Source organism: Sminthopsis crassicaudata, chromosome 2 (assembly GCF_048593235.1).
Source record: "Sminthopsis crassicaudata isolate SCR6 chromosome 2, ASM4859323v1, whole genome shotgun sequence".
Taxonomy (NCBI): domain Eukaryota; kingdom Metazoa; phylum Chordata; class Mammalia; order Dasyuromorphia; family Dasyuridae; genus Sminthopsis; species Sminthopsis crassicaudata.
Window position 1 is genome coordinate 124,949,207 of NC_133618.1, and position 72,089 is coordinate 125,021,295.

Genomic DNA, 72,089 nt, shown 5'->3' on the forward strand with positions numbered 1-72,089 from the left:
CATAATGTTGGATGTTTCTTTATATTCTACATTCAGAGACCAGGTGTGTTGCTGTCACTTCATCTTTACATATTTTTTCCCTATTTCCAAACTTTGTTAATATTAATGTCTGTGCAGAACATATTATTTTTCCAAGATTCTTAAAGATCTTTTGAAGTTTGTCTATTTATACTTTATAGATATTGATTTCCTGTTCCTTCATTTTTGCATATAATCTATTTTCTTTTTACATTTTCAACTTTCTTCTTTTTACTTTGTCATCTTCATTATGTCCTCCAAAACCCATTCCTCTGACTTCCTTATGGTCATTCTGATTCTTCCTTATGCTAAGTCTTATTGATTCTGGGCAGCTCTAGTCAGCATTGTAAAATTGCAATTTTCAGAATACAGGCCAGCCTACAATGGTAGAGGGAGCTTTCCGATTTGGGAGTTCAGTAGACCAATTAATTCACAGATCTCCCTCCCTTACACTGTATATTTTTTTAAATTTATTTTATATGGAGGTAGCTCCTCTGAATAAAAGGCTAGGTTAGAGAAATAAATTCCTCCTTAAACCTCTCTTAAGCAGCCAGGTGGTACAGTAGATAAGAGTGCTGGGTCTGGAATAAGGAAGATTTATCTTCCTGAATTCAAAAATCTGGCTTTCAGACACTTACTAGCTGCTACTTAACACTGTTTGTCTCACTTTTTAAACTTGTTTTGTGAACAATCTATTATGAAGTCTTCTGATATCAGAAGACTTCATAATAGATTGTTCACAAAAACAAGTTTAAAGAATATATATAACTTGTATTGGATAGACCACTAGTCTTTTTTTCTTTAATTTGTTAAATAGGGTTAATTTCTTTTTTTTTTCTGGTTATACATGTATATTAAGATTTTTAAAATACATATTTCTTTATGAATCATGTTGGGAGAAAAAAATCAGAACAAAAGGGAAAAACCATGAGAGAAAGAAAAAAAAAGAAATAAAAGGAAAAAAAGCTGAATATAGTATTGTTAATTTACATTCATTCTCCATAGTTCTCTCTCTGGAAGCAGATGGTATTTTCTATCCAAAGTTTATTGGGTTTGCCTTGGATCACGGAACTGCTGACAAGAACCAAGTCTTTCATAGTTGATCATTGTACATTCTTGCTATATTTGTGTGTATTCCTGGTTCTATTTGTTTCCCTCAGCATTAGTTCATGCAAATCTTTCCAGGGCTTCCTAAAATAATCTTGTTCATAGGGGCAGCTAGGTGGTGCAGTGGATAGAGCATCAGCCTTGAATTCAGGAGGACCTGAGTTCAAATCTGGTCTCAGACACTTAACACTTACTGGCTGTGTGACCCTGGGCAAGTCACTTAACCCCAGCCTCAGGGGGGGAAAAATAAGCTTGTTCATCAACTTTTATAGACCGATAATATTCCATCATTCCATATACCATAACTTATTCATCCATTCCCCAATGGATGGACAACTACTCACTTCCAATTCTTTGCCACTACAAAAAGAGCTGCCACAAACATTTTTGCACATGTGGATCCTTTCCCCTCCTTTATGATTTCCTTGGGATAAAAACCCAGTAACAGCACTGTTATATCAAAGGATTTGCACAGTTTGATAGCCCTTTTGGCATAATTCCAAATTGTTCTCCAGAATGGCTGGATCATTTCACATTCACAATCCTGAATGGACGGGCTCTTTCCAACAATGAGGTGATTCAGGCCAGTCCCAATGGTCTTGTGATAAAAAGAGCCATCTACACCCAGAGAGAGACTGTGGGGAACAAATGTGGATCACAACATAGTATTTTCACTTTTTTTGTTGTTGTTTTCTTGCATTTTGTTTTCTTTCTCACTTTTTTCCTTTTTGATCTTATTTATTTTTTTATTTTTTATTTTTTTTTTTGTGCAACATGATAATTATGGAAATACATATAGAAGATTTGAATATATTTAACATATTGGATTACTTGCTATCTTAGGGAGGGAGTAGTGCCGGGGAAGAGTGGAAGGGAAAAATTTGGAACACAAGGTTTTGCAAGGATGAATATTGAAAATTATCTATATTTTGAAAATAATAACTTTTAATAAAAAATGAGCTAAAAATTTCTTCCATTTCAATTAGATTGGCAGATTTGCTAGCATACACTTAGGTAAAATAATATCTAATTATTGCTTAAATTTCCTTTTCATTGATAGTAAGCTCACCCTTTTCATTTTTGATGTTGGTAATTTTATTTTTTTCTTTCCTTTTTCTAATCAAATAAACTAAAGGTTTATCGATTTTGTTGGTTTTTCCATAAAACCAACTCTTAGTTTTATTAATTAAATGATTTTCTTAGTTTCAATTTTATTAATCTCTCTTTTGAGTTTCAGAATTTCCAATTTGGTATTTATTTCGGGGTTTTTGATTTGTTCTTTTTCTAACTTTTTTAGTTGCATGCCAATTCATTAATCTTCTCGTTCTCTGGTTTATTCATATAATTATGTAGAGATATAAACTTTTCTCTAAGGACTGCTTTGGCTGCATCTCTTAGATTTGGGTATGTTGCCTCATTATTGTCATTTTCTTGGATGAAATTATAGATTGTTTCTATGTTTTGCTTTGTTTGACCCACTCATTCTTTAGAATTAGATTATTTAATTTTCAATTGATTTTTAGTCTATCTGTCCCTGGTCCTTTATTGAATATAATTTGTATTGCACCATGATCTGAAAAAGAGGCATTTAGGATTTCTGCCTTTCAGCTTTTGATTGTGAGGTTTTTATGCCCTAATATATGGTCAATTTTTGTGTAAGTGCCATGTACTGCGGAGAAAAAATTGTATGCCTTTCTGTCCCTATTCTGTTTTCAAAAGAGGTTTATCATATCTAAGTTTTCTAGGATTCTATTAACCTCCTTAATTTTTTCTTGCTTATTTTGTGGATAGATTCATCTAATTCTTAGAGGGGGAGGTTAAGGTCCCCTAGCAATATAGTTTTTCTGTCTATTTCTTTTTGTAACTGGTTTAACTTCTCTAAAAATCTGGATGCTCTATCATTTGGTGCATATACATTTAGTATCGATACTAAACAAGATAACAAGATGTTGTTTCCTTCTTTGTCTCTTTTAATTAGATCTATTTTTACTTTTGCTTTATTTGATATCAGAATTGCTGCCCGTGCTTTTTTTGTGTGGGATGTAGAAGACCCAAAATGACTACTCAGAGATCACTCAGTAGAAAGCAGGAAGGTTGTTGATTAAACCGTCTGGAGGATGAGCCATCCCATCATGAGATAAGAAAGAGAAAGCTTGTGGTAGAAGGGGCTAAAGAAGTAGTAAAGATATACATCTTTTGATAGATTCTCATAAGTTAGGGAGCATTGAGAAATAGGTGCCCTCTCCCCTAATTGAATGTTAAACATTGGTGCCAAAGGAAGATTAGAACGGAATGCTTTGTTTCCCTGGTTCCGAGAGGGATCATCAATCTTCAAACTTCAGATTACTGAGCTGACATCATTTAAACTAATAGTCTAAATATTGATAACACTGAACAAGGATAAATGTCATCATCTCTGGTTAAGAAAATATATCTATAAAGTTTTAAGTAAATATTGGCTTACACACATCATACCGATGTAGATCACAGAGACATAGAAATAATAAAAAATAAAATACAGAAAAAGAATTTAAATATTCCTGTAAGTTCTTCACCTTATCTCTCTATTCTGTACAACTCCCCTCTTTAGTATGTAAATGATTTTTATCATATTTCTATGAAGAACTTAAACACTATTCAAAATCAGTTAACATCTATACATTATTTATCTAGTTCACCATCAAGATCATCTCTCTCTAATACATTCCAATCTTTTCTCTGAAGAATCATCATTTTAATAGCATCTTCTGGATGCAATATTTTGATAGGGACCATTGAACTATTCTGGTTACTAATGTAATTATACAGGGTAGACATAGTGGCAACAGGATAATACCACTGATTGCAATAAGTTCATCCTACAAAAATTACTTCCACCAACTATTTTAGAAACAGTTATCACAGAACAGATTGGCATTTGGCAGACATAAAATTAACAATCTAGGGAAACTGAGGCACAACATTACACACTCTCCTTCTGAATATTTGAATTATTGAATTACCTCCCCCTGGATACCTGGGAGGTCTCAGCACCATAATTTTGGCCAACCAATGTAAGAACTTATGGCAACCCCACAGTCTCTTCCTGACAACCCCAGAGTTATCAGCAGTACAAAGGCCCTCCTCTCAGCCAGAGAATCCAGTTTGAGATGGACAGTTCACTGTGTTAGGTGGTCTTCAGTCACTTGTGCACTTTGGTTATCTAGGGAGTATCAGGGCTTGAGACAGATACTGCCCATGCCAGGAGAGGCAGCCCAAGTCTGTCAGGGACTCCAAAGGAGGGAAAGAGTGGGGCTGGAGTAGCTGGACCTGTCCCCTCTGATAGAACAGGAGCTGCTACTAGGATCCAGAAAGGGTTTCTGAGCAGAATATGCACAGTTAGACCAGGAAGGCAGGCAAACCCCGAATGTTAGAGGCCTGATCTCACAGCTTCCATGTAATTGAAAAAGCTGAAATAGTAATTAAGGAACTGGGCTTACAGGACTGGAGAGTGCCAGTCCCAAGACAGATAGCTATATTTTGGAGATTTCCTAAAAACAGGCAGAGAACAGTCTGCCAGAGCAATTCCACAGAATAAGGGGTTTCTAAGCTAAAGCATCAATAACCATCTCACTTATAAAGTTCCCATACATCCACAACAGCACTAATTGCACAATTTAACAATTTCCATCTCAAATCTTAAACACACAGTAATAATGTTAAAATTTTGACAATAATTCATCAACCACTTTCCTACTTCCTCCATATCAGTCCAAATTACATCAGGAGCAGAGGCGATGGTCTCCTCTAAGCTGTTTCAGGCTGAGAAATGGGCGAAGGCTCTCAATCCATGCAGGGGATGTGGGTGTGGTCCCACAAGAGGTTCAATAATCTCTAATTTGACCAAAATCTAGGACAAAAAACCCAACCTAACAAGGGTAGAACAGTCTGAGACAGAAAGACTTGGTTCACCAGACTGCTGCCAAATGTGAAGAGCCGGCAGCTGAGTTTGTTTCACAAGGCAGGCAAACAAACGGCTGTCAGCTATATTCCCAATAAATAAAACAGCAGTTAGATTTCACAGACCGTTTTTAATTGTCCTCTCATTGGTTGGAAACCTTTTAAAAACAAAACACAAATCTCCAGTAACAGACAGATGACCAGGCTAAACACTTATTTGCCTAAATATTTAGGATATAATGATTACATATAACCAGATTGGAAACAACAAGGTATGACATAATTGAATTGCATTAACAGTTTCTATTGGCCATTGCTCTGATCATAGAAATCAATCACAGGAAGAAAAAAATGCAGGGACATAACTATAACAAAACAGAAGCAGCACATAAGAGAGTGGAGTTTTAACTCCCAAATAACATTGCTTATAAGTCCAAAGAATTTTACTTCCAAAGTTTCACATACATCCCAGTTATTTACCATGACCTTACATCGGTAACAGTAAGAAATTTATCCCAGAAAATTCACACAATTCTTACATACCCAAGTAGATGTTGCATCTTGAATAAGTTGAATCTTATACCAATCATTTTGCTTTTAAAATACACAGAAAAATCCCAAACTACATATTGTTCACAACAAAAACATTTTCAAAAGGAAGAAGGCAAAAATTATTATCCTTGGAGTCCCTTTCAGATAATTGGCATCAATACAGTTATTTAAAACTTCCTGTTTTCACATAAAAGAATCTGAAAAGTTCTTAAAAACATCAATTAAACCTTTTGAAATAACCCTTTCAAGCTATAGATCACATTTCTGATCATATTCTTAAACAAGAAAACCATCATGTATCTAAAGAAATAAATGTTCAATTAACATCCTGTAAGGGCAGCCTGTCCCTTTAAATCACAGTTTGCTTTCTTCAGCCAAAAGCGGCTGCACCTTTCCAGTGCTGTTGTGCTGCTCCCCTCTCCTCCGAGCAAAAACACATCCTGTCTCACTGCCTCTCTCTGTGACGACCCTTTCCTTGTTTTCCCCATTTGCTCCTCCTAATCAATCCTTCTCAAATCACCTTCACTCTCCTGTCCCATCTCTCTGTCTCTCTCTCCTCCCAATGCCTACTTGCTCAAACCTCCAACATACTTTAAACACTCCCAAACCAATAATAACCCTTCTGACTAGATGCTCCATTTAAACTATTAATTGCTTTTGTAAATCAATATTTCTTGTCACTTGTCTTTAAATCACCTTTTTAAAACTTTAAACTTTAAGATTCACAATTTTGAACCAAATTTCATAAAACTTATAATATAGTTTACAAATTACCCAATACTTTTAAAAAGCAACATACCATTCAAGTAGGGAGATACAAACCTAAGTAAGGTAAGCTACTGGCATTTTGTTTAATAACCTATATTTTTAATTCAGTCCAACCAAATAATAAAAAAAGAAAAGTTTTTCTCTTCAGTTGTAAAGGCTACAATATTCAAACAATTCTTAAGACTTTATCCTTTTAATAAATCTAACATGTGCAAGGCAACAGTAAAATTATTTCCCCCAATTTCAAAATTATAGTACCTCCCAAAATTCTTAACCAAATGTTGCAGACAAACAATTATCCAGTTTAGCCTTCTTAAACTTTCTGTTCTCTAATTCCATGAAAGCAAACTTGCTAATAATGATTTTTCTTTCTTCTCCTGGGACAATTTTTTTTTCTTTTTAGAAGTATGACTGATTTTCCCACAGGTCCAACAGGTCAGAGAGCCCCCATGGTCAGCTATTTATTTACTTCTCTTACTCTATTTTTATTCCTCCCTTCAAATATCTGCAACTTCTTATTTCCAATCTTAAGTTTCTAATCTTAACACACATACCAATTTAATTGACCAGTACTTTAGTTTGTGAAATTTCCTAAAATTTACCTAGATATTCCATTCAAACTTCTTTAGTAAGTCAGGAAAGAGTTAAGCACCAATCCTTGCTTTACCTTGAGATTTTTTCTCCTCTGGCGGGATTCCACAAGCCTGAGTTCTGATAACAGGCTTCTTGATTACAGGAGTTTTTAAAATGATAGATAGCACACACTTCTATTTTCTCAAAACTTTCCAAAGTTTCAATCTAGGTTTTTATTTGTCCCCTTCTCTCCCCCTCTTCCTGCAAAGCCACTGTTAGAGGCAGAGGGAGAGAAAGAGAAAAAAGATTTTCTTTTCTTGAGAAGCCCAAAATTAGTTCCCAAATTACCTTATCATGATCTAAGACCAATACATCCTGAGCCGCCGAATTCTCATCTCTTAAGGGCTTGCTAACTTTTTACATAGAACAAAAAATGCAAAGCGGACAAACATACACACACAGACACATGCTATTTTCACCTTTTACATGCAGATTTAAGTCTGACATGCCCAAATAGTCCTGGGACATACATCCTCCCAGTTTTCTTCCCTTTTATATCTGGGAAGTTCACCCAGTCTTGAATTCCCTAGCTAACGTCCTGATACAAATTCCTGGACTGCTTCTATCCATCCCATTTTACCACCTTGGATCCAATCCAGGTTTCAGGGGAGGCCCTTCGTTACCCTCACGCCCCCGCAGCCACCTGAGAGCCTTCCTCAGGAAAGTCCTTTATCATTGGGTTAGACAGCAGTCGACACCAAAAACAATGTAGGAGGGCTAATCCCTTGGGCTCTCCCTCGCCCCAGACAATGGACCCCCAGGCTCCAAGAGTGTAACCTTGAGTTTCCACATGTACATATCTTTCAGGCTGCAATGCTGGCCATCAGGACTCTACTTCCTTCAATCTTCAATTCTGCTTTCCACTGAGTATCTCTGCCTTGGGTTTTTGTCTAAGAGGAGCCAGAGACCATGGAGAAAACTATTCTGTGGGCGCCTGTCCCTGTTTGGGGTGCACACAGCCGTCTCCCCCAAAGCCCCCATCCGTGTGGGATGTAGAAGACCCTTACCCCAAATGACTACTCAGAGATCACTCTGTAGAAAGCAGAAAGGGTGTTTATTATACCTCCAGAGGATGAGATAAGAAAGAGAAAGCTCAGGTAGGAGGGCTAAAGAAGTAGTAAAGATACACAGCTTTTATAGGTTCTGTTACAAAGGATTTCATCACAAATTGGGGAGCATTGAGAAATAGGTGCCCTCTCCCCTAATTGAATGTTAAACATTGGTGCCAAAGGCAGATTAGAACAGAATGCTTTGTTTCCCTAGTTCTGACAGGAATCATCAATCAGACCTTCAAACTTCAGATTACTGAGCTGACATCATTTAAACTAATAGTCTAAATATTGATAACATTGAACAAGTTTAAATGTCATCATCTCTGGTTAAGAAAATATATCTAAAGTTTTAAGTAAATATTGGTCACAGAAACAAAGAAATAATAAAAATAAAATACAAAAAGAGTTTAAACATTCCTGTAAGTTCTCCACCTTATCTCTCCATTCCACACACATTGAATGAAGCATAATAATTTCTCTTCCAGCCTTTTACCCTTACTCTGTAAGTATCTATCTCTGTTTCAAAAGTGTTTCTTGTAAACAACATATTGAAGGATTCTGTTTTTTAATCCATTCTGCTAAGCGCTTCCGTTTTATGGGAGAGTTCATCTCATTCACATTCCCAGTTATGATTAGCAGCTCTGTATTTCCCTCCATTCTATATTCTCCCCTATATATTCTTTTGTTCTCTTTCCTCTCTGTAATGTTTTGTTTCTAAATCACCCCTTCTACCTGCTCTACCTTCTCTCTTCTCTTATCCTTTCCTTCTAGTGTTTCTTCCCTCCCTTCTATCCAGCCCTTCCCTTTTCTTTCCTCTTTCTCCTCCTAATTATTTATGGGGTAAAATAAATTTCTATAATTGAGTGATTATGTATTCCCTCCTTAAGCCCAAATTGATGAGATTAAGCTTCAAACAATGCTCATCCCCCTTCCTTCTTTCCCTCTATTGTAATAGCTCTTTTGTGTCTCTTCTTGTAATCTAATTTGTGCCATAATACCTCTTCTTTCCTTTTCTCCCAGTGTAGTAGTTTTTTCATCCCTTTTATGTCTTTTTCTTTAATATCATCACATCAGAATCCATTTACAACCACACCCTCCGCTTATGTACACCCCTTCTAAGTGGCCTAATAACAGATAAAATTCTCAAGAGTTACAGATATCATTTTCCTATCTAGGGAAATAAACAGTTTAGCCTTTAAATTATATATATATTTCCCCCCCCCCCCACCCTGTTTACCTTTTTTTGCTTCTCCTGAGTTTTGTGTTTGAAGATCAAATTTTCTGTTCTGGTTTGATTATTATTATTATTTTTTAATAGAAATGATTGAAAGTCTCTTACTTCATTGAAGATCCATCGCCTCCTCTGAAAGATGACGCTAAGTCTTGCTGGGAAATTAATTCTTGATTATAACCAAGTCTTTTACCTTCCAGAATATGATGTTCCAGGTCCTCTGATTCTCTTCCGCCCCCCTCCCCAAATCTTTTTTTTTTTTTTTAAACATATGCAAGGATAATTTTTCGACATTGACCCTTATAAAACCTTGTGTTCCAATATCCCCCCCCCCACTTCCCTTCACCCTCTCTCCTAGATGGCAAGTAATCCAATATATGCTAAACATGGTAAAATATATGTAAATCCAATATAGGCATATATATTTATACAGTTATGTTGCTGTACAAGAAAAATCAGGTCAAAAAGAAAAAAATTTGAAAAAAAAAATAAAATGCAAGCAAACATATCCATCAGAATTGATCATCATATAATCTTTTTGCCATGTATCTTCTGGTTCTACTATTTCACTCAGCATCAGTTCACATAAGTCTCTCCAGGCCTTTCTGAAATCATCCTGCTGGTCATTTCTTACAGAACAATAATATACCATAACATTCACATTCATGTATCATAACTTATTCAGCCATTCTCTAATTGATGGGCATCCACTCACTTTCCAGTTTCTTGTCATTACAAACAGGCAGGCTCTCTGATTCTTTGTTGTAGATGCCGCTAGATTTTGTCTAATCCTGACTTGTTTCTCGATACTTGAATTATTTTTGTCTGGCAGCTTGCAGTTATTTTTTTCCTTGAGATTATATTTCTGGAATCTTGCAACCATGTTCTGTGGAGTTTTCGTTGTGAGATCTCTTTCTGAAGGTGATCGATAGATTCTTTCATTGACTATTTTCCCTTCTGTTTCTACAATATCAGGGCAGTTTTTCTTGACGATCCCTTGGAGAATGCTATTCAGGCATTTTTTTGGTCATGGCCTTCAAGTCCACCAATAATTTTTAAATTGTCTCTCTTGATGTATTTTCCAAAAGAGCTGTTTTTCCAGTAAGGTATTTTAAATTTTCTCCTCTTTCTTCACTCTTTGTTTGTTTGACTGATTCTTGATGTTTCATAGAATCATTAGCTTCCATTAGCCCTGTTCTAGTTTTTAATGTGTGATTATCTTCAGTTAGCTTTTGTATTCATTTTCCATTTAACTAATCCTACTTTTCAAGGTATTATTTTCATCAATGGATTTTTTGCATTTGGCTCACTTTTTTTTTTTTAAATGGTGAAAATTTTTTTTTTAATTATGGCTTTTTATTTACAAGATATATGCATGAGTAATTTTTCAGCATTGACAATTGCAAAACCTTTTGTTCCAATTTTTCCCCTTCTTCCTCCCACCCCCTCCCCCAGATGGCAGGTTGACCAATACATGTTACATATGTTAAAGTATAAATTAAATACAATATATGTATGCATGTCCAAACAGTTATTTTGCTGACAAGAAGAATCGGACTTTGAAATAGTGTACAATTAACCTGTGAAGGAAATCAAAAATGCAAGTGGACAAAAACAGAGGGATTGAAAATGCTTTGTAGTGGTTCACACTCATTTCCCAGAGTTCTTTTGCTGGGTGTAGCTGGTTCTATTCATTATTGAACAAATGGAAGTGATTTTGATCCTCTCATTGTTGAAGAGAGCCACATCCATCAGAATACATCCTCATACAGTATTGTTGTTGAAGTATATAATGACCTCCTGGTCCTGCTCATTTCACTCAGCATCAGTTCATGTAAGTCTCTCCAGGCCTTTCTGAAATCATCCTGTTGGTCATTTCTTACAGAACAATAATATTCCATAACATTCATATACCACAATTTACCCAACCATTCTCCAATTGATGGGCATCCACTCAGTTTCCAGTTTCTGGTCACTACAAAGAGGGCTGCCACAAACAGTCTTGCACATACAGGTTCCCTTCCCTTCTTTAGTATTTCTTTGGGATATAAACCCAATAGTAATACTGCTGGATCAAAGGGTATGCACAGTTTGATAACTTTTTGAGCATAGTTTGGCCCATTGCTTTTTTTTTTTTTTTTTTCCCCTGAGGCTGGGGTTAAGTGACTTGCCCAGGGTCACACAGCTAGGAAGTGTTAAATGTCTGAGATCAGATTTGAACTCGGGTCCTCCTGAATTCAAGGCTGGTGCTCTATCCACTGGGCCACCTATCTGTCCTTTGGCCTATTGCTTTTTAATGAATTGATTCTTGGAATGAATTTTTTTGCCTTTGACCAATTGTATTTTTTAAGGAATTGTTTTCTCTAGTCAACTTTTGTTCTTCCTTTTCCAAGCTGTTGACTCTTTTGCATACCTCTCATTTCTTTTCTCATTTTTTTCTTCAACCTCTCTTATTTGCCTTTTAAAGTCTTTTATGAGCACTTCCAAGAAGTCTCTTTGGACTTGAGACCAATTCATATCACTTTTTGAAATTTCCTCTGTGAACATTTTATCTGAGTTGGTGTTTTGATCTTCCCTGTCACCATAGTAGCTTTCTATGATTAAGGTTTTTTTCTGTTTCTTGTTCATTTTTTTACTTCTATTTTTTTCTTTCTTTTCTTGTGCCTTTTATGCTTGAGCTGGATCCCTATCTTAAAGGGGAAAGTGATCCAGTTTCATGTGTAGTTCTGAGCCTGGGTTTGAGCACAGGGGTCCCTTGTGTATGCTGTCTTGCTCACAGCAGGGGGTAATCTGACCTTATTTTCCCAGAATTTGCCTTCTCAGCTGGGACTGGAGGCTGCCTCACTGGTGTGCTGAGCCAGGCCTGTGAGTCTTAGGTGCTCATTTGCTTGATTAAGACCCTCTCACTGGCTCTCCCAGACCCGTCTGAGCTGGGCTGAACACCCCTTTCACCCCTGAGAGAATGACCTTTTTTGAAGTCCTTCCATTCTAACTTGGGCCAGAGAAGCGTTTTATTCCATCACACTCTGTTTAGAGGATTAGTTTCATGTGGTTTTCAAGGGAAATTGGGAGAACTTGAGCAGCTTCATGTTTTCACTTCATCATCTTGGCTCCCCCATCCCAATATCTTTGCCAAGAAAACTCCAAAATCGGATCATAAAGAGTTGTAAATGACCCAAAAACAAGCTCCCCTTAAGAGGACTCAGACTCATCCAGCCAATACCATTTGCTATCAACTGCTCTGCTTGGTTTGGATCCCAACAGTCGAGGCTCTCCTCCATAGCTCCTCTCCCCTTCAGCTTCTTGCCAGTCTTTCCCAATGAGAATATAAATTCCTTGAGGACAAGGACTACTTTTCTTTTTTGACTGTAATGCTCAGAACTTAGCCACTTATTAATGTTGATAGTTCTCTCTGTATATCTGTTCCATTGATTGAACACTAAAGAGCAAGAGAAAATATGGGTTAAACACAAATTCCCAGTGGATTATTTATTTGAATTCCTTGATCTCACTATCTCTCTATATTTTATCTATGGAAAAATGGGACCTGGGAACTACAGGACGCCATATGCTCCTTTGAAGTTGGTTGATTATAGTTTCTCAGGGCTGATTGTTCAAGAGGCCTTGATCTCTTTGCTTTCAGTAAAGCAAAGTAATTGTTGACTTTTAAAAATGGCATTTATTGCAATAAAGGAAGCCTATACTGAAAAAAAAAATACCTTCATTGACCATATATATGGATAGATGAAAACAAGGAAAAATGATGGAAAATATGAATGAAAATTTTGAGGTAGTAGCATCATTTTTTCAATATTCCACATTCCTGAAAACTATCATCACACAATTTCTATAAGACAGCTAAATTCCCCTTCCCATTGTCACAGTCCTCTTCTTTCAAGGACAAACCATCCCTTTTGATGTCACTCCCCTTTCTGGTATCCATTCCTTCCTTGCTATCAGAAAGATGAAAACTTCTGCAAGGACTGTGAATTCTTTGCTCTGGCTTTGATTTCCACATGCATATCCATTCCTCTTGTAATGAACCTATTTTTCAGTTAAGTTTTGTGAGGGTGTGATTCCCTTTGACATTACTAGAGGTAAAACCTTTGGTGCAGTATATCTAGGGAATTCTTGTGCAATTCTACCCAGAGGGGGACCGAAGACCCCCAGACTTTTCTAAGGTCACAAAGATAGCAAATAGTAGAACTAGAAGTTGAAATCAGGGACTTTGATTGTACTTAGACTTTTCCCCACGGGACCATGCTAAATTAAAGAACTGAAAAGAACAAAAAAAAAGTGGAGGCAGGAAGGAGAAAAATGACAGAAAATTTGGAAAAGTAGGATTGAAGGAAGAGATAAAGAAAAACTGCCTCAAAACTCATTTCCTCCAGGATTATCACTTTTCTCTGTTTCTTCAACATTGAAGGGCTCCATTTGTGCTTTTTTTGCACTTGGTGTAGCACATAATCTGTCTCATTGACTTCCTGATGGCCACATCATTTCTCTCCATGCTGACCTCTGCACTCAGCAGGAACTGGATTTTGATTGACATTCAATCATGCCTCAAAGTGGAGAACCTGACAAGGCAGAAAACTTGAAAGAAAGTTTTTTTTTACATCCAAAGGCTTTGATAAAGGCCTCATTTCTAAAATATATAGCAAATTGACTTAAATTTATAAGAATACAAGGCATTCTCCAACTGATAAATGGCCAAAGGATATGAACAATTTTCAGACAAAGAAATTAAAGCTATTTCTAGTCATATGAAAAAATGCTTTAAATCACTATTGATGAAAGAAAAACAAATTAAGGCAGCTCTGAGGTACCACTTCATACCTCTCAGATTGGCTAACAGGACAGGAAAAGATAGTGATAAATGTTGGAGGGATGTGGGAAAACTGGGACACTGATACATTGTTGGTGGAGTTGTGAAATGATCCAAACATTCAGGAGAGTGATTTGGAACTGTGCTCACAGCACAATGAAACTGTGCATACTTTTTGATCTACCAGTGTCTCTACTGGGTGTACTAAACAAATCATAAAATAAGGGAAAAGGACCCATATGTGCAAAAATATTTGTAGCAGCCCTTTTTGGACTGACAAGGAACTAAAAATTGAGCTCATCATTTGGGGAATGACTAAATAAGTAAATTATGGGATGTGAATGTAATAGAATATTATTGTTCTATAAGAAACAGTCAGCAGGCTGACTTTCAGAAAAACCTGGACTTACATGAACTGATGCTAAGGGAAGTCAGTAGAACCAAGAGAACATTGTACACAGTAACAAGATTATGTAATGATCAACTGTGATGCACTTGGCTCTTTTCAATAGCAAGATGATTTAGGGCAATTCTAATAAATGTGTTAGGCCAATTTTAATAAATCTGCATGCAGAGAGAGAACTATGGTGACTGAAGGTGGATCAAAGTATTCGAGCTTGCTTTTTTTTTTTTCCCTTCATTTTCCCCCCTTTTAATCTGATTTTTTTTGTGCAGCATGATCAACTTGGACGTGTGTTTGGAGGCATTGCACATGTTTAGCCTATATTTGCTGTCTTGGGGAAGAACAGGAGGAGAAGGACGGAGAGGGATTTGGGCACAGAGTTTTCCAGGGCCGGATGTTGAGAACTATTTTTGAACGTATTTTGAAAATAAATACAATATTATTAAAATAAAATTTGTAAATTATATAATTGCAAATCACATAAATTTAAATATATTAACAATGTAATTATATAATAAAATTAACAATAAATTAATAAAATAAAATATTATTAAAACTTTTTTTTTTAGTGGTCACTGAACTTTAGAAATTATCTCCTCTTCTGGTTCCTTTAAAGGTCAAAGAGACTGAACTCTAGACTGAACTTTTCCCCTGCTGAGCCGCTGACCTCGCTGCAGTCACCTCTAGGAACGTTGTGTTTACAACCTCCCCCACGCACTTCCGCACTATTAGAAACAATTTACATTATTTCCCAACCTTTCACCCGAACGCGAACTTCGGGAGGTCATGGACTGCTTCTTCCAGACCAGCGGGAATGCGAGGCACTGGAAAGAGCTTTGCAGTCCTGGCTTCTAGATCTTTTCCCGACACTGACTTGTGTAGTGATGTACCACAGCCCTTTCCCTTGTCCGGGTCTCAGTTTCCCCTTGTGTAAACTTTTATTTATTTATTTACTATAAATTATTGTTGAATGAACCAAACAAGGAAATTGACCTTGTCTGATTTCAGCCTGGGATCTAATCTGGAGTTTCGTATTTGTCAACATCTGCCCCGGGTTGAATCTCTAGGCGGGGCCAGGCCCATAAGATACAAAAGTATCTTACCCTACGGGCGGAGGATTTTTCGGGCGCCACGACTTGTTAGATGGAGTAAATATGGTAATGCAGACTAACAGCTGCCCTGAGGGGCGGGGGAGGAGCTGGGGCTGGCCTGTGGCACGGAAGGGCGGAGCCAGGGGTCCAGGGCGGGAAAAGGGCAAGCGCTCGTGCACCCGCGCCCAGACTGTAGCAAAGTGTACGCGGTGCACACAGGCTCTCAGGATGGCGGCGGCAGCCTCGGCGGCGGTGGCTGTCGGCCCGACGGCTGCTCCAGTGGAGGAGGAGGGCCCCAGTGGAGAGGCTTCGCCGACGGCGCCTCCTCAGCCGCAGGCCGCGGCACCGGCGGCCGGACCCCGTTTGTCGCGGCTGCCCCTGGCGCGGGTGAAGGCGCTGGTGAAGGCAGACCCAGACGTGACGCTCGCGGGCCAGGAAGCCATTTTCATCTTGGCTCGAGCCGCGGTGCGCGGGCGGGCCCTGGCGGCCTAGGGGCGGGCCTGGGAGGGACTTTGTGGCAGGGGTGGGCCAGCTCCTGCCCTGTCCCCTAATCCTCGTTCCGTGACTAGGAAAATGAATGTGCCGGCTCCGTGAAGCCTTACTGCAAAAGTGGGGGAGGTTAAGGGGAAAACCTCCGAGGAAGCTTGGGTGGAACGGGCCTCTGCGAGTGATTCTAGTGAGAAGCGAGGGTTAGAGGCGGGGCTGGGCGCCTGAATAAGTGACAGGACGGGAGGAATTAAAGATGACGCCGAGGGCTTGAAAGACAGATAAAGATGCAGCTGGTAGAAATTGGAAGGAGCACCGAACTTTACGCTGTCATCTCCGCTTTGTGCCTACTGAACTTGAGCATGCTTGGAGCCCTCGGGTCCCCTGCAGGCAATTTACAGGAGCTTAGGATCTTGGTTTTAGGCCCCACAGGGTTCTTATTTGTAAATATTAGTGCTTGGGAGAGAAATGAAGACTTGGGTTGATAAATTTGGGGTTTTTCTGTAACTTTAGTTACTGACCCCAAAACATTTGGTTTTTTTTTTGGCAAAGATATCAGAGGGGTTTGCCCTTAGCTTCTCCAAAATAAGGTGTTCTAGGTCCGTCTTTTCCAGGAAGGACATTGACAAATTAGAGGGTGGGGGTGGGGATGGAGTGGCCTCAAGGTCACATCCGATGAGAATTATTTAAAGGAATTGGAGAGGTGTAGTGTAGGGAATGGGGAATGTGGTAGTTATCTTCAAGTATTTACATGGCTGTTCCATGGAAGGTGGACGCGAATTATTCTCTTGCGCCCCAGAATTATATAATCAGAATCAGAAATCAGAACTAGGAGGAAAGGATAAAATTCTAAAGAGGCATATTTAGGTTTGTCGTGAAGAAAAACTTCGTTTTAGAATGGTCCAAAATGCAATGTACTACCGCAAGAAGTATCAGACTCTCCTTTGGGGACTTGTCGGGGAGAGGGTGGATGACGGCTTTTTGGGATATTTATTTACTTTTTGCACTTAACTGTGTACATGTTACTGTCTCTGGTAAAATATAAACTCCTTAAAAGAAGGGACTGTGGATTTTCTTCAGTTGGTATTTTTTGGGTCAAGAACAGTTCCTTATTTCACCTCTGCCCTTAAAAAAAATTTGTTGGCACATCTGATTTCGTGCACGTAGGATCCTACGGAGAATATTTCTTCCGTCAGCTACTTTTCTACAATTAAAACTTTAAATTAAATACTTTAAACTATTAAATGAATGCTTTAAGTACATACTTTAAGTATACTTTGAACAACTAACTTGCTTCTGGCATTCAAAAACTGACTTGCTCAGTCACGTGGACTATGTCCCAGAACCAGTACATGCAGCCTAGTGAATTAAGTGCAATAAGCCTCATTTAATGAACTGAATTTTGTTGTTGGATAATTCCTTTTTTAGATGTAGATTGGAATAGTTTTGCTGGCTCTTGGTAACTTACCAAATAAAATTTGAGCCTCTCAGTTTGGCATTTAAAGTGCTCTGTGTTTGAATTTTCAGGCCAGAAATACGGATTTCGTTTATATCTTAGTAGGTTTTGGTCAGGCACAGTGGATAAAGTGCTGGGACAGAAGTCAAGAAGACTCATCTTTCTCAGTCTATTTGTCTTTCTTGTTAAAAAGTACCATGATATCAGGGACATGATGTCATCACAAACGAGTGAATTGGATTTGAGTGAGGGAGTCTCTAGCCTTACTTTCTCCTCTGAAGCCATCTGGGTCTAGTGGCAAAATATAAAGATATTTGCCTGGAGTGGCCTTGGAGGCCTGAGGTACCAAGAACTACATGGACATGGCCAGGCTCATAAAGACTGTGCAAGGCGGGATGTGGAACTAGGATTTAGTAACTGATGCCACACATGTCTATCCACATGTCTCTCAGTAGATATGTTTATGTTCTCATATTAATATGAGAATAATTTATTGTTTAAACAATACTTTATGACTACATAGGAAGTACAGTATAAATGGAAGAGTCTTAGACTAATAGTAAAAAAAACCCCAAAAAACAAACAAAAAAAAAAACCAACCTCAAATAAGAAATTCAGGTCCCGGCTTTGCCAGTGAGTGATTCCAGTGTGTGATCTGGAGTATGTCAGTTGCACAGGCTTTAAGGTCCCTCAGCTCTGACATGTATACCTTTGTATTGGTGGTTGAGTTCAAATGCTTCCTAATCGGCAGGCATTTGGGGGTCCCTCTTTGAACATGGTTATCGATACCAGGAGGAGGAGAAGGTTCACTCTTAGGTACCAGGTATGAACTTGTAGTCATGGGAGTTTCAGACCAAGGCAAACACATAAATGCAGTGTGAATTAATATAACTGTATTGGTAGACAAAGCTACAAAGTGCTTTGCCACAGGTGAACCATCCTTTCCTGTCAAAGAACTGCTGAAAGAAATGGCAAACTATAGTCAGACATGACTGAAATGATTGAACAACAACAACCTATCAGATAGCCTCAGTTTCTTAGTAAAACAGCACTGTTATCTGCTCTAATTGCTGGGTCAGTTGTCCCATTGGGAACTTGAGGAGGGAGATTTGAAACAATTGCTAGGGAATAAGCATAGGGAAGGAGTGCCGAATGGTAATAACCTATGTTGGTACCTTAGAACTGACCACATCCCTCTCCTATCCCCCATCTTCTTCAGCCTGCCTCCACTTGTCAGCAAGAAACAGACTTCCCTACTTCATGTTGGGACTCAGTTCTATGATCTTTTCTTTGCTTTTGCCACAGGAACTGTTTGTGGAGACAATTGCGAGAGATGCCTACTTCTCTGCCCAACAAGGGAAAAGGAAAACTCTCCAGAGGAAGGACCTGGGTAAAACATTGTTTTTTTCATTCTTTGTATTCAGAGGGTGAGTGGGTTACATGGCTGAGATGCCCACTTTTAAGGTCATTTAGTTCTTTGGGAGGAGATGGGAAGGGTCAAAGTAGGTTAGGAAATAAAGACTCTGGGTGTCGTTGATAAAAGAGGAATGGTGGTAAAGCTGTATGGGAATTTCACAGGAACATTTCATCTGCTTTTAAATTTTGTGTAGGGCTGGCCTCAAGACCACAGTTGATATTGCATTTTAATCTAGTAATTAGATTTGGAGGTTTTGTGATCTCACTGTCCTTTTAACCTGATTTGCTGAGACTGTTGTTATACTTTGTCTATATCATTTTCCAATTCCTCTTCCATTGCTGCTGCTTTTTTCTTTCTTAAAACTTGCCATTTATAACTTTCAGACTAAAGAAGGTACAGATTTGATTTCAGGCTCTATAATGGCCTTATAGAGAGATCTCCTCTTTTCCTATCTCTGATTGTTACCTATAACTTCTTATGCTTACCAATATCTCTGTGATAGTAAGGAACAAGAGTATGCTTCAGAATTACTATTCCAGGATCAAATGGAATAGCTCTTTATATATATATATTTACCTGGATTTCTTTTGGTTTTGTTGCCAAGAGAATTAAGGACTCTTTTTCTGCTTATATCAACTGTATTTTCCTTTCACCTTATGTTATAGATAATGCAATAGAAGCTGTGGATGAATTTGCTTTTCTAGAAGGTGAGTTTTCTGCAAGTTTATATTAATAGTTGTATTAATATTTGAATTCTAAAATTCATAATAGACAGCCATTGACTAGATTTTTTTCTTATTGATGAAATGACTTTTAACTCAGATTCCTTATTTGGGGAACTGGAACTTCTTCATAAAAAATACTAATAATTGAGGAGTGATGGGAGATGAAAAGCTCACTGAATCTGATTAATTACAATTTATTCCCCATCTTCAGACCTAGCTTATCTTTCTCCTATTTCTAATGTTAGATATAGACTTGATTGCTAATTTAGCAGTTTATGAGTCATGGCTTATTAGCCCATTTTTCCCTTTCAAGGAATAATGGCATTTAAAATGACTATTTTGAGGCAGTTAATTAGAAGGAAAGTTCTTAAGCTTATCTTTTTACCTATGCTTGTAATCATGTTGTCCACCTCCCTCTGAGAGGCAGCATATAGTGAATGGATAGCAAGCCTGCCTTGGCATTAGGGAGACTTGACTTCAGCTCATATCTCTGGAACCTATTGGTGGTGTGATTCTGGGGAGGGATCCTTTTAGGGATCCAAAAAATTCTCTGAGACTAGGTTGTAGAGAAAGGGCTGATCTGCATTGATGGAAGAAATTTCCTTCCCATATGTCTGAACTCACAAGTGTATTCTATCGTAAATATTTGTTCTCTGAACATTTAGAACAACTTCCTACTTTTTAATTATTTGTGCCAAAGGAAGTAGGTGGGCTGAGGAAGTTAGAGGCCCTAAAACCCAAGGGCGATGACCATCACTGAGTAGGTTTTAGAAGAGCTTCTTGCTTGGGTGTATTTTCTTGGTTCTGCTTATGGTTATACCACTGCATGATCCCAGGTAGGTGCAGTTACCTTCACATCCATGAGCTCATCTTCTTTTTTTCTTGACTCCCTTCTTCTGTCTCATGATTCTCACAGTAGCCTGTGAAGGGCTGCACGGTGAGATGTCTGGTTTTATCCTTTTTTCTCCTCCACTCCTGGCTTCCTGTGGAGCCTCTTGAGCCCAGGGCAACCCGTCCTTGTTTTTAGAAAGCGTTTACATGTTTCTGCCCCCAAAACATTTCTCTCCTCAAGCTTTGGCAGACATTTGTTGGTTGCCCAGATGTGGGCTAGGTGGGAAGAGATTACAAAGTGGGTAAAACATGGGCCTTCTGTCCCAGAGGTTGGAGCCAGGTTAGAATAAAGCCTTTTCCTAGTCCTACCTCATGCTCTCTTTTGCCTTTTGTTTCCTCAGGCACTCTGGACTAAGCTGCATGCATTCTGCAGATCCTGGAGTCTCTTCTTGAATTCCTGTGTTCTTCCACCTGCACTTCAGCAGGCCTCAGCTGTGCCTGAACATTGTCCTAACAGTTTGTTTTCTATTGATACATTGCTATTTCAGCCAATTTCCCTGTTTTCTGTTGCCCTAGTGATCTCTGAAAAGATATCACCCCAAGAATGGACTGGAATACAATCTCAGCTCTTGGCTTTTCTTGGCAAGTTTCACTACTGCCTGGGTCTGCCCATGATGGGGTTGGTTTCACACCTGTTCTCTGTAGAGAGATATGAAGGAATTTTTCTTGGTAAAGGGGCCTTTTGAAAAATGAAGCACAAAATAAAGATGTTTAGACCAAAATGCATTTAAATATTGTTCTTTTTTCCTTGATAAGAGTTGCTAACAAGTATAATCTTCCCTTCCATTTTTCTGTAACTCTGTATTATCGCTTTCCACCAACTATTTTATCTAATTCCCTTTCCATCTCTCCTCTTGTTCTCTTCCATTTTTTTGATACATCTAGTTGAGGATGCAATATCAACATTAGTATAGAAAAAGTTGTATGTATCTATAGTGATTGAAATCCTGATTTTAAGGAAAAAGAAGTTTGTTTTTTTTTAATGTATTTATAAATAGTAACTTTTGTGAAAACATGTGGTTGCTTTATTGGGAACTTTTTTGGCTACAGAATTTTTAGAGTGCTAGCACAAGCCTCAGAAGTATCAAAAAATCCTTTATGTATAAAATATCATGATTTAAAACAAAAGTTAATTGATTAGGAGAAATATAAGATTCTGAGACCTCTGTATGGTGGAATCTGGGGGGGAAATCTTTTTCAAACACAGATATATTCATTTACTAAAAAATCTTAAGTGACTCAGTGCCTGTTAAAATAAAGTTCATTGCCTGGTATTAAATACCAGGCAGTGATATTTAATACTCTTCTCTGGGGCAGCTGGTGGTACAGTGAATGGAGCACTGGGCCTTGACTTAAGTTTACATTTGGCCTCCAACATTTACTAGCTGTGTGTTCTTGGGCAAGTTACTTATCCTCTATTTACCTCAGTTTCCTTATCTGTAAAATGGAGATAATAATAGCACTTTCTTCCCAGGGTGGTTGTAAAGATCAAAATATAACTGTAAAGCACTTAGTACAATCCCTGGCACTATAGTGGGCACTACTATAGAAATGTAAGCTATTATTACAGTTAGATACCAATCTGCCTTTCAAACCTCATTTCATATTACTGCTTTCCACAACATGGTTTGGCTAAACTAGATTATTTTCTGTTCTTTGAATAGACTGATCCAGTCTCCATACCTTTTCTTATACCCATGCGTTTTTTAAATATCCTCCATTTCCTTAGTATGTTAGATTCCTATTGATCCTTTTAAGTACAACCCAAAATGTCATTTTTTCCACGAAGCCTTCCCTCTCTTCATTTTTTCTGTCAGTAATGAGCCTCAGAACATGGTAGTTTCTTATCTTTTACTAGGGTTATTGTGAGCTCCATGGTAGTCTGCTTTATTAGCATCTCTTCCAGCTCCTAGTACAGTTTTATGCACATTTGCAAGTACTTAAGTATTTATTAAATCAATAAGAATGTGTTAGAGTTGAGTACTGGGACAGTAAAACTATAACCTCCTGTCCTTCTATGATTGTATGTGAGAGAAAGTGTGGAGAACTACTGAATAAATCAGGAGGTAGTTGTGGTAGAGTAGGAAGATTGGATCAAACTGGAGGTCAGGGATTCTGGTCCTAGGTCCAAGCACCAATTATAATATGTTTAATAAATAGTTGAGGCTGAGACTGGGACCATTTGAACTTGGAAGTTCTGAGCTGTAGGGGGCTAAGTTGTCTGGCACCAACATGGCAAACCCTTGTGGGGACATCAGGGTGTAGCACCAATTTACTTAAGAAGGGGTAAGCCAGCCTAAGACAGAAACAGCTGGTCAAAACTCCTGGGCAGATCATTAATGGGATGCTGCTGCATTTCTTGTTTGGGCAAGGTAGGGAGATCCTGTCTTAAAATAAAATAGAGGTGATTTTTAAGGTCACTTGCAGTTTTAAAATCTTGCAACTCTAACATTGTTCCTTATAGGTAAATATTAATTGCATCTAAGTGTAGAGGAATAAATCCTTTTTCCCATTCTTCCCTCCTCCTTTCCCCCTCCAATCTTGAAGCTCCAGCTTTGTCTATGATAGAGAGTAGGATCTTTTCCATTATATCAGTCTTGTTAGGCCATAGAAGGAAGAAGCTCATCCTCTATGTTGGGCCTTTTCCCCAAATCTCCACTAATTAAAGGGTAATTATGATTACTTGGCCCTACCAAGGGACTAACTATAAGAGGGTGAGCTCCAGACTGGGATCTGAGTCTCTGCTGCCAACTGATTACATGATTTTGTAATTTTTCTCTATGATAATATAATCAGACAAGTTTTGCCCAAGAGGTAACAGTCCTGCGCCTACTGTGGAAATTTCCTGAAAGTGCCTAGCTGAGTTCCCAGTCCCCCCCCCCATCTTTAGTATCTGATGAAAATATAATCATTTCACATCGATGACATTATGAAACTAGTGTGCCATCACTTCCCAAGAGATCGATTGTCTTTTTATGTTTGAATCTGCAATTATGTACATCATTATAATTGGAGCATTGATATGGAATAGTAAGAGGAGAGGTAAATAAAAGACAAGTTCCTTCTGTTCAAAATCATTCTCTCCACTGGACCTAGAGAATTTCAACAGGGCCAGTTTGTTTCCCTAAAGAGGTGATTTCCCAGACTGGGGTGTAGAGAATGAAGTAGAATCTGCTTATCTGGTGTAGTTGTTTAGTGATCAGGTGAAGAGAGCCTGAGGTTTAGAGTTGAAAAGATCTTAAAAGATTCTCCAGTTCAACTGCTCACTTTATAGATGAGGAAACAGGTCTAGAAATGACTCACCCACACAGAATTGTGTTGGTATGAGAGCTGAAGAAGAGTATAGAATTTACCCATGTCCCTGAGGGCACAGGAGCCTTACCTGCTCTACCTTGCTCTGCCCTTGGGTGAAGACAAAAAGTCAGAAAGCCCCCAGTAAATTCAATAAATAAATATTCTTTCCCCCCAATATTTGCTTTAAAAGCTGAAAGGAAATCTGAGATCTAGCTGCCTGCACCAAAGCAACAGAAAGCTCTTCAAGGCTATGACAGCGTCTAAGGTGGTGTAGGCACTCAGTCAAGATTGATTTGATTGGCAAATGTCTGAATAATTTCAAGTAATTTCCTGTACTGCTTGTCATAAGGAAATGCCATCATTAGACATCAACTTTTTTTTTTTTCTTTCCCTCCTGTTAATGTTAACGATTATCGAAGTAAAATGCAGCATAGTGATTTTATAGAAGGATTTCTTTCCATCCAGAAGGTTTCCAATTTTGGCAGAGGAATCACACGTACAACAGATGTTAAAAACACACTCCCAAATCAGAGCTGGTGTCAACAATTATAGCTGAAAATGATGTAGCACCTTAATGTTTTCAAATGTTTTCAATTTCTTATTTGAGTCTTACCATCGTCCTATGAGGTAGTTACCAGAGGTATCATTATCTCTGTTTTGTGGAGGAGAAAACTGGACCTTGAAGAAATTAAATGATTTGCGTAGTGAAATGAGTTATGCAATAGTAAATGATAGAGCAAGAATTTTATTCCATGTGTGACCTGAAGCTGGTTGCAGTACTTTGCACAAAAACATATTGTATCATCATGTTCAACACTGGTTCCTTAAACAGCATACTTTAATATTTTGGAAGATGAGCATTTTCTTTGGTGTTGGTAATCACTCCATTAAAGCAGATGACATAGCCCCTCTACCTTAATAAATCTTTATTATTTGCTCTGGCCAAAGAGTCACCTCAGGGCCAGACTTGTAGCAATGAACTTCTCTGCACCTAAATAGGCTGGTTCTCAGACAATGGGAACAGTCTAACATGGGGCTTGCCAGGGCTAGCCTAACCTTGTGACTATCAAATGTCAGCATTGGAGAAGGACTTTAAAATGCAGTTTTGGACAGTACGTAATAAGGAAATGATGTCCTTGCTACTACAAACCAAATCAAGACTGTTATTAGAGCTTAGTGCCTTGCATGGTAGGTATTTAATAATTGTTGGTTGATTGACTGCTTTCTCCTAAATTAGTCATGCACTCACCAAGTCATTGTGAGATTGTGATCATTTTAGGATTAATTTTTGACTAATTTTCCCAGAGCTGAAACAGTGCCTCTCCACCAACCTGTCCACTTGGGTGGATGACAATGCAAAAAATTAGCAAGCAGCCAGGTGTATGCCCCTAATAAAATTAAATCTATAAATCTTTTTCACCCCTATATTTTCATTTGGAAAAATTTCCAAAGCTAAATACCATGAATCTGTCTCTTCTTCAAATTACAAATGCTTTTCACCATAGAAGGTCTGCAGTTCAGAAATGTGCCCCCAGGCTTAGGAGAAATTGCACATTAAATTGTAAATGAGAACTTTTGCCCTGAAACACAATATAATAACAACTGACCCCTAAAGCACTTGGAGGTTTGTAAACAGCTTTATGCACTTTATCCCATTTATTGCTTACAATAACATTGCCATGGAAGGGCTGCAATGGTTATTTTCTGTATTTGACAAGTGAACCTGAGACTGAAAATAATTGACTTGTTCAGGGTCCTATACCCAATAAATGATGGATTCAGGATCAGAAAGGACCCTAAAGGATTTCTTGAGGAACCTTCCTATTTTATACATGAGGTCACTGAAGCTTGGTAATGGTTGTAGGATTATATAAATTTTGAATTGAAGGGGATTGTAGAAGCCATCTAGTTCAACCCCATTGTTTTATAGATGGGGAAACAGGTTTGGAGCGACTAAATCACTTTGTCCATGGTCACACAGTAAGTAGTAGGGGAAGGATTTGAAATCAAGTGTGGAGTTATGTGATTTTTAGTCAAGTTTGCATCATCAAAAAATGCTCCTCTCTCCATAGAGACAAATGATGGACTCTGAATACATATTGAAGCACTGTTTTTCATTTTCTTGCTTTTTTTTTTTTTTTTTGTTTGTTTGTTTTGACAACATGGCTAAATATATCTATATCTATATATCTATATCTATATCTATATCTATATATATTTTTATATATATATACACACATATATTATTGCTTGCCTTTTCAATGGGTAGGGGAAGAGTGAGAAAGAGGGAAAGAATTTGGAGCTCAAAATTAAAAAAACTGGGGGTTAGAGTAGCTAGATGGTACAGTGGATAGTGTACCTATTGCGGAGTCAGGAGGACCTGAATGAAATCCAGCTTCTGACACTTACTAACTGTGTGACCCAGGGCAAATCACTTAATCCCACTTGTCTAAAAAAAAATTAAAGACAATGTTAAAAATTAATTTCTTTTAAAAAAGATTGTATTAGCAGGGAAAAAGCCCTCCAACAACTTGATCTTAGAAGTGTGGGCTTTTGTGGTGGTGAGTAAGTCCCTTGGGAACCCATAAAAATGCTGTGTAATTTTCCTGAATATATTCCACTTCACTCTTCTCCAGTTCATAGAATAATGCTACAAAGCAGAAATGGGATATTTTGTTTGCTTTCTCTGCAAACTCTACTAGTGAAAGTTAGCATTTATTTTAACATAAAGCTCCCTTTACACTAAAATTCAGTATTGCAGAAATGTCCTGCCTCTTTTCCCCTTAGACATATGCTACTAGCTGAAAGAATAAATGTAGAATTATACTTAAAATAGAATGAGTGATAACATGCTGCTTGTTTAATTTACAGTGTACATAGGCTTGGAGAACCCAGAGTCAGGAAATATCCTTCATTGTTGCTGCAAAATAAAACACTTCTCCCTTAAATTAAATCCCAGCAATAGAATATTCACCAGGTTACCATCAGGTAAATAGAATTATAGTCAGGAGAGTGCTGGTAAGTGGTTAATAATTGGTAGTCTGCAAAAAAAAAAAATGTACACAGAATATACTTTTTTGCATCATTTTCCTAAGTCTAAACAATAAAAAGAAAAAAAATTAAGCCTAATTTGTAGCATTTGCTGATTTCTGAAGTGTAAATGCTTAGGTTAAGAATTTAGCAATTAGCTCTTATAAACTCATATGAGATGGTTCCAACACATCTCTGGTTATGATAATTTAAGTTTTAAGTGAAGAGATATCCTTGATTTCATGAAAATAACGTTTTTTTGAGGGTTCAGTTATATGGAAGGCACTGTCAGGCACTATTTTGATACAGACATAAATGATTCTGCCTTTGAAAGTTTTCAGTGTAATAGAAAACATGGGCACATGTCTTAATATAAAAATAAAGAAAATAACAAGTGAAGGGAAAGGGACACATTGTTATGGGAATTTAAGTGATGATTTGGAGAATTAAGAAAGGCATCATTGAAAAGATTTAAAGTAGAGATGGACAAAGGGAAGGAATAGGATAAGAAAAGTACAGAGGTTGGATAGTAAGAATCATTCAGGGGAAGATAATAGTTAATCAATCAATAAATGTTTATTAAGTGTTTATTATATGATAGGCACTGTATTAAACTCAGGGAATAAAAATTTAAAAAGATAGTTCTTGACTTCCCGAAGTTTGTGATCTATTGGGGGAATTTTTTTTTTTTAAGGCCATACTTAAAATTTCTATTATTGTCTGATTAGATCGTGGCCCGAGGAGGTAGAAAACAGGAAAAATCTTGGTCCTAATATAATGATTAGTTATTGAATATAAGAAAGAAATGTTCATTTCAAATTATTTTTTTAGAGTTTATTTTTATTAAAGCTTTTTATTTTCAAAACATGCATGGATAATTTTCAACATTAACCCTTGCAAAACCTTGTGTTCCAATTTTCTCTCCCCTTCCTCCACCCCCCTCCACTAGATGGTAAGTAATCCAATATATATTAAACATGGTGGAAACACATGCTAAATCCACTGTATACATACATATTTATACAATTAATACAATTATCTTGCTATACAAGAAAAATTAGATCAAACAGGGAAAAATGATTTATCAAATTCTTAATGGAGAATTCAGCATGCAAACAAATGCACACACATTCTCTCGTTTCCCTGTTTGTATATCAAACTATTTACAGGATAAATAGAAAATGATTCTAAAATATTGGGGAAGATTTCCAGTAAATGATGAGATTTTAGCTGAGACTTAAAAAATAGAAAATGATTTTAAAATATTGGAGAAGATTTCCAGTAAATGATGAGATTTTAGCTGAGACTTAAAAAATAGAAAATGATTTAAAAATACTGGGGAAGACTTCCAGTAAATGATGAGATTTTAGCTGAGACTTAAAAAGGAGGAGGTCAGTAGGCAGATTGGAGGAAGTAGAATATTCCAGCAATAGGAGACAGCCAGAGAAAATGCCTCTTGTTTGAGGAACAGCCAGGAGGCCAGGGATCACAGAGCACATATTAGGGAGTTAAGTGTAAGAATCCTTGAGAGGTTGGAGGCAGCTGAGTTACTAATGTGTTGTCTTGGATACTGGAATTGAGAGGGGACCACTGGTGTAAGGGGGCGATGATGATTGGCCCTGTGCTTTAGAAAAATCCTTTTAGTGACTGATTGTGGATCATTTGAAGCGAGAGAGTTGAGGCAGACAGACACACCAAACAGTTCAGTGGAGGGGTGATGAGTATTAGAGCAGGGACCAGTGTCAAAGAAGAGATGTTGTGAAGTTATAATCAATAGGCCTGGGTATGGGGGGCTGAGAGATAGCAAGCAGTCCAGAATGACTTTACAACTGAGACCTTGAGGGCCTTTGAGGATGGTCTCACCCTCTAAGTTATAGGGAAGGTTTGGGGGAAAGAATGACTTCTGTTTTAAATTTAAGATGTCTACTAGACATCCCATTAGAAACATTTGTCACTGCTTAGAGTTGACAATCCTTCATCAAGGATTCAAGATGGGGGAAAGAGAAAAGACTCGGCAGTGTGGAGGAAATGGCCAGAGAGAGAATGGAGGGGTCAAGAGATTGGAGGGCACATGTGGATGAAGGCTAGTGTTTGGCAGAGGGGGAGGTGAAAAGCCAATAGATTATGGTGGGAAAAGGAGATTTTGGAGTACTTGGAGAGAGAAATGGTGCATTTTTTAGTGGGAAGATCAAGAGGATGACTGTCTTGTTGTGTGACCAAGGTAGGGTGGAGGAGCTGCTTATGGGAAGTGAGTAGTTGGAGGAACAGAGTGGCTAGGGTGTCTCAAGGAGAATCAGTGTGTGTGGTGAAGGCCCCTAGGATGGGGGCAAGAGTTGGAGGGAGAGACATAAGCCCCCCACCGACCTCACTGAGGAAGGAAGGGGAGTGGCCTTTGGGGCCATAGACAGCACTCATGAGGACTGGGAATAGTTATGAGTAGATGAACTTCATAGAAGTTTCTCAGGGATCGAAGTAGGGGGAGAAGCTGGAAGTGGCAAGGGGACGCTTTTCAACTCTCCCACCTTGACCAGTGAGGCAAGGAGAATGAGTGCAGGTAGAGGTAGTATTAGAAAATACAGCTGGTTAGGAACTTTGGGTATTTCCCTTGAAAGGCAAAAGTGGCGTATAAGTAGAAGTATGCTGGAGCAGCTCAAACTGGCTCAAGAGAGCTAATACACTTTTACTGTGAGCATTTCTGCTTTAGAAAATAGCAAACATTAAAGATCAAAGCTCGATTCATTTTGTTTATTATCAGGAGTTAAGGAAGTAATAGAGAAAACTTAGTATATCATGTATGTGGCAGAGTATAAACAGTATAGCCTTAGTATGATATATGTGTATGTGTGTGTGTGTGTGTGTGTGTGTGTGTGTGTGTGTGTGTGTGTGTGTGTGTGTATATACACACACATATATATATTATATAAAAGTAGGTTGCGGTCAAGTCATGGAATATCTTAGATATCAAATTTAGGAGTTTGGATAATATCCATTAGGACAACAAAGAGCCATCAAAGGCTTTTGAGCAGACTCATGCATTAAGAAGAATGATTTGATATTAATATATAGAATAAGTTGGAAGTGGAAGACTAGGAATGGTGAGACCCATGAAAAAGGACTTGGGCCCGAATTAGGGTCATAATAGTAGGAATGCAAAGGAGGGGATGCAAAGAAATATTGCAGAGGGAGGATTCACAGGAAGTATCAAAAGATTGATTCTGTGGAGGGGAACAAGAATCTAAAGGTGATTGATGTTTCAAGCCTGAAAATACCATTGGGAGAGGTTAAGACTTTTAGGAAAAGTTAGTACATTTGGTTTAGTGCTTGTGGGACATTCATGCATGTTTCATGAATAATTAGAAAGAGAGGAAGGTCTTCCAGTCAGGAGAGTGTTTAAAATGAGAGATCTGGGCATCATTTCCTAGTAATAGTAACTAAAGTTGTGGATAGGGCTGAAATCAGCAAGGGGATATAGAGAAAGAAGAAAATGGGACTGAAGACAGAACTCTATGATGTTCCCTCATATAAGAGGAGTTTTAGGAAGGGAAAAGGTATGAAAGAAAAAGGTAAACCAATCAAGGGGGCAGTACTAGTATAAGAAGACTGAAATTCCATGGAAGACAAAGGGCAAGATGATCTCAAGAGGGAGAGAGGGGCCAATATGTGGAAATGATTTGGGGATCAAGAAGGATAATTAAGGAAAGGTCACTGGATATGGCAACAAAAGAGGTGAATGGTAATTGCAGAAAAATCAATTTTAGTGAAGAGATATTATGAAGTGAGGAGGTGGTGGTCATTGTAAGAAAATTGGCAGTGAAAGGAAAGAGGAAGATTATATAATAGCTTTAAGGGATAAAAAAAAGTAAGGAGAGGCCAAAGTATTGCCAATCTTAGTGAGATTAAAAGGTAGATTATCCTTCTACAGGGGCTATTCCAACCTTCCTTTTTATCCTTCCTCCTATTAGACCCTATGTCTACCCTTTCAGAAAATCATTTACTATATTTTTATTTTTAAAGAAACATCAGAAAGCATTTATTAAGTGTCTATTATGTGCCTGGCCTTTATCAAAGACACATGCTATTAAAACTTTCCCCAGTTTCTTTATTTCTATTTTTGGATAAATTGGTTTTGTTTGTGCAAGCTCTTTTTAATTTCATATAATCAAAATTATGGTTTTCTTTCTATGATTCTCTTGCTAGTTGCTTAGTCATAAATTCTTCAGTCATCCATAGATCTGACAGGTGCATTTTCCCATTCTCTTTTAATTTACTCATGATATCACCCTTTACACCTAAAACATTTATGTATTTTGATTTTATTAGCATACGCTGTGATATACAGATCTATGCCTCATTTCTACTAACATATTTAGTAGTTTTCTCAACAGTTTTCATCAAATGAGGAATTTTTAGCCCCAATAGATTAAATATTTTGGTTTATCAAATACTAGATTACTATGGTCATTTATTACTGGATATTGTTTACCTGATGGCTCCATTATTTTTTTCAGGTCCTATACATCTTGAAATTCTATTCTCTCTTCCTTTACTCTGGTTAGTAAAAAGTTTTCCTTTTGTCTTACCAAAGCTAAACTAACTTCCCTAGAGCATTGTTTTCATACTCATTTTCCTTTCTCCTCCTTAAGCTCATCCTATATAATAATTCCTCCCCTACCACCTATCTATCTACCTAAATATCTGTCTTTTCCCCCACCCAAAGTCTTCTTTATCCTTGGAAGAATACTCATTAGATCCTGTTATCCCCTCAAATTACTGTCTTTTCTTTTTTTTCCTCAGTGCAATCAGCTTCCTTTCTCATCACATGTTCTCCAACCCTTTGCAATCTGGCTTCCAACCTCATCATTCAATTGAAACATCTTTCTCCAAAGTTACCATTGATCTCTCAATTGCCAAATATGATGCTCTTTCCTCATTCCTCATCCTTCTCAACCACTCTGAAGCATTTGACTGTTTTGACTAATCTCCCATTGATGTTTTTTTCCCCTCTGGGCTTTTCTGTCATTGTTTTCTAACTTCTCTTCCAACTTGTGTGACCTCACATCATTCTCATTTGCTCATTCATCATCTACATCATACTCCTGAACTATGAAAGTCACTCAGGTTTTTTTCCTAAATCCTCACACTTTTTCTCTATACTCTTACCTGGTGACCTCATTTGTTCATTTTAAATTCTCATCTCTATGCTGATAATTCCAAGATCTAAACATGTGGCTTTAGTTTGTCTTCTGAGTTACAGTTTTATAAATTCAACTACTTATTGGTATTGGATAAAAAGTATTGGATGTACTTTCTATTTCTTACTATTATTCCTCATATATAATGGTCCATCTGCCATCTCTGTGCCTTTGAATGATTGATCCCTATAGTTAAAAATTTTTTATCCTTTTTTTCCCCCTATTAAAAAAAATAATCCTTTACAATTAGATTGTAAAGTCCTTGAGAACAAGACTTCCTTTGTTTTTTTTTTGTTTGTTTGTTTTTTGTATCTTCAGAGTTTAGCACAGTTCTTAGCTCATAGTAGGTGTTTAATACATTTTTATTGAATTGAAATTTTTTTTTAAGTTGCGTGGGTTCATAGACATAGAGTGGAGAGGACCTTAGAAATTATCCAGTCTCCTTTTTAAAGGTGAAGAAACCATGCTTCAAGACAGATTGAAGGACTCATAAAGAAAGTGGCCCAAAGTTATAAAGATAAGATCTGAATCTCAGCACTCTCACTAAAAATCTAGTCATCTTCGAACTGAGCTATAGAACCATGCAGTCCTTTGTTTCCAAGGACAGATGGTAAAACACACATAAAAACAGAAGTGTGATGAATGTTGCATATTCTGAGCTGATGGACTGGCTTGATGGGTCACATGTTTGTTTTTTGATAAAATGCAAGGCTCAGCGAGGGAGATGAGAAAATGACTGGGGCATAAAGTTTAAAAAACAAATTTTAAGTTTTAAAAACTGTGATTACACTTCCTGAAATGCTATTTAGCTTCAAGTACCAAGAATTCTTTCAGAATTATCCACATCTGCTAAGTAAACAAAAATTTAAAAAAGATTCCAAAACCCATTTCAAGTTTAATTTTTAAAGGAAATACTTATTTCTGTTAAAAGTCTGCCTTTGAGATACTGTCTGAGATGGAGACATATCTCTTATTGGAAAGACTTTTCTCAAATTTTTTTATGTATAGACAGCTCTTTGGTGAAAAACCTGTTTTGCTTAGGAAATATTGATCAAATTGTTTGGTTTCTATTGTTTATACCTAGCTAGAAGAGCTATATTTCAATAATGTTTGAAAAATATTTGTTGCATTATCTCTAAGCTTTCTTTAACTGTCTATAAACATAAATCTTTAAACATCTCAATATTTTTCTTCCTATGAATTTTAAATTATTTCATCTATAAGTTCAGACAACTCTTCCAAATAAATCATGACCTCAAGATTTGAGAATGTTATCAGGGAAGCTTTACCATGAAAACTCATCACATAAACCATTATAGCAAAGCACATAGGTACATTATTGTTGATCGCTATTAACAAATAATTATCAACATCTGACTGTTTCCTGAGCTGCCAAATTTTTTTTGGAAGGCAAATGGGATAGAAATTGAACATTATATTTTTTGGGGGATGAAGAGACTGGTTTCCTAATCTTGCCAAAGTTGGAAGTACAGTAACCACTCATGGGCCCTGTCCTGAGCTCAAGATTTGATTTACCAATCTCAGCCTCTTTAGCAGCAGCAGAGGTGACAGGCAAGAGTCACCACCCTTGAATACCTCATTATTCTTCGTTCGTTGTTCTATATTCTTAAAACAATTCTATATATTCATATTTTTAGTCCCTAGATGTTGTTCAGTTACTTCAGTTGTGTCTGACTCTGTTACCCCATTTGAGCTTTTCTGGACAAATGTAGAATAGTTTGGCCATTTCCTTCTCCAGTTCATCATACAGATGAGAAAATTAAAGCACATAGGATTAAGTATCTGATGAAGGCTTACACAGCTAGTTAGAATCTGAGATCATAATGAAATGGAAAAGCACCCAAGATGGGACTGTGAGAAAAATAATCTTGAAACTAGTTAGAAGTTTGTTACTAGCTCTTCATGCCCTAATGTCAATGGGATTTTTACACCCCCAGCTGCGCTGCCCTAAAAAACCTACGACCTTGACAACTTGATCAACATAAAGAAATACTGCTCTCTGGGAATGACACCCTTAGAGTGATAATCGTTACCTTCTATCTAGAATAGAAATTCTTTTTATTATGACAAATATATCAAGAAACATTTTGATGTATCTCTCTTCTTTCTATAAATATGTGGCCCTGAGACCACTCATTCGCTGACTACCCTGTTCTGGTGGGGTTCAGTCGTTAGCTAGCAATAAATGCTCTTAAATTTTCATTATTTTGGCTGTCCTGTATTTTCTCTCACATGGGCACTTCAATATTTGTTCTCAGGCCTTCCTAATTCCAGCCTGAAACTTTATCCACTATGCCAGCTGGCTGCTGATCTTGAACAGTAGAAAACAGCAGTAACAAAAATGTTGTAAGAAAAAAAAATGATGTTTTATTGATAAAATGACTTTCTAATTGTAAAACCCAATGACTCATTCCCTGCATTTGACACCAAAGAGACTACCCCTTCCTCCTTGAAATTTTCTTCTCTTTTGGCCTCTGTAGTAAGGCAATATCCTCTTTTTCTTTGTTTCTTTAAGAACAGAATAACTCTTACTATGTTTATTTTTTTGCTATTCTTTCTGCTAGAAAATTCTGGGTTTCCCCCAGTTTCATTACAGGATCTCTATTTTTCTTTTTGTGTTTTTCCTTTTTCTGGATGATTGACCTATTTGCATGGCTTCAACTACTCTCTCTACTTGGATTGCTAATAAATTTATTTACTAGTCCTTACTATGTTCTTCAAACTTGTTCCAAATCTTCAGTATTCTAATGGACCTGTGCACTTCAATGTTTCTCTACCTCAAACTCTACATGTCTGTAACTAAATATAATATTTCCCTATTTACTTATTTTTATCAATGATATCTTCATTTTTCATTTAGACAGGCCATAACTTGGATCTTCTTTGATATCTAGATTCTTTGAGATCAAGGATTGTCTTAATATCATTCTGTGTATCCTTAGAGCTTACAACAATCCTTTGACGATATTAGGTGATTATTAGATGTTTATCTACTTCTGACTCCAATTCCCTGTGATTACCACTATTTTTTGTTTTTAGATAATATTTTATTTTCTAAATATATGCAAAGATAGTTTTTCACATTCTACTTTGCAAAAATTTGTGTTCTAAATTTTTCTCCCTCTCTTCTCTTCTCCCTCCTCCCCAAGACAGCAAGCAATCCAATAGAAGTTAAGCATGTGCAATGAAGAACCTTTTATTATGCATTTTCTGCATCCCTTCCAGTATTTTGTTATGCTCAAAAAGTTCTAGGGCCTCCCTACTACTCTGTTTAGCATTTAAAGCCTTTGCCATTTGGTACCAGCCTGCCCTTTCAGCCTTATTATTACCCATTCTCCCCTTCACATACTCTGTGTCCATATGGCCTGCCTACTGATACAAATGACATTCCTTTTCCCATCTCTGAGCTTTACCTAGACTGTCTATCCCCTTTTTTGAAATTTCTCTTCATGTAATGTTTCATTAGACCTATGTTTGTTCAAAGCTCATCTCAAGTGTTATCTACTAGATGAAACCTTTCCTGAATTTCTAGCTACTTGTGGTTTCATATATATATATATATATATATATATATATATATATATATGAATATGTGTGTGTGTATTTTTTTTAATTTTATTTTTTTTGCTTGTGTACGCATTTCCCTGTATGGTACATGAACTGTTTTATTTATCCTTTTGAAGAGGTCCAAGATAAGACCATTCCAGTGGAAGCCAAGTGTGGAATGGAATAAGTAAAAGGGAAGAGGTCAGATGCTATAGTACCAGATTTTTGAAAGAATTGTTAATGATGATACAGTTAATGAGATACTGAAGTCACTGTAGATAAAGGGAAAGTACTGAGGGAAGATAATGAGTTACATGCTAAAATCATTTAGAAAGGGAGAAAGTGTTCCAGAGGTCAATAGATGATAATGTTAATTGTAGTGGTACAAATAAGAGGGAAAAGCATGTATTGAGTATGTGCTTTGTGCCAGCTCTTTACAACTTTACAATTAAGCGCTTTACAACTATTATCTCACCTGATGGTCACAACGACCCTGTGGGGTAGGTGCCCAGAAGGGAAGTGACTTGCCTAGAATCTAACAGTAAGTGCCTGGGTTCAGATTTGATTTGAATTCAAGTCTTCCAGACCTAATTCTCTTTCTGGTGCACCAGCTAGCAGTCCCTAACACAAGCTTCAAAAAAGAAGAACTTATTAAGAGAGTAATAGATCAATGTTTGTAAAGAAACAGAAAATAAGGAATATCTAATAATATTTCTTGGTGTGTGGGAGGGACTGAGGCTGAAGTGGGGAGACTGTTAAGTGGGAGAAATAACTTCATCTGAACCATATGATAAGGTTTATACTGTCACTCGGAGAAAACTAGTTTTCATTTTCAGAGAGGTTCACAGAGTGAGAAGACAGTCTATTGACAAGGTGGAGGATCTAGGAAAGTTTACTCAGAATAGGCTATATGTTCCGTACTGTAGGACTAATTAAATTTTTTTCACTTAACCCTTTTTTACCCAATTTTTAAAATGTGATTCCAGGTACATAGCTTAATAAAATAGGTGTACAAACCAAACGTTTGCAGATAATAAATCAGTTATGTAGTTATGAGACTCCAGTTGCCACACAGTTTAAGAAGATGGACCGTGGAGCAAAGGATGAATAGGAATAGAGTTGGCCTATAAAGGGATAACATTAAATTAGGTAGGGATAAGGAACGGGAAGGAAAACATGAGGTCAATTTGTGCCTAGGATGGTAATTATGAGCACCAAACATGAGGATTAATCAGAAAACTTATTAATTTATTAAGCACTTACTGTTGCCATAACTGTACTAAAGTTGTGAAGAAAAACAAAAAACATGATCCCTGACCTTAAGGAACTCAGATTCTCCAGGGGGAGACAGCATGCAAATGACTGTGTAAATAAGATAAATGCCAGGCAGGTGCAAGGCAATCTCAGGGGATGCAAAGTGGAAGAGATAATTAGTGATCAGAGAAATTTGTCGTCCTGATGGTGATGTGATGCTATGGATTTCAGCTAATTCATTCCCTGGGTGTGTTGAATGAATGATTGCAGGCAGGAAGGAACAAATAAAAGAACGAACTGTAGGTTTTACCACCAGGGATGGTAAATCAGGCCTCTCAAAATCCATTCTCTAAAGGACAACATACTGTAAAGGCAGAGAGCAAAGATGAATATTTAACTTGAACCCTCCCTTAGCTGCACAAACAAAATTGAAAACAGTGATTTTTATGGAAGATTTTCATTCTAGAGGATATATTTCAAAAATGTGTCATCACTGCCTCTCCAACAGTGAGAAGTATCAGTTTCCTATTGGACTTGCTGTGTATTCTCAAATGCCTCATAACAAGGAAACTCGTGTCCAACTCTGCTTAGGAAGAGATCATTACTTCCTTTGACCAAATCAGCAGAATTCAGGACAACTGGAATTTTAACAATACTTTTTGGCTGTGTAAATTTCTGAGTGAATGAAAAAATATTTCTTAAGTTCTCATCATGTACCATGCACTTTGCCAATGGGGCACAAAAACAAAAGAAAAGTCCCTCCCTGGTTTTATCTGGAGATCTTTCCTTATTACCTCAGTTACTAATGTCTCCCTCCCTTCACATTACATTTACTTACTCTGAATAGATTTTTTATGTACTTAACATTTGTTAAACTCCTTGTAATTTGTAAGCTCCTTGAAGACTGGGTTTGTTGCCTTTGGTGTCCTAGCACCACCGGGCACATAGTAGGTGTTCGGTTAATAGAATGGATTGATTTGTTTGTTTGCTTCCTGTCTGGGATATTCTAGAAAGGATTCTTCTTTTAGGTAGGAGTTGAAAATATAAATAAAAGCTTATTTTTAAAAAATGATTTTTTTTTTCTGATTGACTATAGAAGTAATGAACTATAGACAGAGTGGCAAATTTTAGTTTTAGGTCTAAGCTCCCCACTAGCACCTCTGAGACTATAATTCTTAGACCAGTATATGTCATAGGTGCATTTGGAAACTTTAAAGTGCTTATGTAAATATCGGCTATTGTTAAAGATTTATTAAATTTCTTCTTAGTAAACATATCAATTTTAAATGATATGCATTAATGATCTTACTTTCTAAAAAAAGAAAGGGAAAAGAATAAACACCTGCTCTGTGCCAGGCACTGTGTGTTTTATTTTATTTTATTTTAACAAACATTATCTCTTGATTCTCACCACAATCTTTTACTCACAACCCTGTGAAATTCTGCTTTAGGATTTTAAAAAATTTGTTCTTTTAAAAAATTAAAAAAATTTTTTTAATTGTTAAGAAATTTTACCTTCCATCAAACCTAAAATTGCTACTTTGCAACTTTTATCCAGTGTGATCTCTGCTGCCAATAAAAACGTTAAAACAATAAAATTTCTGTTTCTTACATCACAATAGTATTCCATATATTCCTCTCTCTTCCACTTCTCAGAGAATCATTCAATATGACAAATAGGGATTTTTTGGAGAGGAAAAAAAGTCAGCACAACTGATCAATACATTGAAAACGTCTGAAAACATATTCAGTGTGTAATACTTGTAGACCTCCCCCATCTATGAAAAATCAGGTACGTATTCTCATGATTCTTCATTTGAGTTTTCCACAATTTTGTTATGTTTGGTTTTGATTTTGTGTGTGTGTGTGTGTATGTGTTCTTTCCATTTACATTGTAGTTACTGTATATATTGTTTTCTTGGCTCTCCTCACTTCACTGCATCAGTTCATTGTAGATCTTTCCATGCTTCTCTGTATTCATCACACAAATAATTTCTTTGGGCACAGTAACATTTCATTACATTCATGTACTACAATTTATTTAGCTTTCTCCCAGTTGTTGGACATCTATTTTCTTTCTAATTTTTAGCTATCACAAAAAGTGCTGCTATAAATATTTTGGAATATATCAGTGATTTTCTTGTGATATAACCCAGTCATGGAGTTTCTGGTTCAAAAGGTATGGACAATTTGTTCATTTTATTTTCATAATGCCAAATTGCTTTCCAAACTACTTCGCAGCTCCATCAACTATGTATTAGTGTATCTATTTTTTAAAATAGTCTCTCAATATTAACTGGAGTCATTTTGGGCAATTTTTAAGGTATAAAACAAAACTTCAGGGCTGTTTTGGTTTGTATTTCTCTTATTGAGTTGGAACTTTATTTTTTTAGTGATTGTGAATATTTTGCAGTTTTTCTTTTGATAATTATTTTTTTGACCATTTATCTATTGAGGAATGGTTATTATTTATACAAAATACATATATATATATATATATATGTTTCTATGTGTATGTATGTATGTATGTATGTGAATTTTGCTGTCCTTTGTTCTCCAGAAGGACCAAAATGTTAAGAGTCAAGTAATAGTGTGTCTGATTATGCCTGAACAGACCAACATGAACTTGGAATGCTCTAACACCACAGGTTGGGCACAATAATTCATGTGAAATTTTGGGGTGGATTCTTTAAATTTGTGCATGTCATTTTTTTGGAGTTACTTCAATTCTGTTTTGCTTATAGAGCACAGCACCTTCTCTGATGAGAGTATGTCATGTGAGATGATCTTTTGCTGGTATCTCCCATGTCCTGCAATCAATTCCAAAGTTTTTTAGAGAAACTTTGAGACTGTCTTTGGAATCGCTTCTGGCTGTATAAAGTGTAAAATAGCATGGGATTTGGAACCAGAAAACCTGGGTTCAACTATCAGCTTTAACATTTGCTATCTGTGTGAGCTTGTGAGCTTACATTCATGTACTACAATTTGTTTAGTCTTTCCCCAGTTGTTAGAATCTACTTTCCTTTTAATTCTTCGCTATCACAAAAAGTGCTGCTATAAATATTTTGGAATATATGAGGACTTTTCTTTATCAGTGACTTCCTTGTGGTGTTTATAACCCAGTAATGGAGTTTCTGGTTCAAAGGACATAGATGATTTGTTCATTTTATTTGCATAATGCCCAATTTGGGCATTCAGTTAGGACACATCATTTAAATTCTAAAAATGAAGGGGATGGACCAAGACCCCTAAGATCTGAACCTATGATGTCACTAAATATCTATTGCCTCAATTTCCTTCTCTGAAAAAAAGGGGATGGTAAAAGTACTTGTCTCAAAAGGCTTTTGTGAGGAACAAATGAGATAATACATGCTGAGTGATCATTGATATTTGGAACATTGTAAATTTATCTTTGTTCCAAGGTATTTAGTTCCTCAATGATTTTTTTTAACTATTTCAAATAAGATAATATTTATAAAGTTCTTTGTATAATGCTTGGCGTGTAGTAGCAGCTAAATAAATACTCATTACCTCCCCTTCCCCTAGTTCTTGTACACAAGTCATTTTTGGCAATATGCTATGATTGATTACACTATTTCCTCCCTGCTTACAAAGCCCTTCCTCCTCTCCTGTGACCTATATTGGTTTTCACTAAAAGGAGACAAAACTGTCCACAAGATATGACCAAGCTCAGTTTCCCTGAGGAAGCTTCTTTATTAGCTATTAAGGAATTTCAGCCAGTGTAGTTACCTACACTAAAAATAAGTGCCACTGCATCTTGGTTGCATATTCTTGCTGTGTTAGGGCAAAGTAAATCTCCTTTTTTGTCAGTTAGAAATTGATTTGAGTGGCTCATTTCACATCAAAATTGACCTGAGCTAAGAAAATGATGATGCTGGGACTTCCTCCAATATATGCTCTGGTTGGCTTTCACTTAGCAGACGTTTTCTCTATTGGCCTTTGAATAATAATAAATAATAATACACTCCACAATTGAGAAGTTGAATAACCTGATACTGCAGACGAAAAAACTGATTGATGCCACAAAGTTATTGAAAGATCTAGAAAAAAATAGAGGAAATTACTATTCATAAGCTATGACATATTATAAATAGTAATCTCCTCTATTAAGATATAGTCAACTTCATTTTGTGTGTGTTTGTCTTTTTGTTTGGTGTTCAAATGCTTTCAGAGATACACAGAACTTTTGCATAGCCTGCAAGCTTTTGTATTCTCATTCCTTTCTTCTGAATCATGTAGTAACAGGTATATGGTGCTCCCCTCCAGTTTCTCCCCCATTCTCTTTCTCTGTTCTTGCTTAGTGGCAAGTCTTGGCTCCCAGAGAAGGATCGCTTCCACACAGTTATAATTCAAACTCTCTCAAGTTCCTAGGAAAACACTGTAGAGGGTGGATAACACTGCCTTCTCTCCACTGTGGCCCCGAAGCCCCCACAACATGCTTCCCAGCTACATAAAATCAGAAATTCACAATGGTGACACTAAACTCTCAAACATGGAACACATTTAAAAATGAGATAAAATAAATAATAATCAATACATTAAGGTTGTTCAATATAAACAATTTAGAAATAACCATTGCATTACAGTTAACCCCTTAAACCTGGGATGCATTCTCTCATCAATTGGGCACATATTTAAAGAAACCTAGCAGCTATTTTATTTCACAGTCACCCTTAAAAAGATTATTGAGGAAGTGATGGTAACTGGTTTCATTAATCTAGGAATGGCGGAGCTCTTTGGGTTTATTCCCTGGTGAGTGTCAAGTTGTCCATTCAGCTCTCAATGTCTTGTTAGACAACAAAGCAGAGTTTACTGAAAAAAACTTCTTAGGTTGGTAAAAATTTCCAGGCAATGTGGACAAGTGCAGCCAGTTCTTCACTTCCAGGACGCTGCTTTCCTTTAACAGCAGAAATTGAAAAGAGTAGAGGAAGGAAGAAGGCCTTACTTTGAAGGTGAGGAGGTTTGCACTAACGAATGTTCCTATGAGTGAAGAGAGATGAGGATCTTATTCTGGGTGAGAGCTGGAAATTTAGTACTTGAAAAGTCTACTTTTTCTGGGAGAGGGGAAATTGGAGCCACTGAGGGTCGCTGACACATAAAGGAGCACGAGAACATGGGAGACCAGGAGATTTCTCGGCAAATAGAGAAAAAAATTAACCAGAGAGGATCAAGATCAGTGTGTGTGTGGAGTACTAACATAGAGAAATATTTCTCTGATGTTTGGAATAATAGCCATTATTCTGAGAAGGAGGCACAGTGGAAAAGGAAAATCCACGGGGTAAGGCCTTCAAATCAGTGGCAGAAAGCACCTTGATGGTAGAACCTGGAATAGATACCTTGGAAGCTTTGATTGTAGAGGGAAAAGAGAGAAAAAAGAGAGAGATCACATGATTATAAGAGTCATGAATCAGAGAGGGAGGATTTAGGGTGACAGAACAAGAAGATGGATAATGAAGAGAGTAAAAAAAAAAATGTTTTTTGGAAAGGGCTCAAAACTTAACTTTTATGTATTAGGACTTCACTGGATGCATTCCCAATAAGATCAAGGGTGAAACAAGGATGCCCTTATCACACTATTATTCAACATTATATACTAGGAATGCTGGCTTTAGCAATAAGAAAAGAAAAATAAATTAAAAGGCAATGAGGAAATAAAACTATCACTCTTTGTACATGATATGATGGTATGCATAGAAAATTCTAGAAAATCACCCAAAAACCTATTGGAAACAGTTCACAGCTTTTGCAAAGTTGCAGGATATAAAGTAAACCCACACAAATCATCAGCATTTTTATATATTACTGACAAAGTCCACCAGCAAGAGACAGAAAGAGAAAGGGCTATCAAGCTGGGCATGCCCTTTGATCCAGCAATGTTTTCTGCTGGGTTTATATCCCAAAGAGATCTTAAAGGAGGGAAAGGGTCCCACATATGCAAAAATGTTTGTGGTAGCCCTTTTTGTCGTGGCCAGAAACTGGAAACTGAGTGGATACCCATCAGTTGGAGAATGGCTGAATAAATTGTGGCATATGAATGTTATGGAATATTATTGTTCCATAAGAAATGACCAGCGGGATGATTTCAGAAAGGCCCAGAGAGACTTACATGAACTGATGCTGAGTGAAATGAGCAGGACCAGGAGATCATTATACATGGCAATAGCAAGATTATATGATGATCAATTCTGATGGACATGGCTCTCATCAACAATGAGATGTTTCAGGCCAGTTCCAATGATCTTGTGATGAAGCAGCCATCTGCACTCAGAGAGAGGACAGTGAGAACTGAATGTGGACCACAACATAGTATTTTCACTTTTTATTGTTGTTTGCTTGCATTTTACTTTCTTTCTCATTTTTTTCTTTTTTGATCTGATTTTTCTTATGCAGCATGATATTTGTGGAAATATGTATAGAAAAATTGCACATATTTACCATACATGAGATGACTTGCCTTCTAGGGGAAGGGTGGGAGGAAGAGAAGGGAAAAATTAGAACACAAGGTTTTGTAAGGATGAATGCTGAAAATTATCCATGTATATATTTTAAAAATAAAAAAAAATAATTAAAAAAATAAATTTTGAGTTCCAAATTTTCTCCCTCTTTTCCTCCACTCACTGAGAAAGAATGCAAAAGGTTATCAATTATACATGTGATATCATGTAAAACATTTCCACATTTGCTATGCCACAAAAAAGGAAAGTGAAAAAAAATTACACTTCAGTTTGCACAGTTTTCTCTCTGAAGATGGACATCATTTTTTCATCATCAGTCCTTCAGAATTGTCTTGACTCATTAAATTAATCAGAGTAGCCAAATCTTTCACAAAGGACCATCATTTCAACCTTGCTGTTACTATGCACACTGATCCCTCAGTTCTTCCTAACTTCATTTTGTATTGTATTTATTCTGAGACCCTTGTCATTTCTCATAGCACTTCATCTCAGTTCTAACCATTTCCTAATTGATGAGCTTCTCAATTTCCACCATCATAAAAAGAGCTCCATGTACATATTGTTTTATTTCCTTTTTCCTTGATCTCTTTGGTGCATCTCCAATTTTTAACACTATATTGGACACACAGCAAGTGTTTAAAGAATGCTCACTCCTTCACTTCATACCGTAATCTAATTCATTAACTAGTTATGGTCATGTTTCCCTGTTCTTACCCTAAGCTGGCCTTTGAACTCTCACCTGAGGCTCCAAGAAGCTGCCATCACCATAGTGACCATACTTCAATAAACTGTCTTGACAGATGGGCTCACCCAAGTTCACCTGGTGAATTAGAGTGATGTCGGCCCCAAACATGGGAAGTCTTTCCCCGGAAGAATGAATGGACGAGAAATTTGTTCCAACATCCATGAAAGTGGTTGAAGCAGGGGCTGTGGAGCCCATAGAGCTTGGTCAGGTATTGAAAATGTCAGTCATCCACTGCACCTTGGGTAATTGCCATTTATCTTGACTTCTGTCCTGCCAGGAGACTTCGATGGTTCAGGAAGAAAGTGTATGTCTGATGATTTTGTACCCCTTTGCCTCACTTAAATCCAATTTATACATAACTCAAGACACCATCAATAATATCTGTGATCTTCAAAAATGAAAGATCATCATCAATAACACCAATAATCCTGACCTTTGAACATTGAAGACTGTCACAGATACTGTCTTCAACTTTTCCCTCTTAGTGGAACCTCTCAAAGTTCGTGTTCTCCATCTTAAGTCCCAGAGATACCTTTATTAAATGATCAAGTATCAGAGAAAGGCTTTTGTGGAAGACCAATTAAAATGCTTCTTTTTATTTAGGTTCCAAAAGGGAACCAAAGTAATACACATATATTCAAGATGAGAATTTTCTTTCCCTAACAGTTTTATTTTAAAGCAAAAACAAATAATTGCACATCAAATAGGAAAAGATTAAAAAGGGGAAAGAACAGTTGATTTAAAATGTTAATATTTCTTACCTCCCATGACTTTCTGATCGTTCCTTAGAAAGGAACTTCCTTTTAAAACTGGCTAATGAGCTTCTCTCAGAAGGATGTGGAAAGAAATAACAGACAGGAAAACAGCAGGTTATGACCTTCATGTATCTTCCTTTAACATCATTTGTAAGTCATTAAATAAACATTTCTTTATGCATAATCACAGCAAACTGGGTTTTGAATACAGAATTCCTTAGTTTCAGAAGGCAAAGCTGAAGAAAGCTCTATTATTTATAACAATATTGAACAATATTTCATCAGTCACTTCTTCACTTCCAAGTCCAGATCCCTAATTTAGACTTATTACTTCCCTTTTTAGAACTAGCCTCCTAATGTTCCTTTGCCTCATTCTCTATCTTTTTTCATCTCCAATATATTCTTCATATAGTTGATCCCGATTATCTTTCTAACACTCAGTTCTGACCATATTATTTCCCTCCTTGAGAACCCTTATTAAGTTGTACGTAGGTTAAAAGTAAATATCTTAAGAGCCAATCTACCTTTCCAATTTTACTTCACCTATCTGATCAATCTCTTATATCTCTAATACCTACCACAATGCCTTGTGCAAAGTAGGTATTTAATGAATATTTGTGACATATATTTATATATATATGTATAAATATTAATATATAATAATTTATATATATTTATATTTGTGACTTATTATATTCGTTAAATACCTACTTTGCATCTTTGTATATAAGAGATTGATCAGCTAGGTGAAGTTAAATTGGAAATTTCACTAGAGTGTAATTCACTTGGCAACTTCACTAGAGTATAATTTCTATTCTAGTGCTTCCACATTATAGACACCTACCAACACAATCTGCATAGAGCATACAAGCAGAAATAAAAATATTATTAACTATTAATATTTATATATTAACATATTATATTATATATATTAATATAAATAAGTTGCTCTCTGAGCTCATCTCAAGTACATCCTGTCTCTCCTACTTTGCATTCATTCAGGATCATAAGGCAAAGAATACCTTCCTTCCCCATCTCTAGTCCTATTGAAATTATTTAAATTTTCCAGGGATCAGCTCTGGAAAGTAGAATATAATAGAAAAAAACTGGATCAATAATCAGAGAGTCTGAGTTCAAATTCTGACTAATGTCCATTTGTATGACTTTGGGTAAATAATTTAAACTCTCAGAGCTAGAGGTTCTTTAGCTGTAAAATAGAGACAGCCTAGGTGTCCACCAATAGACTGGAGATCCACATAACATGAAAACTCTGAGTCTAGCCACACTGAGAGTAAGAGCATCCTGAGAAAGACATGGACCTTGGAAGTCCCCGAGAATAGTAATAATCAGAATAGCATGGCAGCTCTCAGACTGAGCTGACCCAGGCAGTCAGGGTCTCTGAGGTCCCAAGAATTCTGTTCCAGTACACCAATAAAGAGTCTGAAGAGAAAGTGTACTGAACCTCAAAGATCTACGTTGGGGGTATCTAGCTTCAGGTAGTAGATTCTCCTAAACCCATGGATTTCTGTCTGAGATCCAAAATCTAGAAAAGGGAGGAAATCAGCCTTGATCCAGTACCCCAAATGCAGGAGCTGAAGCTGGAGATATAAACATGAACCAGTACAATTTATTGAAGATCCAAATATCTTTAAAATGCAGAGTAACTAGATATTTAAGACACTGACCATTATAAAGAATTACAATGGGTCTAGAAGTACTCTAAAATCAAATCTAGAAGGAGAAAGTAGATTCATAATGATTGCAAGCAGACACTTAATGGAAAAAATAAATTTTCTACCTGTATGAATACCTATAAGAAGTGAATCAAGAGATAAAAATGAGATAAAACCTAGGAACAAGAAATTGGAAAGAAAAATCAATAGCTTAGAATAAAAAGTAGTACCTTACACAGGCACTAAAATCCCTGAAAACTAAAGTAGATGAACAAGAAATCAATGACTCCATTAAATAAGAAGAAATATTAGAACAAAATAAAAAAAATTTAAATGTGGAAGAAAATTTAAAATCTGTTATAAAAACAATTTACCTGGAAAACAAGTTAAGAAGAAAAATCTAGGAATTATTGGACTCCCTGAAAGCCGCAGTTAAAAAGAAACTTGTACACTAAATTTAAAGAAATCATAAAAAGAAAACTGCCTAGATATATTAGAACAAAGGAATAAGGTAAAGATAGAAGGAATCTATTAATCACTTGAAAGAAACCCCTATATAGGAAAAGGTCCAGGAATATGATAACAAAAATCTAATTGTTGTTTAGTTATTTAAGTTGTATCTGACTCTTTATGATCCCACTTGGGGTTTTCCTGAGAAAGATACTATATTGGTTTGCCAGTTCTTTTTCCAGTTCACTTTACAGATGAAGAACTGCAGGAATGGGGCTAAATGATTTGCCTAGAGTCACACAGGTAATAAGTGTCTTGAAGCTAGATTTCTTTAAAAAATTTTTTTTTACATAATAGGTTTTTATTTTCAAAATAAATGCAAAGTTTTGTTTTCTTTCTAATTTTTTTCCTTTTTGATCTGATTTTTTTTTTTGTGCAGCATGATAATAGTGGAAATATATATAGAAGAATTGCACATGTTTAACTTATACTGGATTTCTTGCCATCTAGGGAAGGGGGTGGGGAGAAGGGATGGATAAAAAAAAAATTTGGAACACAAGGTTTTGCAAGGATGAATATTGAAAACTATGTGTGTGTTTTGAAAATAAAAAACTTTATATAAAAATACCCAAATAAATGCAAAGATAGTTTTCTTTTTTTTTTTAAAGTTTTTTATTTTCATAGCATATACATGGATAATTTGTCAACTTTGACCCTTGTAAAACCTTGTGTTCCAATTTGCTCCCCTCCCCTAGATGATAAGTAATCCAATACAAAGATAGTTTTCAACATTAATCCTTGCAAAACTTTTAGAGGTCCCAGTTTTTCTCTTTTCCTTCTTCCCACTGTTTCCCTAGACAGCTAGTAATCCAGTACATGTTAAACATATGCAATTATTCTATACATATTTCCACATTTATTATGCAGCACAAGAAAAATCAGATCAAAAATGAAAAAGATGAGAAAGAAAAAAAACCAAGCAAACAACAAAAATTGAAAATGCTATGTTGTGATCCAAATTCAGAGCCCACAGTCCTTTTTTTGGATGCAGATGGATCTCTTCATCACAAGTCTATTGGAATTCTGAGGCCAGATTTCAACTCAAAAAAATGATTTTTTTTCCTGATTTCAGGCCTAACACTTTATCCACTGCACCTAGCAGCCTCCCAGGCTTCCAATTTAAAAGACATGTAGCAGTTAAGTACTAACAAACTAGTTGAAGTCACAGAAGACTTAGAAGCTTCCAATATAATTTTCCAAAACCAAAAAAAAATCTGCCTAAAACCTAGAATAAGTAAGTAATGTGGAGAAGCTGAATATGATCTCAGAGTGGGGGGGAAAATGTATCTTTATTTTTTTAATTGAAGTTTTTTATTTTCAAAAATTATGTAAGGATAATTTTTTTCAACAATGACCCTTGAAAAACCTTGTGTTCCAATCCCCCCCCCTCCTCCTACTCTCACTCCTAGATGACCTGCAATCCAATATATGTTAAATATGGTAAAATATATGTTAAATTTAAAATGTGCATACATATTTATACAATTATCTTGTTGCACAAGAAAAATCAGATCAAAAAGTAAAAAAAAATGAGAAAGAAAATAAAATTCAAAACAAACCACAACAAAAAGAGTGAAATGCTATGTTGTGATCCACACTCAGTTCCTCCCTCTGGGTGCAGATGGCTCTCATCATCATCAGATCATTGGAACTGACCTGAATCACCTCATTGTTGAAAAGAGCCTGTCCATCAGAATTGATCATCGTATAATCAGTCTTATTGCTGTGTACAGTGATCTCCTGGTTCTGCTCATTTCACTCAGCATCAGTTCATGTGAGTCTCTCCAGGCCTTTCTGAAATTATCCTCTTGATCTTTTCTTACAGAATAATGATATTCCATAACATTCATATACCACAGCTTATTCAGCCATTCTCCAATTGATGGGCATCTGCTCAATTTCCAGTTTCTTGCCTCTACAAAAAGAACTGCCACAAACATTTTTGCACATGTGGGTCCCTGGGAATGTATCTTTAATGAAATAGAGGACTTCCATTCATTTTCTGATGAAAAGATCAGAAAGGAAATTCTAAATACAAAAGTTAATACAAACCTAAAATGTATATTTATTTGAACAATTGTATAATAAGATAGTATTAATATTCTAAAAAGGGAGAAGAAACTAATGTTCTTTAAGAATCTAAATGTCTTCAATTGTTTTTGAAGGAATTGGATGAGAAAAACAGAGATCCTAGGGTGTATTTATTCTATTCTAAGGTTTTAAGAGGGAAAAAAGAAGGGAAGGTAAAAACAAACAATACATTAGGGTATAAAAAGGAGAAACAAACAAAATTATTTTTTATAAGTGGGACTGCATTAGAAGGTGTCTATAAATGTGGAAAAAGAGATTGGATGGAGTAAAATCAAATGAAACTCACTCTTACCTAAAATGTATGGAGAGACATTGAACACATACAAACAAATTGGCATAGAAATTCATCAAATTCTATAGGAAAAAAAAAAGCAGAGATGGGAGAGGGAGCTGTTTAAGAGGGAGTTAACAATAAAGCAAAAGTGATTTCCAGATCCTAAAAGGGGAATTGAAAAACAATATGAAAGCAAAGAGTTAGAAACTAAGGAAGCTGCCCCATCAAATGAGGAATCCCCAAATTGTAGTGTATAAGCATGTGATTGTGCCATAAAATATACTATTGCACTATAAGAGATGATTTTAAAGAATTCTGAGCAGTCTGTTGAGTTGTAAAATGAAGTGAGCAGAACCAGGAAAACAATATATGTAAGAAGAGAATTGTTCTTAATGAGTTCAAGTCACCAGGTTTTAACAAACTGTTTAAGAATACAGGAAATCTGTGAAACTGTGATTGCTGAGCTACTATCAGTCTGAGTCCCTCCCTCTCATTTTCTCATCTTCTGTATTATACTTTCTTTGACCCTCCTCCTTTCTGCCTTCATTATTGTTCCTTCTTCAGGGAAGATGATATCTCATAGCAATTGACAGGGCCCGCTCACTCTCCCTTCTTCCATCATTATTTTTGTACATGTCTTTATCTTCATTAGATGGGGGACTTAGGTACTCTGTTGCCTTTAAGTGTACCTTTGAGCCTAGTACAGAGCTTTCTATATTTTAGATGCTGAACACGTATTTGTTGAATTTAAGGGATCCTTACTAAGAGAACAAGTTTGTAGATAGGAGACAAGATTTTAATTTTGCCAGGTTGGCAAGTCAGCTACTCCAGAAAAGTCATCCAACTGGAGAGAAAAGAGCATTCATCTTGGAATTGAAAGATCTAGATTTTAATTTTGGTTCTGGGATTTGTTCCTTTTGTGACCTGTGGATGAATTAATTCACTTTCCATAGTCTACATGTTCTCATTAGCATTATAGAAATGCGAGTTATTGTTATCTAATGGCAGGGAGTGGGGACTAAGAGGGAAGAAGCAAGCAGGAGCTGCCTCATCTCCTGGAATGCCCAAGCAGGCTGGGGATGAAAAATACCCTATTCTGGTGCAAAGAGAAAGCTTCCAGTCCAGGTCTAGGTTCTGAGTGGTTCTTGGAACAGTGACAACACTGCAAACAGGTACTGGCCATTAACAGGTGATTGATCATTCTGACTAAAGCAACGCTCATTTATTGTAATCCCAATCACAGGACTGGTACAGAAAGTAATCATTCATTGTAAAGTCATTATTCCTGGGTAAACCTGATTCATCCAGCCAGAAAGATTTTTAATTAAAAAACAAAAAGAATAGGGGTATGAACCAAGCATGAGTGTATAATCAAGTCAAAGTGAGAAATTACTGAAGGGAGCAAAGAAAATGTTACAGAGAGCAAAACTGTTTGCTTATAAAATGAATACTTCAATGTAAATAAGCAAACGGTCTGAAGCATTTCCTAGGAAAAACTGCACTAAAATTGTTCCCTGGAACTCCATGATTATAGGATATTTCATTGTGATTCTCTCCACTCACTCAGCCGCTGCCCTTCCACAAGTCTTCATTACCTCTTGTTTGGATTATTGCAACAGCGGCCTTTGAATTGGCTTCCCTCTTTCCACTACAATCTACTCAAATGCCAAAGTGATTTCTAAAGTATTTCTGATCATTTTATCCCCTTATCTACTCAATAAACTCCACAGATTCTCTCTTTTCTCAGGATCAAATATAAACCTGTCTGTTATTGAACTCTTCATTCCCTTGCCCTTTCTTCCCCTTCCAAGCTTCTTACACTCCCCTCTATACACAGGGGAATTAACCCCCCTTTCTGCCTCTCAAAAATAATACTGTATCTCTCAATTACATCCTTTGCACTGGCTGTTGGCCCTTTTGCTCACCTTGACCTCATGGCTGAAATCTCACCCTTTACTAAGGCCTTTTCTTGTTCCCTTTATTTACTCTGGGTTTACCTTCTATTTATTCTCTCTATATCTTGTATACCTGGTTATTGATATGTCATCTCTCCTATTAGAATGTGAGCTCCTTCAGGGTAAGTAATGTTTTTTTACTTTTACAGTGTTTAGCCCACTGGTGGTACCTATTAAGCACTGAATAATACCTGTTGGTAATAATACCTGCTGGCAAACCAGCACTTATTTCTGGGAGGAGGTTGTATGGCATAGTGACCAAAGTATCAGACCTAAAGTAAAGAAAACCTGGTTCCAAATCTCACTTTATATGCTTATTAGTCCTGGGCCCTAAATAAGTCATTAAAGTTATTTTTCAGCTTCTTAGTCTACAAAATGAGGATAAAAATGCCCTTAGAGTTTACCTTGCAGAGTATTTGGAGGATCAAAATGAGATGATTTTTGCAAAGAGCCATGCAGATTTTTAAGTCCTATATGTAAAACTCAGTCACCAAACTTGAAAGGCTTGCATACCTGTTATTTGAAACCCTGCTTAGTTTTAAATTTTGAGAGTCTTATTACTAAGTACTAAATCTTCTTGGGCCATAGTAACTTGTTAAGCTGTCCACTAAAGTTTTTACTGTAGCATGTTGAAGGAAATACACGGATGAAATCACAAACCTTTTGAAGTATTAAATAATTGACCTACGCATGAAGGTCCTGTGGTATAAAGACTTATTAAATTGTGAAATGAACAATCAATTTTTAATAAGATTGATTGACTAATTAAGCATTTCTTAAGCACTTGCTATGTGCTAAACACTGGGATGCAAAGAAGAACAAAAGCAGACCTTGCTTTTAAGGGACTCACATTTTAATGGGGAAGATAAGATGGAAATAGTTAAATATGTACAAGATATATACAAAATCCATGAAATATAACCTTAGATAAGAAGCCTCCCATCAAAATGATTATTTATTTTCAAATGCCAGTCTTTTGGATTTAGTGAAACTCAGGAAAAAGAACAATAGAAGAAAGTCACAGTGGAGAAGATGGGAGCAGAATTCAGGAGTTTTAGATTTTAAACAGGTGTTATATTTCTTAGACTCAAATTAGTGACTCAAATTAGTCCAACCACTTGTGACAACTGTAAAGATACATGCACGCTTGGAGGAATGAATATACGGAGGAGACACACTGAATAAACCTCTTAATTGATAGAAATGCACCAGTTGTATTCTTTCTCCACCTCTAGAATCTGTCATGTGATAGGACCAGTGTTTTCCACTACAAATTCTGTTAGCTCCATTTTCCCTGATGGCCCCATATTTCTACCTTCATGAAACCTCATTGGTCCAGCTTCCCTGATGCAGCTTCCTGGTCAAGAAGCATAAAAAACCTTTGTGGTTTAAAGTCTGGGTCTCTTATACTTGGTCAGTACTTAAGACCATATGAGTCACCATGCACTGATATCTTATGATTAAACATATTTCCAGATGAAGATGAGGGCAGTACACATCCAAAAAAGTTAAGTTCCATTGTATCCTTGTCATATATTCTTGCTATATTGCAAAGTAAACTTCCATTGTTAAATGTTCACTGACTTGTGAGTACCTCATTTTGTCCCAATATTGAACCTAAGTTAAAATGGTGCTGGTAGTATAACATTATTTAGTGGCGAATATGAAGGGATTACCTTTCAAACAAAGTCTGACTTTTGTACTCTCCCAAAGACAGATTATTTAAATTTATTTTCTGGAATAAAGTATATAATTTCAAAAGAAAGGATAGCAATTGTCAAAGAAGGAAGTTTTGAACATTTATTTTTTCCTGAACCCCAGATAGGAAAAAGAATCTCTGATAATTGTAAGAGAGAATATTTTTTGTTGTATATAAGTTTGAATTAATTATGGGCTTTTACCATTGGGGAATATATTTTAATTGTTCTGCTGAAGCAAATGTGTGAAGGGATAAATTTTTTAAAGAAATCTACTTTGGAATTGATTCAAAGCACACTTTTTTGCTTGGTTTTTAATAGATGCAGGTGTTTAGGATATTATTGCTTGGCAAGACCAGGAGCTTGTAGCCATGATTTTTTTTTTTTTTTTTTTTTTTTTTACAAAACTACTTTATAAAGGTACTTCCAGAGCTGAATTTTTCACATAATTTAAAGTTCAAATTATTCAACATTTACTGCAAATAAGAGTGTAAATTTTAGAGGTGGAAAAAAGCTGAGAATTTGTCTAAAGTATACTAAGATTTTGTCCATTATAACAGCCTTACTTGCTCCTCCCCTACCTCATTTTGATTTACACCTCTGTCAAGAGACACTTGTAATATGTTAATTAGCCTGCTATATTTCTTTGTGTCTTATTTCTCTAGGATTTGATATTATAATGATCTTCATATCTTCCATGCCTCCATTAGACTATAAGATTCATGAGGGCAGAAAATGGACCTTATCTAAATTTTGAATCTTCTCTTCAGTTCACTCTAAATGGTATGTTTGTTAAATGAATGTCTTTATAATGTTTTCTCATTGTAGTATTTTGAATGTAATAATAGATTATAAGCTCTTTTGAATCCATAAACCCAAATTGTAGAATCTTAATTTTGTTTTAAACAGGTAAGGGAAGGAAGGTCAGCCCTGGATGCAGTAACAGTTTCATGGTATAGAGGTAGAGGGCAGCTATGATTTTGGGGGACTATAGGTGCCTTTGCAAAGATCTATAGATTTTTAATTTTTTTATTTAGAAAGTTTTTATTTTCAAAACATCTGCATAGATCGTTTTCAACATTCGCCCTTGTAAAACCTTATATTCCAATTTTTTTCTCCCTCTCTTACCCCTTCCCTAGTGAACAAATAATAAAATACATGTTAAATATGTGCAATTTTTCCATACATATTTCTACAAATATGCTGCACAAGAGAAATCAGATCAAAAAGCAAAAAGAAAATTAGGAAGAAAATAAAATGCAAGCAAACAACAACAAAAAGAATAAAAATGCTATGTTGTGATACACACTCAGTTCCCACAGTTCTTTCTTTGGATGTAGATGGCTCTCTCCATCACCAGAGCATTGGAACTGTCCTGAATTATCTCATTGTTGAAAAGAGCTATTTATTAATTCATCAGAATTGATCATCATATAATCTTGCTGTTGCTATGTACAACGCTCTCCTGGTTCTGCTCACTTCACTTAGCATCGGTTCATGTAAGTTTTTCCTTTATGAAATCATCCTGCTAAAAAGATCTGTAGCTTTACAAAAGTAATGAGAAGAAGTCTCCCTGGATTCAGTCTGAGAGGAGTTCTAAAACTTTTACTGGGAAACTAGAGTAAATAAGTAGCCATATTTTTGTTTTTGTTTTTCAAAATATTAAACTTGGAGTGAGTATTCTATTTCAAGGGGGGCAGCTAAGTGGTGCAGTGGTTAGAGTGCCAGGCCTAGAAATTAGGAAGACTCATCTTCCTGAGTTCAAATCTGGCCTCAGACACAACTCTATTTCCTCCTCTACAAAATGAACTGAGAGGATAATGGCAAACCACTCTCTACCAGTGTTTCTGCCAAGAAAATCCCAAATAATATCATAGAGTTGGACATAATTGAAAATGACTGAACAGCCTATTTCAAAATCAGGAATGAAATTAGGATTATAGTTCATCATGCTTGGAAGAGTGAAATCTCCCCCTTCATTTTTTATATATTGAATTTGAGGTGCCTAGAGGACAGCCAGTTGGATAAATTCAACATATAGTACAGAACTAAAGATTGGAAGAGAAATATGGTAATCATCCACATAGAGCTAATAAAGTGATGAAAATTAAAGAGCTCACTGAGAGAAATTATAGATTGAGAAGAGGATAACAGGATATCCATGTTTAGGAGATGGATAAGAATGAGTCAGGTAGGAGTAGAACCATAAGAGAACAGTATCAGGAGAAACAAGGGGTCAGAGAATCAAAGGAAATGAAGTGGCCAACAGTGTGACATTTTTCAAAGGTTGAATAAGTGGAAGATGAGAAGGGAACATTGGATTTAGCAATTAAGAGATTGTTGGTAACCTTAGAGACAGCAATTTCAATTTAGTGATGAGGTCAGCAACCAGATTGTGAAGGGCTGAGAAGCAAGAGGGAAGAAAGGAAATGGAAGGAATAAAAGTAGAGGTTTTTAATAATTTTCTCTTTGATTTTAAATGTAACTACCACCGATATATGCAAACACTTCATTATACAAAGAACAAAAAAGATTATATATGAAATTGTATATTTCTATTTCTAATTTATGTTTAATAAAATATATTAAATTTAACAAGGGAATGACAAAATTGCACTGTTCAAGTATTTTTCTGAATGTCTTTTTGTTTTCATCTGTTTATTTTTAAAATGTTTTCTTTCTTTAAAAAAAAAATCTCTTCGATGATTTCTTCTCTCTACAACCTACAAAGTCCTCCCTTGAAACAATTAATTATAACAAAAAATCCTCATCAACCCAGTAGCCATGTCTAAAAATGTTTTATTCCCAATCTCTCTAGTGTATTACTTTTCTTCTTGCACATTTTGTCACAAATCTTTTGTTGTCATAATTGGTTACTGAGTTAACCAGATTTTTGAAGTCTTTCAATGTTATTTTCCTTCACATTATTGTAATTATGTGGTAAATAGTTCTCCTTTCACTATGCATTAAATTTATATGTGTTGCCAAGTTTTCCTGAATCTTTCATAGTCATTAATAAAGGGACTTTTCTAAGACTTTTGTTTTGAAAGGGAGGAAAACTACAAAACACTAACTTGAAGGAATTTTTTGGTTAAATGTGGGAGACATAGGAGTGCTTATAGAGATCTCATAGGAAGAAATGAAGATTTGAGGTGGGAAGAGAATGATAGAAGGGGAAAGTTGCTGGAGGACATGGGAGGGATGGAATCAAGGGCAGATGTAGAGAAATGATTAGACTTAGCAGGAGACCTTATGCTCAAAATTTAGTGCAAAGGAAGAGAGAATAGAGAATGATGCTGAAGGCTTTTAGGTATAGAATAGGGAAGAAGGGGATGGAGAAAGCAGGTCAAGTTGGAGGGTAAATATCAGATTATATTTTATTCACCAAAGTCCAGGCCACGAGATGGAGTTTGGCAAGGCATGGATGTAATATAGTTCAAGGTGGCAAGGAATTGGTGGTAGAGAATAGTACAAAATGAACTTAATTCTGAATTAACATTTGAGGGAAGGAAAATGGAAAGACAAGAACAAAGACAATGGAGTAGGAGAACAGAGAAAGGTGGAGCAACCCAAGAAGGATGGCTAGATTTAGGAAGAGGGAGATAGAGAAATAGATGGAAAGAAAGGCAGCTGTTGTTATTCTAGAGTCTCAAAGTTCTGGATCATTAGAACAGTTATGAGTGATGATGAAATTAAGGGCATTTGTCTAGATTGATATAGAATGAAAATGAGAGGGGAGGAAGGTAATGACCCTAAAGATAAGTGTTTGAAGGGAATGTCAACATATGTATTAAATCCCTAAGGGTTGAAGGAAGATTTGAGGTGGAGAAGAGTGCAGAGAAGTAGCTGAATTCTTCAAGATATGAGAGAGAATGACCTATGGCTCAGAGATGAGTGCAGCCAGGATCTGGGTAGGGCAAAGAGCCTAATATTACTTCCATGACACAGTGAGGTAGTAGACATGGACTCTATTGGATGAATTGTTATTATTATTCTATACCTCTTGTATATAGGAAAACTGAGTAACACAAGTCATTGTTAATACTGTAAGTCATGAGCTCAAAGGATTTAAATCTGGAAGATACCTTATAGACCAACAGTGCAACCTCAAATAAAAACCTATCTGGGTCTCATATGGACTTGTAAAGCCACAAATTAACACTTTCTAGGATGTATGCCACATTTGGAAGTTTTCTGAGTCAAGTTTGACACCTCTGCCTTAGACTATGAAATTGTAGAGGTTATATTTTTGGATGATGATTCCTAATGCCTTATGTTCTGTATTGAAGATGCAATTTATGTTTGAAATCAGAATTAGATATTGGCTAAACTACTCCTCAACAACATACAGGACAATATGGGTTTGCCATCTCAATTATTTCTTACAGCAGGATATAAATCAGCAAAAAATGACAACATCTATTAGAACTTGAGATTTTTCTAACTCTGAAAATAATTGAAAATTATAAAAACCAAAGGAGGCATTGCTCTTTGATGTAGGGGTAATTGTCAGGATCGATTTCAAGAAAGTGGATTTTGTAGCTCATCACAGGAGGCTTCCCTTTAAGGAAGAGAAGACAAAAACCATTGCTTTATACATATGAGTATATCTAACATAATGTGACACTCTCTATGGACAGGCTTATGATGATGTATGTTCTGTAAATTTAACCTGTGGCCCGGGCTTTGGTGAATAAAGTATAATCTTAGGTACTTACCTCCCAGAAATATCACTCTCTTGAACTCATGCTTCCCTTACCCAACAATTGTTCTGAGAAATCACAGAATGTGATTTGTACCTGGAACTACAGATGTAGGTTATGGGGTCCTCCAGATCTGATATAAGCATTCAAGGTAAGAGGTCAAATAGAGCAAATATTGCAAAGGACAGACTTTCTTCCTATAAAAATGCTGAAGATGCAAAAGACTTAGAAGAGCAGAGAAAACATAAGGGACTCGCACTCACCCATAGCAATAGGTAACATTTCTCCTCTTCCAGGGGTTCCCTTATTTCTACAGGAACCTAAAATCTTGGTGCCATTTTGTGGTTTGGAAGAGAACCGAACTTGGGGTCACTAGATACCTCCTCAAAATACTTTTCTAACCTGAAAAAACCCAAACAGATATTTAGTCTTGTACACCTTGGACAGACCATCCTAGAAGGAAAATAGGGTGACTAGGCAGGAAAATACTCCTTTCTATAGAGATATTTCCTAAGATTCACATCATCCAAATCATTCATGCAATATGTTGTCTCCACTTGGAGGATTTTCTTATATTAAATTATATTATTAATCAGGAAATTGCCATCATGACTAGACCATCAGACTAGACCCCTGAACTCTCAAAACTGGGATTATAGAAAAGGTAATCCCTGAGGATGGGAAGCTTGTTAGTACAGTAGAAAGAGTTCCAGACCTGGAGTCATGAAGATCCATCTCCCTGAATTCAAATCTAGTTTCATATACTTGCTAATTGAGCAAGTCACTTCATCTTGTTTATCTTAGTTTCTTCATCTATGAGCTGGAGAAGGAAATGGAAAACCACTCTAGTGTCTTTGCGAGAAAACCCTAGATAGGGTCACGAGGAATCAGATATGACTGGGGAAAAAACTAAACAAGAACAACAATCCCTGAAGATAGTGCTGGGTACCTCTCTAGGAGCCCTTGCTATTTTATAACTGCTTCAGTTATGCTATCTCTCAAACCAAGAAAGTCTACTGTAGAGGGCCAGGAGATAAGAATCCATTTCAGGTTTTGATACTTACAGCACCAACTTTTTCTATCTACAATAGCAGAGACATCCTGAATTAATATATTGATAATAAACCTGGCAACTGAAGCAAAATGCAAACTCAGCTCTATAATGGATCAAAGACATACTTTTGAACTTAGGACAGGAAAAGCAGCCCACAATGGAAACTGAAGGCATTTGGGAGAAAGGTACTTAAGGACATTGGTTTGATAATTTCACTCTGATGTATATCAGAACTATTTACATCTCATTGAAGTAGCTTAATCATTTGCATCTCAGTAGATTGAGTTTGTTAGAAAAGATACAGGGATATCAAAGAGTGTATATATTTCTTTCTGATCAATAAATTCAAAGAGTTCATAACAAATTCTCTCCACCTGGCCCGTGAAAAATACACCCTCATTTCACTACTGGAGCTGGACTTCAACAGTCTAATCTCAGGATTCTGACTTAAATATAAGGAGAGGAAAAAAAAAAGATAAGACAGCTAGGAACTTTGTTCTTTGGTCCTATGGATATGAGAATTTGCAGTTTTTCAGGAGCCTTCTTCCCCAAGCTACTGCTAATGGCTTCTAAAAGTGGGGATAGGGAAGGATGTCAGCTATTGTACTATCAGAATAGCTCTAGAAAGGAACGGAAGATTATAAGATCATAGATTTAGATCTGAAAAGGATCTTAGAAATTATGGTTTTTGTTTTTATTGCTGAGGCAATTGGGATTAAGTGACTTTCTCAGAATCACACAGCCAGGAAGTGTTAAGTGTCTGAGACTAGATTTGAACTCGGGTCCTCCTGACTTCAGGACTGTGCTCTATCCATTGAACCACCATCCTTAGGAATTATCTAGGTTACCTAGATAATTTTTTTTTTTTAACAGGTCCAGAGTGGTTAAATGACTTTCCAAGGTCATGCAGCAGTAGCACTTTTCCCACTATCCCACATTGTCTTCCCCACACCAGTCTGTTGCCTCCTTTTCATGAGCCAGCTTCTCTCCCAAGAGTATTACCACCTAAAGGTCTGAGCCGGCCCACTTATCTTGAGTTCACCTGCCCTCAGTGAAACCATCATCCAGGAGGGCCTTGTCTATACCCCTCAGGAGTTACCGTCAAAAGTTCCAGAGGCTTGCCGTTATCTGCGCTCAGCACATTGATGAAGAGCGACCTTAAGTCCCTTAGGCATATTCTTTATCAGCTGGGGTCTATGAGAATAGGAAAATAGGGTGGCTGGAATTGAGTCATGTACTTATGACATGCCTGCCCTTGTTCACAGAGCAGAAGGAAAGAACAATGGCAGAACCAAGGGAAGACGGAATAATTTCAATTGGATGGGGGTGGGGGATGGGGATACTCAGAGAAGCCTGAAAACAGGAGGTATATAAGGTTTTGTGGAGAGACCAGCCATGGTTGAGTTTGTCACAGCGTTGAGTGGGTGATATATTAAAATCAGATTATAGTGAGGGTGGGGAAAGGCCATGGTGATACTAGGGCATGGTGAGTCGCTCCAGCATTAAATATTTTCACCTCTGAAAAACTTAACTGAATCAAAACAGAAGGGATTTTTTGACTGACTACAGATGAACATTTTCACTGTCTCGATATAAAAACAGTGCCCTATTAATGGATCTCATTGACATGCTTTCATGGGAATAAATTATCTTTAGAAAAAATTTTCGTGCCGACTCTGGTAGGTGGAAAGTGTTTATGTGTTTGTAGTGGTTGGAGTTCTTTAGAAAAAAAAATTTCCTAATGACTCTGGTAGGTGGAAAGTGTTTATGTGTTTGTAGTGGTTGGAGTTCTTTAGAAAAAAATTTTCGTAATGACTCTGGTAGGTGGAAAGTGTTTATGTGTTTGTAGTGGTTGGAGTTCTTTAGAAAAAATTTTCATAATGACTCTGGTAAGTGGAAAATGTTTATATGTTGCAGTTCATGAATTCTCTGCAGTAGTGTCTCTGAACAACATGAAGGTAGGGACAGGCAATGATGAAAGCTGAGAGGTGAGAGGTAGCCTGATTCACTGAATTAGGACAGCTGAGCTGATTTCCTGTGCTTATTAACAGAGGATTCTGTGGCCACTATGTGAGCACCACCTGGGGACACCAATCATGTACTATTAGACATAATAGGAATGGAATGGGACACACCAAATATGCTGGGAATATAAGGTGATATGTTAACATAAGGCTTAAAGGGGACAGTTGTGTGACAGTGATAAATTACAGAATAGGTAGCAGTTGCAGAAAGGTGATTGATAATTGCAATCCCAATCAAAGCTGTGATTGTTCATTGTAATCCCAACCAAAGTGGCAGCACAGAAAGTAATCATTAATTGTTTAAAAAAAAAAGAAGATTCCATTAAGTAGTTATTCATATGCAAGCATAAATCATTTAGCCAGAAAGGTTTTTAATTATAAAGGAAGAAAGGAATGAACACCAGTGCACAATGAAACTTAAATTTGCAAATGAATGAATGAATATTGGTACAGATTAATAGAAAGTACATCAGACTACAGGATTTTGAGCTGAAAGGTCATTTAGTCCAGTATTCTCAGAAATTAAAGAATGTAATCACAGTGGTACAGACAGCAAATAACAGAATGGATCCTTTGCAAATTTAGTTCTTTTTCAATCTCATCAATCTGTCTACCTAAAATCAATGCTGTCTTTGTCTCTAATTGATTATATACCCATTTGACCTCTTTGGACATCAGCTTGTTCCTCTGAAAGATTTAGGAGTTGAGCTAAATTCCCATAATTCTCAGTATGGTGACGTGGCACAAAATTAGAAGTCAGAAAGTCTGGGTTCAAATGCTGAATTTTTTATAAACAAGCCACTTGTTATCTCTGAGCCTGTTTCCTTACTTGTAAATGAGGGATGAACTAGATCATCTTTAGTTCTAGTTCTAAATGTTTTGATATCTACCAGTTGTAACACTTATGATTCTATAAATATATAGAAACCAGAAGAAGAAAATGTTTAAAATAGCAAAAGTTATGTTTGGGTGACTAATAATACAGATCAAATGATTATGTTTGAAATGACTTTCAACTCAAGAATGCTGAACTAGCAAAGTTACTTGCAGCGGCTGGGAATGAGGTATTAAGTAAATCACTTTATTTTTTTACTTATTTCTTCATTTATTTATTTATTTATTTATCTGCCCACCCGTTTATTTATTTATCCATCCATTCATTCATTCATTCATTCATTTATTTATTTAATTATATATATATATATATATATATATATATATATATATATATATATATTTTTTTTTTTGTGAGGCAATTAGGGTTAAGTAACTTGCTCAGGATCACACAACCAGGAAGTGTTAGGTGTCTGAGGCCAGATTTGAGCTCAGGTCCTCCTGATTTCAGGGCTGGTGCTCTATCCACTGCACCAAATATTATTTACTGCCAGTATTATAATTTTTTAAAAAGAAAGCAGAGAGAGAAACACTTCAAAATGAAATTGAACAAGAGTAAATGTATCATTCCATCTTTTTGTTCAAAAATTTAATAATGTAAGAACAGGATAGGAAAGACAGAAATCTTTAGTATGTTCATGTGAAAAAATCCTGGGGTTTTTTTTTGGGGGGGGAGGTGTATGGGGTGTGTGTATATGTGCTACAAGCTGATTATGATTTAGCATTATAAGACAGCCCCGCCCCCCCCACTCCAGCTCCTACCTGACCTTTAAAAAACTATTGAGAGAAGGAGTTTAAATGATTGCTGTGTAAAAACAAAGCAGATCAATAACATATTTCAAAATAATATAAAATTCTTTTCAAAGTAAGAGACAAAATAAAATGATATAAAACCAATGAAATTCTTTAGTGGGCTTTTATTAAAGAAACATAGAATTGCTCAGGGTCTAAAACAAAAAAGTAATTGCCTTGTGGATCTGTTGAGATCACACATCTGTAGTATTGAGTGCAATTCAGATTTGATAAAGGTCATTAACAAATAGGAGCATGACTAGATTGGGATGGTACTGGAGGGTCATATCATTTGAGGATCAGACAAATCAACTGGGGATTTTAGCTCAAATAAGAGAAGATTGGGCCAAAAATATGGATGATTGCTGTCATTAAGTATTTGAAGAGCTATCATGTGGTGGAGAAGGGAATCAGATTGATTTGTTTGACTTCAGTGGGCAAAACAAGGACTAAAAGTTCAACATGGGGAAGTGGATTTCAGTTAAATATGAGACAAACTTTCTAATTGATAGAATTGTCCAAAGATGAAATGGATTGTCTCTTTGTCAATAAATGTCATTTTAAAAAGGCTGGATATGTACTTATTAGAGATATTGGTGAGGGAGAGAATTATACTTATATATACTTTAAACTTCAAGATTTGGGGATTCCATGAAGACTCCATAATAAATTCCAGTTTCATATTGGGGTATTGACTTCTGATTACAGGGCAGAAATTACATGGCATATGAACCATGACCCATAAACTTATGCCCAAATTCAACTAAATCAGTTCAGTTCAATTCAATTTAACAGGTAGTGATTAAGGACCTCCTGTGTGCAATTTTAAATGCACAAAAAAAGAGAAATAATCCCTGCCCTCAAGGAGCCTACATTCTAATGGAGGATACATGTATGTAAATAAGTGAATACAATATAATTTTGGGAGAGGGGAAGAACGCTTGTCTCTTGAAGGAAGGGGATAGCATCTAAATTAAACCTTGAAGAGATTATTACTAAAAGAGGGAGAGGGATTACATTCAAGACAGAGAGGCTCAGAGACATCCAAAATTCCTTTTATAGTTGGGTAATGATCTTCCTTTTTTATTAGAGTCATCAGTTTTAGGCTAGTACACGGCACCAAAGAAGTCTAATTATTTAGTCAGCAGGAATCTCCAGTCAGCAGTCAGCCCACCTTTCAGGATGTGTCTGTGTTTCATTTCAAGCTCAGGTCTTTTGATTTTAAATCTAGTACAAGCCAATTGTTAAATATTCAGTGTGAGCATTTGTACCTTAGAAATGAGCAATTGCAATAAATCAGGGCTTGATTTATTCTTTTGTTACTTTTCTAGACTTAAGAAAGTGATAGAAAAAGTGTTAACTCAGATTTAACTTAAAAGTTTATTATGCAGGAGCAGCTAACTGGTGCAGGGGATAGAGCTCAGCCCTGAAATCAGGAGGACGAGTTCAAATGTGTCCTCAGTCACTTAATACTTTCTATCTGTGTGACCCTGGGCAAGTCATTTAACCCCAATTGCTTCAGAAAAAAAGTTTATTATGCATATTATGTATACTGCCCCCCTCCCCCAGCAGTAAAATAATTGCCTTCACACCCTTCCAGGATCAGCCAGTTGAGAAATATTTATTAAGCGCCTACTATGTGCCAGGAAATAAGTGTGGAAGATACAAAAAACTGCAAAAGACATTCCCTACTTCAAGAAACTCAGAACTGAATGGGGAAGATAATAACAACAACAAAAAAAAAATGTACAAATGAGCTATGTGCAAACAACGCCCCCCCCCCCCCAAATAAACCAGGAAATGATTAAAAGGATGACACCAGAATTAAGAGGTATTGGGAAAGTCTTTCTATGGAAGAGATTTCAGTTTGGATTTGAAAGAAAACAGGGAAGCCTGCAATGAGGAGGAAGAACATTTTAAGCATAGAGGATAGTCAGAGAAAACGTCCAGAACTGAGAGATGGAATCTTTTCTTCAAGGAACAGGCAGCAGGTCAGTGTCATTGGACGGAAGAATACCTGAGAGCGAGTAATGTGTAAGAAGAGAAGAAAAATGGGGTGAGATTAATGAAATTTAGTGAAGGATTTTGAACATCAAACAGAGGATTTTCTTTTGGATCCTGGAGATGATAGAGAACTGTTGAAGGTTATTGAGTGGGCTGGGGAAGTAACATGGTTGGAATTTTGCTTTTGCAAAATCTCTTTGATGAGGCAGATAAACTATTGCAACAGTCCAATGATAAGGACTTGTCCCAGGCTAGTAATAGTATCAGAATAGAAAAGGGGAGTATTTGAGATATGTTATAAAGGCAAAATTGACAGGCCTTTGTAACAGATTGGCTGTGGGAGATGAGAGATGGGGAGGGGCCGAGGTTATGAGCTGAGACTGGGCAGATGCTATTGAACAGAACAGTGATAGAGAAAGTAGAAGTTTAGAGGGAAAGATAATGAGTTCAATTTTGGATATGTTTGAATTTAAGATTTCTTCTAGACATCCACTTTAAGATGTCTGAAAGATGTCGTATACAACATATGATTATTTTATTAATATAAACTTTTGCCTTATAAACCTTTATATAATATTTAGATTTTGGTTGAATTTTGTACCTTAAAGTTTCAGAATGGATCAGTCATATGGACTATTTTGTCTTTTATTCTGGTCATAGAAATAAATTTTAAACAGAAAGGAAGTTTAATTTTTACTCTACAACTTTTTCTAAAGTTTAGGAATTAATATTTCAATGATTCTTAAGAAATATTTTGAAACACTAGAATTCTTGAAAAATTTTACTTAAAGTTAAGTTATTGAAAATGTTCTCAAAGTGGTTTTTAAAAAGTATGATGTGGGCAGCTAGGTGGCACAGTGGATAGAGCACCTACCCTGAAGTCAGGAGGACCTGAGTTCAAATGTGACTTCCAATACTTAACACTTCCTAGCTGTGTGACTCTGGGCAAGTCACTTAACCCTAATTGCCTCAGCCAAAAAAAATTATGATGTGAAATTGGTCATTAGCGAGAAAGAACATTCATAGATAATGTATTAAAAACCATCTGTAATTTATTATCAAGTACTATTTCTCTAAATGGCTTAGAGATTTGGACCTGAAATTTGAAATCCTTTTTAATTTTGCATATAAACACAAATATAATTGGATTTAAGGCTTGGAATATTGAGACCTTCCCTTTGTGTCTTTCCCTGCTCCTTTCCTCTTATCACACTGTTTTTAATTCATCATGAAATGTAATGGAAAGAACACTGGCTTTGAGGTGCTGAGGATCTGGGTTTGGTCTATATGACTTTAAGAAAATCCTTTCATTTCTTTGGTTGAATTAGATGACCTTTTAGGTCATTTCCAGCTTTAAATAGAGAAGTACCCAAATAGATGAGTATAAGAAATCAATAAAAGTTCTTGTGGATGTGTAATTTGCAATCATACTCAATTGCAGAATGGGAGCCGTTCTTCCTTTCTTTTTCTTACATAAATTGTAAATGGATTCCATGCAAAGAAGCAGGTTATAAAAAGGATATAATCTGGGATGATTAAGGGACACGGATATTCAATATTCTATTCTCCCTTGTCTATCTGGGCCCAGAATAAATGTTTTTTGTTGATTGTGTAGACTTTAGAAAATAATGGAAAAATTTTAATAATGAATATTAAATTTAAAAATTTGATGGGAACATATATATATATATTTTTTTAAATTTTTTTTCCCCTTCTGAGAGAGCATGATATAGTGAAAATGGCATTGGATTTGGAATCTAGAAGACTGGGTTTGTTCCAGTTCTAACATTTACTACCTGTGAAACCTTGTCACTTTTCTTCTTTAGAATTCAGTTCCTGATCTGAAACATGAGGGGACTGGATTAAATCAGGGGTTCTTAATAATTTTTTTTGTATATCATACTCTTTGACACTCTGGTGAGACCTATGAGTTCCTTCTCAGAAAAATGTTTTTGAATGCATAAAATGAAAAAATAGGATTAAAAAGGAAACCAATTATATTGAAATGTCAAAACAGAAGAAAAACAACCAAATTCATGGACCACAGGTTAAGACCTTATAGAATCATTTTCAGATCTAAATGGTATGATATTTTCATATTAATGAAATAATTAAATTCCTTTAATGGTGGACAAATATAGATTCCTAAGCACACTGTACATGGAAAAACTTTGGTACTCTACTAAAATATATCACTTTGAGCAAAACTCAGATGAATTTTTGTCATTTCTTGTTCATAAGGCAAATTTCCACTCTATTTTTCAAGTAGAATTTTCCAAATTCTGGACATAATTGGAATCCAATAAAATTCACTTAAGTAAATCTGTCTCTATGTTGATGGAATTGCTTCACTTTATTTTGGTTTTATTTGATTTAATTGGACAGATGTCCTGAGAATGTTTATGATCTTTAAAAATATGTTTTATACTTTTCATTCTAATTTTTATGACACAGTTGTAATATGATTGATAAAATAGCTTTAATGGGAATAATAAAGACAAATGAGTTGTCTGCTTTAAACAGCTCCCCAAATGGATGTCAGTTATCTAACCTGATGTTTTATTTGCCTAAGAAAAATGGAATAGAATTTCAGCATAAATTCCCTAAGAAGTTTAGAGAATATCCTGGCCAATACCTTTTTTTTTTTTGTTTTACACAGAAGAAAACAGATTCTGTGATGGGTAGGAACTTGCCCAAGATAAAACAACTTAAATGACACAGCTAGGATTTAAAAGTCTTCCTACCATAGCTCTCCTCTGCTTGCTTCTTATGCCTCATACACACAGATAATGATCAAATACATAAAGATTATAAACATTTGCTTACTTTTCTTATTTTGATAATTTAATAATGTTTAATGATTTCTTCCTACATGAAGAGGTAACAGGAAGAGGATACTAGAGGAGATACAAAAATAATTAAAATCTGTCCTTGTCCTCAAGGAGCATATAATCTAATTATTTATAGTCTAGAAAACATCAAAGTGGGGCAGTGGATGGGCAATTGAACTTGGAGCTAGGAAAACCTGAGTTCAAATTTGGTCTCAGACACTTATCAGCTTTCTGCCTCAGTTTCCACATCTGAAAATGAGATAATAATGATAGCTTGTATTTCTTAGGGTAATTGTGAGAATAAAGTAAGGTAATATTTATGAAGCACTTTCCAAATTTTAGAGCACCAAAGAGATGCTGGCTATTAACAGGAGTAGTGGGGACATATAGCCAGCCCTCCAAAATTTAAATAGACTATGATAAATGCAGAGAAAGTTATAGAGTGCTCTGTATTTGTCCATGGAGTTTTAGTGGATGCCGTCTTGTTGTTATTTGGATTTTCTGAGTTTTCTGAACAACCTGGGAGTTAGGTCCCCATATCCTAAGAAATTGAGTATACAGTTATATAAGTACATAACTCAAACATTTACTGCTAATAAATCATAAAAGAAATTTGTTTTAAAACTATTTAATATAATTTAATTTTTACCATTTATTAAAGGTGAAAAGTTTGCATATGAATGCTTGTTTATTTAAATTATTGTTATTATAAATCTTGGCAGTATCTTTTGCTGTTGCTAAATTTTACATGATTTCCCCCCCCCCCCCATTCACTTAAATGACCATTTATGGGGTCTTGACCCACAGTTTAGGAGACTTTATTTTAAAAGTAAAGTAGGTCAATAAAATGTTTATTCATAATAAACATCTTGTTCATTTTCAAAGCACTAAACCTTACCTGAGTGTATTTCCATTTGAATACTTCAGTTCAATATTCTGATCCCATTAGCATGGTGACAATTCTTGCATGTGTCTTCATGTAAATTATTTGTAGAGTTATCACCCAAGACACTACAGGCTTCCCTTTTGCCCTTTTCATTTGCTGTGAGTATTGGTAGAACATTTGGGCTCTCCATCTCACTGTTATTGAGTGATTGACTCACCCTTTTCTCTGGTTACTTAACTTTTTGATGATTCTTTTCCACTCCTCAAGAAGATGTCATTACTGGAACTATTCTATGGTTTATTCTTTTGCCCTTTGAGTATTTGAACTTGCAACATCTGAGATTGTAATGACCCATTCCCACTGATATTTGAATTGCAGTTCAAAAATTTTGATTCTTTGTGACCCCTTTGGGGAATTTTCTTGGCAAAGACACGGGAGTGGCTGCTGTTTCCTTTTCCAGGTCATTTTACAGGGCAAATAAAGTTAAATAACTTGCCCAATTAAGTCACACAGCTAGTAAGTGCCTAAGGCCAGATTTGAATTCAGGTCTTCTTGACTCCAGGACCAAGACTATCTTTTGTACTCTCGATATTTGTTTACTGACTACAATTACCATCCTATGTTAATTTCTTATTGATCCATAAAATTACAGAATGCCAACTGGAGTTGGATGTCACCTTGGAAGTCATATAGGCCACCCCCCAAATGAACAAGAATCTCATCTGCCAACTGTCCAATAAGTGCTTTTTTCTCTTTCAGTTTTTGATGGAAGACCCCCTAGATGAGAGGAATCTACTCCTTACAAAAAGGAAATGGACTGCTTTGGAACAGATCTACCCATGACAGCAGCCAACATCTGCCTCTCCACAACTTCTCCCTGTTCTTGGTATTTCCGTGCTTTGTGGACAAATAGGACAACAATCTCTCCTCTTTATGATGGCCCTTCAGACACTCGAAGACAGCTTTTTCAACCCACTCAATCTCTTGTCCAATTTAAATAATAGCAGTTTCTTCAATTGAGTCTAAATTGTATTAGATTTTGGGGTAGTGGTAAGGGCTACTATAACAAAATGTTAACTGATACTGAATTTTCAATATATTAAAATATATTTCCAAGATACCTTCTTTATTTAATAATTTTGAAATTGATATTTTGAATTCAAGTTTAAGACATACTTAATACATTTAATAAATATTTATTTAGTACTTATATGCAAGGCACCATATTAATTGAAAGCAAGCTTTTATTAGGTACTTACAAGATGCCAGAATGTTGCATAGGCACTAGGAATACAAAGAAATGTGAAATAGGCCTTATATTCTAAGATCTTACAATATATCTACAGTGAACATGCACACATTTGGTACAAACATGTTACATACAAGGTGATGTCATTGAGGAATTCACTAGCAGCTGGTTTTATATATAGTCTATTTATCATTTTGAAGGAAAGATTCACTTGTTTCCATGTGTTTTAATATTTAAAAAAAAAACCCATAAATAGTGTAAAAACATTTTCTGTATCTATTGATGTAATTTTGCAATTTTTGTTATCATTATGATCTTTATGGTTTTTTAATATTAAACAAATTATGCATTGCTTGAATGAACTCCACCTGTTCATAGTGAATAATCTTTTGAATATGTGGCTATAGCCTCTTTGCTAATATATTATTCAATATTTTTGAATCAGTATTATGGATATTTAAAAATATTATTTTTCTTCTATTTTAACATTAATCAGTATATGTAGCAAAACTGTATTTGTTTTATAAAAGAAATTTGGTAATGTGCTTTTTCCATTTTTCCAAACAATTTATGTAATATTGAAGTTAATTATTTTTTGAAAGTTCAATGGAATTAATTTGTAAATTCACCTGGGCCTGTTTTTCCCTTCTAGAGTTAAGAGTATTCAATTAAAAAAATAAGTTGTTAAAATTCATTTTTTATTGTATTAATTTGGGCACTTTATATTTTTCTAAGTATCTATTTGTTATGGGAGTCACCTGCTAGTGGCTGCTTGGGATCTTATTCTGAGAGAATAGATCCCTTCATGTGAGAGGATACAAGGAGACCAAGAGGCAGTTACTTTAATTTGACCTCCCTCCTCTTTACTCTTGCCTTCGATTTATTTCATTCCCATATCACAAGCAAACGTTTGTAAAAGCTGATTTGCAATTCCTTCAAGTGTGTTATGATTCACAGCTGTGGGGGTTTTTGGAGAACCTACCGGCACCTTAAGGGTACAGTCCCCTTTAACCCTTTACAGGCTTTCTGGGCTTTGCACTTAATGTATTCCTTTTAACTTGTTAGATGTATTGGTAGCCTCCTTTTCATTTGTTGTGATTTCTCCTTTTTAAATTTTTGATATTAAAGATGAGGAAAAAGATTCCTCGTCTTTTTCAATCAAGTTAGCTAATAATTTGCCTAGGCTTTACAAAAAACCCAATACCTCATTTTACTGATAAATTAAATGTGCTTTTTGGCTCCAATTTAAAAATATTTTTATCATCTGCGTCTGGGTCTTCCCTAGTTGTCTTGACTCTTGTTGTATCATTGGACTTTGCAGACTCTAGAAGAAAGAGTGAGGTTGATGACTTTGTGCAGCTATTTTAGAACAAAAAATAATTAGCTGAATGTTTAGTTTTATGATTTGGGGGCATTTTTTGATTTGTTGCTTTTCTAGGTTTTTTTTTTTAGTTTTATATCTTAATATGTCAAAATATGTCAAATAATTTGGTATGTGGTCTCATTTTCTTTGTTAAAATTTATCTGTTGTTTCTATTATTTGTTTTTTTAACTCATCTGTTTTTACTTGGTTTTCATTTAAGTTTAAATCTTTTCCTTAAATTATCCTTATTGTTTTTGCATTGTGATCAAGAAAGGCTGTATTTCATATTCCTGCTTTTCTGCATTTATTTATGATTTTGATCAATTTTTTAAAGATACTATGCAAAATGGAGATATATGCTTATCTTTACAATTTTGGGGTTACTAGATAGCTATCATGCCTAACTTTTCTAAAATTCTATTCACATCTTTAACTTTTTTCTTTTTAACGGATCTGTCTAAGCTTGAAAAAGTATGAGAAGGGAATAACTATTTATATGGTATTTATATGGTAACAAAATGTTCAGTCATTGTACTAACCACTTAAAAAAAACCTCAAATATTATCCCATTTGATTGTCAAACTAATCCTGTGAGGCAGGTGTTATTATTATCCTTGCTTTACAATTGAAAAAATTGATTCAAATAGAGATTATTTGCTGAGTACCATAGCTAATGTGGATTTGAATTCAGGCTTTTCTGTCATTATAGTCACAATACTATCAGCTGCTTCTCACAAATTGCTTCAATGATTATTGTTTTGTTACTTATTTTATCCTATAAGTCAATTAGCTTTTCCTTGAGATATTTAAATACTATGAAATCCAGAGAATATCTGTTAATTATTGATATTATTTAATGCTTTCAAGCATAATATAGTTTTCCCACTTATCTTTTAAATGTATACTTTTATTGTCTTTTGTTGTGAAAATACGATCAGCATTTTTGCCTTCTTTGGGTTCAGATGAAACATAATAGGTTTTATTCTAAGTCTTCATCTTAATTCTGTGTAGATCTTTGCTCTGTGAGTTTGGATATGTTATATTTTCTGTGAGTTCTGTTGTTTTATTTTTGAGGGGCAGCTAGGTGGTGCTATAGTGCATAGAGTGCTGAGCCTGGAGTCAACTCCTCTACCCTAGTTCAAATCTTGCCCAATAGCTATATGACCCTGGACAAGTCACTTA

General features: G+C 36.0%; 1 protein-coding gene across 1 annotated transcript; it reads left to right on the forward strand.

Annotated features, from left to right (window-relative positions):
- Positions 1-15,783: 15,783 nt before the first annotated feature.
- On the forward strand, positions 15,784-21,316 carry POLE4 (DNA polymerase epsilon 4, accessory subunit). Its single transcript, XM_074287204.1, has 4 exons — positions 15,784-16,084; positions 18,867-18,951; positions 19,644-19,685; positions 20,936-21,316. Exons 1-4 carry the CDS (start codon positions 15,848-15,850, stop codon positions 20,947-20,949), a joined length of 378 nt encoding a protein of 125 aa, XP_074143305.1. The 5' UTR covers positions 15,784-15,847; the 3' UTR covers positions 20,950-21,316.
- The last annotated feature ends 50,773 nt before the right edge of the window (positions 21,317-72,089 follow it).

What these genes read in the sequence shown, in the direction of transcription:
- POLE4 (XM_074287204.1), top strand. Translation starts at nt 15,848, where the DNA reads ATGGCGGCGGCAGCCTCGGCGGCGGTGGCTGTCGGCCCGACGGCTGCT. An exon ending in TCATCTTGGCTCGAGCCGCG is followed by an intron (nt 16,085 to 18,866) that starts GTGCGCGGGCGG and finishes CTTTTGCCACAG; the next exon opens with GAACTGTTTGTGGAGACAAT. An exon ending in TCTCCAGAGGAAGGACCTGG is followed by an intron (nt 18,952 to 19,643) that starts GTAAAACATTGT and finishes CTTATGTTATAG; the next exon opens with ATAATGCAATAGAAGCTGTG.